General features: G+C 38.8%; 3 protein-coding genes, 2 long non-coding RNA genes and 1 pseudogene across 9 annotated transcripts; 3 read left to right on the top strand and 3 right to left on the bottom strand.

Annotated features, from left to right (window-relative positions):
• Positions 1-1,734: 1,734 nt before the first annotated feature.
• Positions 1,735-14,942, top strand: LOC129774723 (uncharacterized). Of its 2 annotated transcripts, XM_055778636.1 has the most exons (8): positions 2,394-2,533; positions 2,641-2,707; positions 2,784-4,623; positions 7,639-8,802; positions 8,866-8,962; positions 9,024-9,104; positions 9,172-9,296; positions 14,180-14,942. In XM_055778636.1, exons 3-8 carry the CDS (start codon positions 2,834-2,836, stop codon positions 14,301-14,303), a joined length of 3,381 nt encoding a protein of 1,126 aa, XP_055634611.1. In that variant the 5' UTR covers positions 2,394-2,533; positions 2,641-2,707; positions 2,784-2,833; the 3' UTR covers positions 14,304-14,942. The 2 variants fall into 2 exon arrangements, with proteins under 2 accessions (XP_055634610.1, XP_055634611.1); XM_055778635.1 differs by lacking the exon at positions 2,641-2,707 and having other exon boundaries at positions 1,735-2,533.
• Positions 14,943-19,442: 4,500 nt separating this feature from the next.
• LOC129774728 (uncharacterized) lies at positions 19,443-21,388 on the bottom strand. The gene is made up of 4 exons (XR_008742758.1): positions 20,746-21,388; positions 20,064-20,694; positions 19,887-19,999; positions 19,443-19,829 (listed from the first exon to the last, which is right to left on the bottom strand). It is a non-coding gene; the product is annotated as an uncharacterized LOC129774728 (long non-coding RNA).
• An 825-nt stretch (positions 21,389-22,213) lies between these two features.
• On the top strand, positions 22,214-23,201 carry LOC129774262 (uncharacterized; annotated as a pseudogene).
• Positions 23,202-26,557: 3,356 nt separating this feature from the next.
• On the top strand, positions 26,558-28,492 carry LOC129774726 (eukaryotic translation initiation factor 1A, X-chromosomal). 2 transcript variants are annotated; one of them, XM_055778642.1, is made up of 3 exons: positions 26,558-26,895; positions 27,548-27,818; positions 27,893-28,492. In XM_055778642.1, the coding sequence occupies exons 1-2, from the start codon at positions 26,692-26,694 to the stop codon at positions 27,788-27,790; spliced, it is 447 nt and encodes a 148-aa protein (XP_055634617.1). In that variant the 5' UTR covers positions 26,558-26,691; the 3' UTR covers positions 27,791-27,818; positions 27,893-28,492. The 2 variants fall into 2 exon arrangements, with proteins under 2 accessions (XP_055634617.1, XP_055634616.1); XM_055778641.1 differs by having other exon boundaries at positions 26,559-26,895; positions 27,548-28,492.
• A 14,504-nt stretch (positions 28,493-42,996) lies between these two features.
• Positions 42,997-45,536, bottom strand: LOC129774729 (uncharacterized). Its single transcript, XR_008742759.1, has 3 exons — positions 45,334-45,536; positions 43,296-43,362; positions 42,997-43,241 (listed from the first exon to the last, which is right to left on the bottom strand). It is a non-coding gene; the product is annotated as an uncharacterized LOC129774729 (long non-coding RNA).
• Positions 45,537-48,187: 2,651 nt separating this feature from the next.
• LOC129777873 (stabilizer of axonemal microtubules 1) lies at positions 48,188-64,917 on the bottom strand. Of its 3 annotated transcripts, none has more exons than XM_055784441.1 (8): positions 64,847-64,867; positions 58,691-64,789; positions 58,211-58,520; positions 57,919-58,128; positions 49,774-50,062; positions 49,365-49,711; positions 48,760-49,045; positions 48,188-48,700 (listed from the first exon to the last, which is right to left on the bottom strand). In XM_055784441.1, exons 2-8 carry the CDS (start codon positions 58,708-58,710, stop codon positions 48,408-48,410), a joined length of 1,755 nt encoding a protein of 584 aa, XP_055640416.1. In that variant the 5' UTR covers positions 58,711-64,789; positions 64,847-64,867; the 3' UTR covers positions 48,188-48,407. The 3 variants fall into 3 exon arrangements, with proteins under 3 accessions (XP_055640416.1, XP_055640418.1, XP_055640417.1); XM_055784443.1 differs by having other exon boundaries at positions 58,211-58,654; positions 64,691-64,789; positions 64,847-64,866; XM_055784442.1 differs by having other exon boundaries at positions 58,211-58,654; positions 64,660-64,917.
• Between the last annotated feature and the right edge of the window lie 7,172 nt (positions 64,918-72,089).

The following is a 72,089-nucleotide window of genomic DNA, read 5'->3' as shown; positions in this document are numbered from 1 at the left end:
GTACTGAATGTCATGTCCTTGCTATTGAAAAACTTATGTTTTGTTGTCGGCGAGATAATTTCACGACATTCATTAGTCGCTGTCATAAGGATTTTGTGGTTAGGCTCGTGGAACGTACATGTAAAAACTTTCAGTATAACCTCTAACATATTCATTGGAACTTAAAATAAATTAATTCGTAGTAAGTTCGCTGATCACGTTGTACAAGTCGTTTATTATATGCACTTTGACAATTTATGTCAAAGTCGCCAGTTTCTAAGTAAAACAAAACAAAAACGAATTTTCACAAAAAAGCCGTCAGCAATCAAGAAAAATAATATAATGTTCATCGGATGTTAGACGGTAGAGAAATTCATCATTAATCATGTGATGCTTCGTTGCTTTCGAGTGAATCGGATCTTTCCTCGCGGGTAGTATTGGCGCAAAAAAGTTTCGCAATATGTCCATGCGAAGTTGTAGCTTTGCAGGTGAATCCGATTTTCTCACATGGGGTAGCTGACTATTGCAAAAAGCTTCATCTACATCTCTCTGTAATATATGAAGCTTTCTACTTAAGCAGTTCCAGCTTTCGCTGCTCTGAAGTCGTTCTACTTGAGTGTTCTTTCCGTTGTTCAGTTTAATCGTTTAATTGAATTCTGAAAGAACCAAAGCGTCGATATCTTTGTATTAACGACCAAAATTGTCTCGTAAAATTTACATTTGCTTCACTTACCAATGATTCCTTAAGTGCGCTACACAACAACGTCCCGTCACCGTGAAGTCAACGTAAAGGAATGAAATGTCAAATATTCTTCCATGGAAATCGTATGGTAGAATTCACATACACAATCACCGGCAACTTTGACGTCGGCAAAATAAGTCCAAGAGATAAGTTGACGGTGACGGCGACGCTGTATGTACAGCGCACTTCATTCATCCGAAGCTTCTTTCCAGCACTAATTATCCAGAACTCGGTTCCTGTAATTTTGAATCCGCTCATTCCAAGGTGCACTTCTTTGAAATATAGCACCGGTAAATGCTTCCACATATACAGAAACATTTTTTCCGCCATGATATAAACAAAATATAGATCTGACATTCTTTTGTTGCGCGTTCTTCGCGCGGAGAAAGCTGTGCACGTCGAGGTTGATTTGGTTTCGCGCAGGAATTCGGCGGTTTGCATTTGATTTTCGTACTCGTGAATAAAAGAGCTTTCCCGCAAACGCGTCCACGTCCGCATCGCACCGCGTACACTATATCCTCTGCCTTTCTGAATTGAGAATAATTTTTATTATCTTCGCTAATCACTCATTATTGTAATTCAAACTCATTGTAGGGCACAATATTCGTTCGATATATTTTCACTATTACTCAATAAAAAAGAAAAAAAAATCATACGAAGTTTTTTTTCTGCATTTTTATTCAAAAATGTGCTTATCCTTCACGAAACCTCATCACCAGATTTTCTGCATTTATTTAGGTTGCTTCTCTTAACTAGCTGCCAATTTTGTTGACCCTGAAGTTCGTTTGAGAAATGTGCTAGCACAGAAATGTAAAAATATGTCAAAATACAAATGTCATCCATCATAGATTGAATTTGAAATGAAATTGTGAGTATGTATTTTACATTTCTTAACTTTTCCATGTAAACTTCATATTCAGTGTATCAGTGACGACACAATTTTTTCATCCGAAATAGATCTGTTTCAACTATCGACTTACCCTAATATGTCTTCCATTGATAAAATCAAACACAGCTGCATTTTTAACAACCACCAGCAGCGGATTGCAGTAGTGCACGACGTCCGTCTCTGTTATCTTTCTGCGAAGTTCGTTCAAAATGTCAAAAACTCCAATATGTCTCATCAGCTGCTGAAAATTTTGTTCTGTTATTTCTTCAATATTCGAAACTGATTTCGTCGATGCTTTCGTTGGTTGTGAACAGGAGCAGCGATATACGATTTGTTATGAGAGAGGAGTTAATATAGTTCTATTGATTCGACATTTCAACTCGTAGCCTATAGGGCTTCATGAAATAAGAAAGGATTTGCAGTATTGTGTTGGTTTGTTTGTTAAATTATGGTGAAGGGTAGAGAAGTAGAAAGAAGCCCGAAACTAACTTGCTGGATTTTTTCGTCCCGCTGCAGGGAAAAGCAAATTGTGATCTAGAGCCGCATAAGTAACATCTGTAATATTGTAAAATAGTTTCAAAATATTGCACAATTGGAGGGTAAACCGAAAGCACTCATTTATTTTGTATCGTCAAATGATAGTGTTTGTTAAATTCAATGTTGGTGCAGTAAAATGTTTGCCAAAGTGACTACTACTTAATCTAGACAATCATCAGATTTTTGTCGCCGACAAAAAGAAACGTCTGTGTACGGGATATTGGTAATTGGAATAAACAAAAAAACTGGAAGAATGCAAGATGGAACAGACCATGCGTCAGGGGGAGACGGACATTCCGCTTCTGGGCGGACCTTTCAGCCAGATAGCCTGCGGGACATTTTGGACACAGCGATTCAATCAAGCGTTGATTCTGTTGAAGTACCAGGTAATGTGACACGTAACGATAAACACATAAATATTTTAAATATTATATTCAATGTTCTTTTTTCGGATGGAATCATCCAAAACTATCTTGGATGCTTGATATTGCAGACATATGCTTTTTGGAACATGGAACATTGTTTTTTGACGAAATACTAAACTCTACACAAATTAACTAGTGAATTATTTTAACAATATTGTCAATGTAGAAAACACGTTTAATTCCTTTCTGTGTTTATTTTTCATTTCCATAGAACTAGACCTAGAGGCGCCTCTTTTTGCTGGAAGTGGTTCACACGATTACATGCCCTCCATGATGCTTCCTCGAGTGCGTAATTCCAACTTTTACGACACCGTTCCATTCTTTCCACCGTCTGCTCACATCGAGTCGGCACGTACCAATTATGGTCTTTTCGGGCCTGCCTCATATGGGTACTTTCCCTCCCATCATCATCATCACCAGCACCAACATCATCATCATCATAATCCCTCGCAGGCTGCTCCATCGAGTTCACGGTACTCACCGTCTTACTATCCTGACACCGCCTCCGTTCCGAGGTCGTCTGGATCGTCCTTCAATGTGCGTCCACCGGTAGAAACAGAGGCTGGATTGGGTTTGAACGACGGTACAAATTCTGCAATTAGACCACGGTCATACACGCGACCACCTCGATCTTCCGAGGAAATTGGGTCTGGTTGGAACAACCACAGCTTCCACTATATGCCGCACTACATGAATGGTGGTACTGGGGGTTATAATCGAAAACGACATCATAACTGTGATATGCATAGTCGGTCAAAAAAACCATCTCAAGTGGAAGGAGCCCATGCTCCGCCAACAACCCGACCGGTTGACCAAAGACCAACCAAACCTGGAAATCTTACAGCACGAACTCGTCCATTGATCAAAACTGAACCAACTGAGGCAACTCAAGAAACGGACCGTGTTCAACATTGTGTTATTGGGGCTGTTAAGAAAGAATGTAAGCCAATGCTGATAACAAAGACGGAAAATGTGGAAGAAAGGGCTGCACATGAGTCGAGTGTAAATATCAAAAAGGAAGGGCCGTGTTCTTGCAGCTTTTGTTCGTCAAACCTAGCTGAGGATAGCAAGCCATCCAAAAACTGCACTGCTAACTGTCAGAATCATTCACAGCAAGTTAAGCAGGAGTTAGACAATGACGCCCCTCCCAATGGTACGACAATAAAGAAAGAAGCAGTGGTCAAGAAGGAGAATGTGTGTAAGAGTGAGGCTGAAGAGAGCGAAAAAAATATACCATCAATCACATCCCCTGAAGAAGAAGAACCCCAGCCAGGACCAAGCGGATTAAATCGCCATCTGCAGGATCTAAGAGATGGAGAAAACGAAGGTCGTTTCACCAAGGGTGGAGACCGGCGTATCAAACGATACACGCGCTATGAGTATAATGATTATGAAAGTGATGACTCCAGCGATGAGGACACTGATGAGGAATATGCTTTGAATGCAAAAAATAATTCCAGCAGTGATATTGGAAACGATTGCAATCTCAGCAGTCTGACCAACGTCGAGGTGGAACCGGTTAATACGACCGACATAATACAAGAAGCCGAGTTGGATAACACTTTAGAACTCAGTAGCTCCAAACTGCTGGTGTTAAATTCAAGTTCTAGCAGTGTTGAAGAGGTTATCAATCCCAAAGACGAGAATGAAGAAGCATCTGGAGGAACCGAAAAACCGGTTCAGTCCAACAAACAATCTCAGAGCGAAGCTGATTCAGGACAACAGCGGAAAAGTGATGTTCTTTCCGCACCAGATCTGCAACTCGATTGGGTTACCGATACGAGTAGCATTAGCGACGAGAGTGATGTTGTCTTGATCGATCAATCGCCGGACGACGGGCGGGAGCCGATCGATCTTACGAACGAGTCTGACGAGGAAAGCGCTTCGGCCAGAGGGGCGCGCAGTAGGAGTCGAAGTATGGGGCGTTCGCCATCGATGTTCGAACGTAGACCGCAGCAATATGTACGCGCAACGATATCGCCCTCTGGAATTGGCGCAAGCGACCGAAGTACAGGATTTATGCCTTGTGGAAGTTCCAGCAGGAGAGACGCGTAAGTATATCTCACTGTGTTTTACTAAATTCAAAAATTCAAGGAACATCAGAGAATTCCGTCACCAATCAGGGAAAATATGCAATTCCGCCGATTAGATTTTTGATCATTGTGGTAATTAGAAAGTAAATGATACCAAAAAAATGGTATCTTGTAGTTTTAACTCTGTAGGTTTTCAGTATGTTGCTAGCTTTTATCTGTAGATGAAGTTAGTCCTTCAAAAAGATAAACAGCGCAAAATAGACGGCTTCTACATTCGCGCTGTTTTTGGTGGTATTTGGCAAATATGTTTGCGTAAGCGGAAAGAGAGAGGGGAAACATAATAATTATCTGTAACATAGGAAAAAAAATCATCCTGCATTTGGCATTCGGCTTAAAGATCCGGAGTTTTCGTCATAGTTGAAGCAAATCGACACTAGCCAGGATGCGAGTACTGTTCCGTATTTACACCAAGGGCTCGAACCAGTCACCTCTAGGTTGTGTTGATCACTTGATTGTGTAATCAGTACCTGTAGTTCAACTTTAACCAATTTGCTTTGTTTTTTTCTTATTCGAAAATTATTGATAAATTCATGCTTAAAAACCATACTATCAAAGCTGAGATCCTGTGGTGTGTGGAAACAGATATGAGTCACAAATCACACCACACGGCTGAAAAACACATGGTTGTACTGAGAAGAACGTTTCATGACAGAAAGAAAGCTGAGAAGGTCCAACTAGGGCGTGATAAAATTAGCTTTATGATAATGGTTTGGCATTGCCCCGTATTCAAAATCTGAGCTCGATGAAACTTTGCACAATACAAGCTATGCATGGTCGTTGGTTTCGACGAGTCTTTGAACAAGACTATAAAAAGACATCGTTACATGACGTTAGTGTTCCTGGGCAGAGCTGCATTTTTCATCAATATTACTGACAACTGACGAGCCACGTTAGTCACTTCCTACTGACAAAAATCTTGGTCAAATGGTGACTGACGAAGTACGATGCAACACTTTGCCTGTTACTGAGCTTCGTCAATACGCTTTGACCGATCAAGTAGGCCGTAAAATTGTTCGTAACGAGTTGATGATAGTCGCAGATTGCATTTTATTTTCATCGAGCAAAGCTTCGATTTTCGTTCGGGTTGTTGTTTCCTGTAAATAATATGTCGAACACACGATAACGTGTGAGCGATCGGAATATATATTTGATCAAAGATTTGATAATCTCTACATGCTGAAATAATGATGAAATATCTCTCTTCGTTGAAATTTCTGCCCGATATCGAAATTCAATTATTTGAAAGTCTGTTTAGACTCATTTACGAGGGGGGTCCGATAAGTACTTAGCCTCATCGCTCGATGGTGTCAGTATCGCAAGAGAGATTACTATCGTGTAGAACATTAATGAGCTTAATGAAAATGTTTTGCGATGCAGCGTATTATTAACCTAAACTAAATGAACATTGCATAATACAAGCTGAATTGACGTTAGCTTCGATGATTCCCTAAACAAGGCTAAAAAAGAAAAACAAGGAAAAACGCTATCAATGCGGTCAATGGTCATGGGACGATCTCGAGCATCAGATCTACTTGTATTATTTTACACGGTGCATTCGCTGCACTGGAATGAACATAGAACATAGAAACAAGAGCAATTTTTGTTATTAATTTTGGGCTGGAAGAGTGGCGAATGTTACTCCTTACATATGGAAGTTTGTCCAGGATATTCAGAGAGATAAATTTGAACCAACATTGGACTCGCAGTTGAGTGCTTGAATTGTTTGCTGCTCCTGACCATTTTTCAAATCCGTTGTTGCAAAAGTTGCATCATTTATGTAGCAGTACCAATCGGATAATTCCATAGCGCCATTTTTGGACATTTTGCAAAGATCGATCAACAAAAGAAAGCCAATTAGGTATATTTAATTTCTCATCGAACCGATATCCCATTTTATCAAATGATTAATCCATTAGCTATCTTGTTTCTATTATGATTGAATTTTCTGTTGTGAGAACATCTCCTTTAACGTCGAATGTTTTTGTGAAAACATGATACATGAACAGGAATCGGTTGTGGCTGAGCCCTAAGTTTGGAATTCCCATTCCCTTTAATCAGATGACGAAGAAAGCTCTTTTTTATCTCTTTTTGTTTATTTATTTAGGATCATTAGCATTTTAGCCGTAACAGAGCCTAGTTTTAATCGTGTACATGTTCCATGTTTAGATTTCTATAAATAGCAAATTAAACAGTAGTTAGTAGCCATTTAGGCGTAAGAGTATTTTTTGTGTTCCATTACATTATGGTAAATTACACTGTAGTAGCCATTTAGGCGTAAGAGTATTCTTCCTGTTCATTCATTGTTCAACAGACCTGACAGCGGAGACAGTTATTATATTGATCATTGTTGGCTTATTAATAGCACAAAAGCCCGATGTTTCTTGCAGAGCAGATCGATAAATCGATCTTTGTTCCACCGTGGATCGATCTCCTGATGATGGTTGCGTGAACGTAGTTATTCTATAACAACACAAAGATGGTCAATTGAGGGCACTGAGTTATGAACTCATGATCGATCGCTTAGTAAGTGAACGCGCAACCAATGTGGCTACGAAGACTCCCTAAAGAAAAAAAAGAAAATTCTTGCGTCGAATGAATTGCAGTTGATAGAACGACAGCGACATCAAGAAGCTAAATCTCTAAAAGTGAAACGAATTTTTTTTTTGGAAGATACAAGCATACAAGAAAGAGGAAAGTTGCTAATAAACTACAGTATCACTTGTCTACATCTGGAATACCATGGAATTGTATTTAGGTTCTTCAGTCGGCACCCTGGTTATGTTTGATCAATGAAAATTTTGATTCGTCTATAATCTATGCATAACAGTTGTTTTTTTTATATTTTCGGGAGTTATAAGATATTCAGTATAGGTTTATTGAGATCGAGAAGTAGCTACTTCAAAGCTTCTGTTATCATTATAGCGAAGCATACGATCATTGGTGTTAACAAAATTTTCAAAAATGTTTTCGCAGGTTCCGAACGGGCGAAGATACGAATGGACCTAACCCATACCACCATTTACATGCACATAATACTTCGCAGCAGCATTCTACGCCGAATCCTTCCCAAAGGCATTTTCGCTCACTTCGCCAATGGAATATGGATGGCCACGGGTCCTTCATGCGCAGGATGAACACTTGGAATACAGGGGGTCGAGGAGGAACATCACGGCAAGATCCGAGCACTATGCGTCCAACACCGCTGCTTTCGACGACGTATCCAGCGATGTGCCATACAGCAGCAGAACAATATCGTCCATCAATGGAAACAGGAGTTGGATCTTCTGGAGTTGTCGATACCGGAAGCAACAGTAATGCTGGTGCGGTTATAGACAACACGAGCAGTGGTAGTTTTAGTCGAGTAAATCCGTTGATGTCTTGGCATAGCACTAGTAATCTTGGAAGCGGTCAGATGAACTCTAACAATACAGGAAATACCTGTGGAAGACATGGATTCCATCATACCGGAAACAGTAGTGGGCCAGCTGTTGATGTAAACGAAGAACGCTTCGGTGGCGTTCATGGCATGATAGATGCTCCTATCGATTACTCCAACAGATTGGGTCCGAATGTTGGCGAATATGAAGGAACAAGTGGTCGTCCGATGAGATTTAGCGATGATAACAACAATCAATCTGGTTATGAATCTGGCCGACAAGCACCAGCCCCCACGATCAGTGGCCAAAATGAACCACGGCCCTACCGCAATTATGGTTATACGAATCGTAGTCGATATATCCACTCAGGTGGTGTTCGTCCACCATATGCGGTGCATGACAATCTCTGGCATCGACAACACAATATGCAGGAAGTTCACCGACGCACGATGATGCTAGGAGATGTACTGAACGACTACAATGACCGCGTGTCCCCTCATCACGGTGCACTGCGGTCCAGGAATAACATGATAAGTTCGTCCTACAACAGTGCTAATGGATCGAGTACAGGCCATTTGGGAGGAGCTGGTGCTGGTGGTGCAGGATCAAGAGTCGAATTTTTCGATGATAATAATACGTATTGGTCCGATAGGAATTACAATCCACACCCGGCAGGACATAACTACCAGCAGGATCTTCGTGTTTATAACCACAGGCCACGAAGGGTGTCCTATCATACAACAGTGTATCCACCACTTAGGTGAGTATCATGTCGCCTCATTATTGTAAATTTCATAACTAATCCAAATAGTCATGCTTTTAGGCGAAGCGATCATCAGCATGTACATCATCATATGTATCACCACTTCCAGCCTACGGGAATTCTCACCGATGCGCCACAGGTGCATTTCAGCATAGGGGTTTGTTTACAAAAAATCCAATATAGTCAATTTTTGCAACCGTTTTTTTTTATTTTCACAGCTACGTCCTAGCCTCCTATCAAGTTTAAACCGCTTTGTTCGCGTGATTGAGGATACTTGCACAAATCGTGGAGCTACACAGGTTTGCTGATAGGCTAAAAACACAAAAACAAATAACAACCATTCTCTTCTCCGTTCCTATTTTCCAGGAAATGATCGAACATAACACGTTCCCGCACAAGTACAAACGGTTGCGCCGTGCCAGCGAAACGGATGAAGACAGCGAAAAGTGTACTATTTGTTTGTCCCAGTTCGAGGTTGATAATGATGTCAGGTATACTGTTTTTTATTTCGGTCATTGAACCAGAAATTCGGCCACACTGCATCCCATTTCGGTGCTTCCTAATCCCGATCAAATGTTCTGTAGTTTATTGTGGAAAGGAATTTACTTAACTTTTCTCTTACTTAAAAAAATCCCTTCGTTATGAGGGACGTGGAAATCCGTGAACTCGGTATCACCAAATTTTGAATTCGATATTCGATTTCAATCCTGATGGAGTGAAGACTTCCTCTATGCGGATGCCATACTTCAAATATCCTTAGGCCACACACTTCGGAATAATACCAGGACAAGCTTGCAATTAAGCAATTAGCAATTAATAGTGTATCGATGTGGGAAAACGAAATAGGGTTCACTAGGGTCTAGAGATAATTCAAGCATTCTCTCGATAAAAAGACGTGCTAGGGAGGATTTGAAAAAGTCCCTATGTTCGTGGATGGCAGGCCATCCCCGAAGAGAATAGTGCTAAACTCTTCGGAGCAGGGCTCGGCAAAGTCATATTCAACTGAGGATAGTCAGGGCACTGTAGAGCCATCGACCTTCGCATTCAATTTGAAATTCGGGCGCTTCCATTGCTATCTGCTCTACGATGGTCCGTGTTCATTTTAGATGTTTAGAGCTGGTATAGTACTAAGCTACATTCCTAGTGAATTGCGAGAAGTCCGGGTTATATTTATTCCCAACGTAAACGTGACAGGATAATTCCCAAAGCGTATAGACCAATTAATCTAACATCTGTCATTTTAAAAATGATGGAAAAGATCATTGATCTCCATATCAAATCATCATATTTGAACAAGAGACCATTGAACAAATTTCAATTTGGCTATCAAGCAAATAAATCAACTGAAACGGCGCTTCACACGTTAATTTCAAGAATAGAGAAGTCTTTTGATGCTAAGGAAATCTCACTTACAGCTATTCTTCATATTGAGGGCAATGCATTCCACACACTATAAAAAAGCTATGAAAAAATGTAGTTTTGATATGTACCAACCGACTAATAACAGCTAAATTAGGAGGATCTACTCTAACAACGAAACCAACTAGAGGTTGCCCTCAAGGAGGAGTTCTGTCTCCTCTGTTGTGGTCCCTAGTTCTCGATAAGATGTCATTGGTTTCGCTGCTGACAGAATCGTTTTAGTGAGGGGTAAATGTGAGTATACTATTTCCAATAGAATGCAAACAGCCCTTAACTACACACTCAAATGGTGCAACTTGGAAGGACTTAGTGTTAATACTTCAAAAACAGCCATTATTCCATTTACCAGAAAAAGAAAGTATAAGATTACACCTCTTAGATTGGGAGGTGTACAATTGGAGCTTTCAAAACGAACCAAATATTTAGGTGTCATACTTGACCAAAAGCTAAATTGGAACGACCAACTAGAGTATGCAATATCAAAAGTCCAGACTGCGCTCTTGACTTGTAGTAATATATTCGGGGAAAATGGGGACTACAACCGAGAATGATTCACTGGAACTCGGCGTACTCCGCAATTGTGAGACCCAGACTAATATATGCTTCGTTAGTGTGGTGGCCTAAAACTACACAAATATCAGCTCAGAAAAAGCTCGATAAACTACAACGTCTGACATGCTTATCAATAACTGGAGCAATGCCCAGCGCACCTTCCAAAGCCCTAGATGCTCTTCTATACCTTCTATCCTTGCCCCAATATGTGCAAATTAAAGCGGAAAAGGTGAAAGGCTTAAACGTATAAAACATTTTCTAGAAGGAGATCTCACAGGGCATTTACAAATCCTGAAAGATTTTTAACTGAACACTATAGTAGGCATGAATGAAGACTGGATGGAAACAAAGACTAATTTCAACGTGATGTTTTTCCTTTATTTATTTAATTAAGGCTCAAGTGGATAAAGAGCCATCATCAAGCAGTACATTTTAAAACTATTTGAATATATTTTAACTACATAATCATTAACTTAAGTCTAATTAGCTAAAACTACAACAATATAAAATATAAAAAATATAAAAAAAAATATAATTTATTCCTTTGTTGTCTCGTCGGTATTATCCTTGTCTGAAACAGTGCCTGTGGCGGGTCGTAACAACTACATCGCCAGTTGATATAGTAATGGTATCCAATCAAAGTGATTGAATTCAATCGCAACGAATGGGAAGAAGGCGGTCCCTAAACTCGTCCAGGATCACTCGTGTTCTATACCGATGGATCTGAAATTGGTAAATCTACGGGATATAGGATTACTGGACCAGGAATCTGCATGTCAATGTCCAATGGGACAATGGCCTACAGTTTTTCAAACAAAACTACCAGCTATTCTAACATGTACAAATACAAGTTTGGATATAAAATACACGTATGCCAATATCTTAATGCATTGAAAGCATACACATGTCAGTCAAAGCTAGTTTGGGAATGTATTATATCCTTGAAACAACTAGGTGCTACTAACGAAGTTAATCTATACTGGGTGCCGATCAGGGCGGTAATGAGAAGGTAATGAAAATGCCGATCTCTTAGCAAGATTAGGATCTTCAACTAAATTCATCGGGCATAAGCCATTTTGTGGATTATCTATATCAAGCATGAAATTTGATCTCAAAACCTGAGAAATATCGATTATTGAAGCCAACTGGAGGGTTCTATCAACACCAAGACAATCCAAAATATTCATTACACCTAGTAACAGAATAAAACGCAATCTACTCAGCTTGAAGGCAGGTTTAAGTATATTAACCGGTCTATTGACCGGACACTGTCCGAGCAGGTATCACATTTAAAAAATCGGAAAACTGATAACTGTCGTTTCTGCAATTTAGAAGCTGAAACTTCGGAACATTTACTGTGTCAATGCAGTACACTAATTCATCGAAGACTGCGGATTCTTGGAAAGGGCATTCTTTTGTCTAACGAGATTTGGTCTGCTAAACCAAAAAAGGTAAGAAACTTCATAAAGCAAGTCATACCTTCGTGGGGTGGATATGTAAAGTCCTAGTGCGACTATCACTTATTCCCTGAGTGATGGAACGAACTGACACTGCATACACAGCAAACTGGAGTGCACTACGATGAGAGCGTTTGTCGGGGTGCTTTTAAAGGCATTTTGACCCGTTTGACGCTTGATCCTTCTAGTGGTCCTAGAGACATTCGACGATTTTTTACTTCGACATATTGACGGTTCGGCCACGCATTTAGTACTGTTACGTTACTGGTGACGGAACACCCATACCCGTGTTCCATCCATCCGGCGAGTCAGTACCAACAGACCCTCCACTTGCCTCTTATTGTGTACTTTAACGCGTACGCAGAACTGCCACCTTCTGGGAATCCGAACTCGATTTCCCCCGCACAGTCTTCTATGGACCTACGGATGAGGAAAGGCGCGGATGGAGCGCCTTGTTCTTACTATGATCGCCCACGCCCGTGATTCGTAGGGCAGTTGATGCATCGGGGTCCATAAAAACCGGTAATATGACCCCCGAATAGCTACCGTTAATAATTCGGTGGTTCCTACCAACATCTTCACCCTCAAAGCAGCAATCAACAGCACATCAGAGACCGTTATCGGGTATGAACAAAGTGGACAACGGAACGAATGGTTTTAAGACGAGTGCCGAACGCCTCTGAGTGAGAAGGATGCACTACTACAACGTGGAATGATACCGATCGAAACGACAGCAGTAAACACATCTCTTTCGGAAATAAGTGCCGTCTGGAAGAGAAAGAGTGTGAGGAGATAGAACTGCTATATTGTTCTCGAGAATTGCGGAAGTTCTTCAAGAAACTATACGCCTCGCATAAAGGCTTCATGCCGCGTGCCGAAATTGCCAGGAACAAGAGGCATCTTGACGAACGAACACGAGGTGATCGAAGACAACACTACGATGAACACCTGAACAGCACGTAGACAGGAGATCGAGATGGCGTTGATGAGGACTAAACCGGCGCAGTTGTGCAGTGAACAACGCCGATGCACCTTCTACGATGGGTGAGGTTAAGAGGGCCATTAACCAGCCGAAGAACCACAAAGCAGCTGATAAGAATGACCTCGCAGCGGAGCTTTTCATGGGAGGTTTTTCATGGGCTTGGGATCATTGCGTCTAAGACTGAATACATGCAAGCAGGAGGGACTGATCGTGACAGAGTTCTTCTTGGTAGCGATCGACGGCAGCGAGCCCGAGGGGGTCACCGAATTTGTCTACATTGGCTCGTTGATAACAGTTGAAAACAACAACAGCCGTGAAATTCGAAGACGCATAGTCAACAGAAGGCGCGCCTACAATGGGCTTCGCAAATCCTCAAGGTCCAACAAACCCCAAGTGTACCATGCACAAAACCCTGATTCGACCGGTTGTTCTCTATGGGCACGAAGCATGGACGATGCTCGAAGAGGACTTACAAAGCGCTTGGTGCTTACGAGCACCGAGTTCTCAGAACAATATACTATGGTATATAGGAAAACGGAGTTTGGAGAAAGAGCATGAAGCACGAATTGGCCCAACACTACGACGAACCCAGCGATAGGCAGGGTATGTTTCGAGATTACCGAACAGCAGCTCTGCAAAGATGGTGTTCACATCAAATCCGGTGGGAACAAGAAGAAAAAGAGGAGCTCAGCAAGCGAGGTGGTTGGTCCAGATGGATACTAGGGTGTAGAGAGACGAATGACCGTTATACAGCTCCTGTTCTCTAAAATACAATACAACAACTACAACCAAATCTTGAAATTACACGATAGGATTACACGATTCACGCTATAAAGCCAAACATGCACACAAAGCGCACGTTATTAGGTTGTCGAACGAACCATATTGTTAAAATATAAACCAGAAACTATTCAAATCATAAGTTTGACAGCAATTATTTTTTTCCAACTTTTCTCCACACTAGGCGTCTCCCGTGTATGCATTTATTCCACAAGGATTGCGTTGACCAGTGGCTGGTGACGAACAAGCATTGCCCTATCTGTCGTGTGGATATCGAAGTTCACCTGACCAAAGACTTTAGTATATGACAGCTGGAAGAGGAAGGTGGCCACCCTCGGCAAAGAACGCGCGTCGGAATCATAGATATCGATGTCGATAGTCGGCGGTATCGGTATTCTTCGCATCATAATACACAGCTACAGCATCGCCAGCATCGTGCTCATTTAGATCATCGATCCGGAGGAGGAGGTAGCGTATTGTTTTATTTTTTTCGTTAGACTTGTTGAAATCAGTGTAAGAGCTGGAAAGGATTCGAATAGCAAATGAATAAAGTAGAAGAGAATATACAGGTCGCTAAATCTCATCACATAGTAGCTCTCTTAGTTCTAGAAAAGTAACTCAAATCAATCGTATTTGAACGATGCGTTACCCAACGAATCGTATACCCAGATTGATGATTGTTCCGTGATGATGAACTGTGCTCTTGAAGTTTTCGTTTGTTATTTTTCGATTTATTTTGATAAATCAAAGAAAACAGGAATGAGATCATACTATATATTTTTTGTTTTTGTAATTATTTGAGTTTCGTGTACGTAAGAGCATATTATCAAAGCCAGCTGTCAATATATTGAAAGAGATTTGATTCTTTAGAATGAGCAAACAATAAGCAGATATGTTGTTAAACCACATGTATGTAATACTACAAATAAAGTTTTTTTTCTCGTTAATGTTTGTGTTATATTACGCTTTTTTAAACAAACAGGAAGCTTGTTGGAAGAATTGTTGTCCTATGTTCCAAAGGTTTATACTATAACAAGTGGCTATGAATTCGATCTTCGATTAATTCAATTTTGAAAAGAATTGATCTGCAATGAGAACTTCTAGAACATATTTGAAGCATCTAAGTAATGATACGACTTTGCAATCGACGGACATGTGCAGATTTAGATCGGTCGAATTAGACAATTTGAAGATTTCCGCTTAGCCGGTGAGCTCTTCCTCATAGACTACATGCAAAAAAGTCGCATATAAAAATCGTGCAAAACTTCACCGATAGCTTTAAAAAATCATGTTTGGCACATAATTTGGGAAAAACTTTTTTTGTGTGGTAGATAGGGACCGAATAAAAAAAGTTTCCCCAAGAAAATAACTCAAATCCACGCCGTTCACCGTTCGATTCCTTTTATTTTCCTGCTTTGTGATGGGGCAGTTTGCCTTTTCGGTTGCGCGTGTTGTGCTTTTAGTTCATATCGAAACATGTTGCTATTAGAAATCGAGTCAAGCGCAACAGTGCATTTGATGGAAGAATGGGAACAATTTGAGAAGTGGATGTTTTAGCACAAAAATATGCTCTTTTAGCATTGAAATGCATATAAAACATGTAAAAACAAAATGGACGATAACTTCGTCAAATATGCCTCTTTTCATTCACCGCACAAGAACAGAAAATCGCACCAAAAAAAAGTTCTCCTGTACACGTTGATCAAATTTTACCTGTCAAAAGGAGTCAAATATTTGGCTCCGGTCAAACAGTGTATGAGGGTGCTTATATTTGCGACGCCGAATGTACAGATGTACGCTGTTCAAGTTAGAGGTCAATTACTTGTTCGATACTGGTACAAGTTACTTGAACAGAGTGTCTGTTCTCTGTTCACTGGATACTTCAACTAGAGCGCTGACTGGCATCGTCTAAATCAGCCTTTAGTTTCGCACTGAGATGTTTCACGGGTTGGTACTCGGGTTCACCAATACAACTATACTAACTGTCAAGTTCCGAGTATTGTTTTGGAAAATCTAAAAATAAATGGAAATATAAATAGAAAACCTGCTGCTTTTTCTTTTGTATTATTGGAATCGTAATCCAATTCGGATTCGGATTTTGAAGAGTATATCCGAGTAGACGGCATTAAGCTTCGTGTGCTTTCATTGGGAGGCGAAAATAATTATGTATATTCAGATGGAATAAACCTGCTTTCAAAATCAAAATTATGAATAACATTTTACTTTAACGTATCGAATATTCATTTTATGTTATGAAATAAGAGTTTTTTTCCGATATCGCAGAAACATATTGAGCGAAAACTGTGTCTAATGATGATTTTATATTATAATAGTAATTATTTGTGGACAAACAGGAAATGCATCGACAAATGGTTAATTGAGTGTCAGAACTACATGTGTTGGGTAATCAAACAATACGAAGTAAAAATGTTCATTCAAACTTTTATATTTTTACACTGCACTTGGCCCTTCTGATCTGATGGAGAATAATTTACCTCCCAAGCACTAATATCACCACCAGACGTCTGCAGTCTGTCTCTTTCACGCTTCAAGCAAATAATTCCCCTTCTGCTTTCACCGTACTGTTTTCATATACCGCTGCCCTAACCAACTTAGTGACGAAACGGCCTTACCTTAGGATATACTTCTAGGCACCTTGGTATATCCTAAGGTGAATACAGTATGGAAGAAAGCAGAAGGGGAAATATTTGCTTGAAGCGTGAAAGAGACAGACTGATCACGAGCGAGCTTGGGCACAAGCGTATTGTATTTTGTTTACAAACAAAACACAGCAGACTTCCAAGATGGCTGAAGACAAGGCGCGTAGAAGTATATCCTAAGGTGGGCCAACTTGCTAAAACCACTCTTCAGCCATCTTGGAAGTCTACTGTGTTTTGTTTGTAAACAAAACACAATACGCTTGCGCCCAAGCTCACTCGTGATCAGTCTGTCTCTTTCACGCTTCAAGGAAATAATTCCCCTTCTGCTTTCTTCCGTACTGTTTTCATATACCGCTCCCCTAACCAACTTAGTGACGAAACGGCCTCACCTAGTACCATAGACCCGTCTTGGGCTGAAGAGTGGTTTTAGAAAGTTGGCCCACCTTAGGATATACTTCTAGGCGCTTTGGGCCCTTAGACAGTTACCAGTTATGTCAAAAGGGTTCACGCCTTATGTTTAGTAAATAGCGTGCAAAATTGTCTGAATTTGTATGGGATTTTCATTCAAAATTTTTATAAATTTATGAAAACTGATAGATATTTATTCCTAAAAAGTCTCATATAGGATATGGAAATATGTGTTTTACATCATTTCATACATTTTATTTGCGTAATTACAATGAAAAATAGGGTTTAATATTTCTGGAATAATTTAAGGGAAGTCAAATAAAAGAAAAAAGGACGCGTATATTCTCTCACTTTTTTTTCTAGAAACAAAAAAAATCTCGAATTTCAAGATGATATTGAGTCATTGAAAAATTATAGTTGGGATTTCTTCAATTTCTGGATAATTATTTTAATCAAGTTCCTTTGCGTTAATTCATCTTTGAAATACACATCGAATTTCTTTGCATAGTCGATTTTCATCAAATAATTGCAAACTGAAAACGTACAAACCAAACTAAATTTTCCTGCATGTTTAAACTACTCATTTGCCTTTTTTGTATGGTAAATTTTATATAGCTTATTTAGTCAGAAATTCCACTTATTTTTAATCCGACATAACTTATGACACGATTGGACACATAATTAGATGAGTGTTGTCTGATATATCACCATCTAGTGACAAATGACCACGAACACTTTTGAAATGTTCTAATATATCAAAAACTACCAAAGTTGTGAAACATATTCTGCGAACGATGAAAATTTCACAAAAAAGCTACTGCTCCCAAGGACAAAACTTTGGCTTTTTGGCCGCATAAATAGGTCAAACAAGCCACAACAAAATGTTCAACAATCTAGCATTTGGTTCAGTTCTCTGGATTGAACACGTTTTTAGCAATTTCGAACAAATATCATTCAAATTGCGAGTTTTTTTCAATATATTTGTTCGTTTGTCCATAAGGTTGCCGTACACTGTTTGATCAGAGGTCAAATATTTGACAAATAAAATTTCGTTTATAGGTCATAAATATTTGTTCGTCGTGTTTCATATCAAATATTTTTTATCAGTTATCGTTGATCAAATTTGATCTGCCAAAAAATCACAAAGAATTCGATCAAATGCCATAACACCATTAATGACGATACGATTCCTTCGTTAACCAATACAAATATATTTGGCACCACCTGGGTGACGTCTTTTGAGAACCCCTATTGAACTGACAGTAGCCAACATATCGAGTATCCCACTGACAATTTCCCTTTGTTTTCACCAAGGCGCGTAGAAGTATATCCTAAGGTGGGCCAACTTGCTAAAACCACTCTTCAGCCATCTTGGAAGTCTACTGTGTTTTGTTTGTAAACAAAACACAATACGCTTGTGCCCAAGCTCGCTCGTGATCAGTCTGTCTCTTTCACACTTCTAGGAAAAAAATCCCCTTCTGCTTTCTTCCGTACTGTTTTCATATTCCGCTCCCCTAACCAACTTAGTGACGAAACGGCCTCACCTAGTACCATAGACCCGTCTTGGTTTTCACATGAATTGGGTATCCCACTGACAGTTCTGCTTGAGGTTTTGCTAACGATCCTAGCACCAATCATAGCACCCGTTGTTTGGCACACTACTGGCAAGGTACGTAGAATAAGAAGGTAGTCTACTCCCTGCTTTGTTCAAGTAGTGGTAGGCAAAGAAAAAAGCAAGAAATAGTAATAAACCATCGATCGAATCCATATAAATTCAAACTTTATTTTTTATTTTTTGAATTACAGCACAAGAACTGTCTCAAAATATGTTTCGAAATGATGAAATAACAGTTTACTTAATTATTTTAAAATTTAAAACAGTAAAATTATCGCATCTGTACTATAAAAATAATGCAAAACCGATAAACAAATGTGTGGAGAGGTTATATCGAAGCAGTGTCGTTTTCGTTCCCGACCCAAGGAGCGAATGCATAAAATAGCTGAAAACATCTCCGATTAGTTTATCTCATTCGAAATTATTCTGTTCCGGCATCACGAGACGTGGTACTTCAACATTTTGCTGAAGTAAACAAAAACTGTTCAGTATGAAATCGATGAAAAATCACATAAAATCTTACTTGCGCTGAAAAAGCGGTACACTGCCGTATTTACCGTCGGCTCGATTTGCGATTTTGTCACTTTTTATGATTTTTGGAACTTTGAAAATCGAGAAATATTGAAAAAACTTCAGAACATTGAACTAATTGAAGATTTTTTTTACTAACTTCATTGTGTGTGTAACAAATGCGCTCTCCATGTGTATACACAGGAAATATCCCCTACCTTCTATTCTACGTACTTTGCACTACTGGGACCCAAGGAAAGTGAAGTGGAAGGTAAAACGTAATGTCAGAATTGCCGTTCGGACATATCCCGTATATTTGAATTTATTTACATAAATTGTATCCAAGCAACACTAAACATTGACTACAGTTTCGCCGGCACGGTTGATTGCCGTTATGAACCAGGCGGTACCACGATCAAAGCATTGCCTGAATAAATCATATCACATTAGCCTCACAAATCGCCATTTTTATATATGAGTATTTATATTTGTAGAAATAATAATTATTTAATTTACTTATGTTGGGAATGGAATATAAATGTTTAAAATGGCACAGATTGATGTTTGGTTAAAACTGCTCCGATTTGGGTTCGAACTCCGGTCGTCTGGATTATCATCCACCAGCTATCTCGCGCGGCTATCTGAAATTTAATTCAACTGCGGTTAAAACTCGTACATATGATTCGATATGATATAACCTAATACATTCTATGCAGTAGATAGAGTCATTGCTGGTTGCCGATTTTATTATTTAAGAAAAGGATCTTTGATTTCCCCATCATAGAAACCAAATATATATAATATCATTGAACTGGAATAATAAAAAATAAATGAATGTCAATGAAACTATCTCAATTTTAAATTATTTTTATTACCATTTCCACTGTGCAATCGGCCTTATTCTGCGTGGCGTGTGAGGTGAGATGACAATTGTCACTTATGTCACGCGATTCCACCAGGCGTATGCCGTGAGAAATCTCACTTGAATGAACTCTCACTTTATTCCCGCTCTCAAATATACGTGACGATTGTCACATGAACTGGGATTTCTAGGTGACAATCGTCGACATGTCTTGAGGTGTCGACAGTGCATGAAAACAAATGAAAAAAGGAAGAGGAATAATAAGTGTTTTTTTGGGTCGTATAGAATCGATAGTAATGGTATTATATGTATCAATAAATTCAATTTATCTTCAATTTTCACAGTACGAAAGACAAATTGCAAGTAGTTTGTTTTTTTTGTGAAAGCGGTAGTGAGTCTGTTATTCCTCAATTGGACGAATAAGCACACCGAAATTATTTTCATTTCATGAAATCTATTTATTTTCTCTAAAATATATCTATCACATGGATCTTGTGTTTCATCTATCTATCCGCGAGTCATCGTCACCGAACTGCATATCCATTCCAGAAGCCGTGGTATATGCCCGAGCCGGAGCCAGAGCAACAATTTAACACTGAGAGTGCAGAGAGCAGCAGCAACTACGACCAAAACAAACAAAAATGCTAAACTTTACAGGATGCAATCAACTGTTTCACCAAATCTAAATCAAATACCTGCAAATTCGGCAGAATGTCCTGATACACTAACAACAGGCCAGGTTAAATCAGATCTATAGATACGGTACTGACTGCAGCAAAACAAATATCTGACCTCTCTGAGCGAAACAAATAAAATTCTGGGATGCCAGATGTTTTTTCTCAAATATATGCGATAAAAATCTGAAATATTTGTAAATATGTGCTAATGTCTGACATACTGACCAGCTTCGTTTATCAATATGGAATCAATAATGTTTTGTCACTATTTTAAATAGCCTGCAGCAGGAATAAAAGGTTGTGATAAAAGTTAAATGTCTGCAAATTCGCAAACACATGTGCGAATGTGGCATCTCTGATCAGATTTGGCAACCAGCAGAATGAACGCCTTGTCACTTGCTGTTCATCCTCTCACATACATCAAATGAACCTCTCACGGCATCCGAAACGACTGTAGGAATAGAGTGAGGAGAGTTGCGTGATGGTGATGTGACAATTGTCATCTCACCTCACACGCCGCGTAGAATCAGGCCGAATATGTTTTCTCAATCATATAAAACTAAATTCTGATTACTATTATAATGAATATAATAAACCAATCTGGCAATCTTGCAAAGCGATGCGATGCAATGTGCCAAATTCGATGTGGTATATATCTAAGTTTGGCGTTCAATGACGTAGTTCACTTCGTTTTGCTGCATGTTTCTCTAGAAGGGATGTTTGCCTTTGTTACTTTTATCGAACATCAGCAATTTCGAGTGCGGATATTCAGAAGTCCATTTTTGTAATGTGTTCAGACATTGCTGTTATGAAATGAAACTTGTCAATGTTAAAGCATTTCATTGACATTTCAATATGATGTAATATGTTCTTTATAAGGATCTAATATGATTTATTGTTTCATGATTTTCTTCAGCATGCAACACGATTTACTGCAGTACTGAATCGATTTAAATTACACGCTTATACGACACACAAACTGCATCAGCGTAATATACGCATATGATGCGGATTAAATATATTTTATGACAATGCACATCATAAAACTGATTTTTATTATACCGAATTGCAACTTAATTTGATAATGATATATTAAAATCGAGTTTTTACATTTAATGCGATTTCAAATATACACGATACAAGTTATCACCAGACCCACGAAGCTATGATTCGCTAGCAAATAAACAAAACACCCCCGGCAATCATCACGCGAGCAGCGTGCAGAATCCCAGAGCACATTTTCTGCTGACTCAGATCAGCGCATATATTCTTCGAATCAGAGACGATAGCTTTAAGTATACAAATAAAAAATGTAAACCAAATCGAGAAGAATAAAGTTCAGTTTTATCGAGAACTCCGAGTAGAGCGGTTGTTTTTTTTAAAAAGCCGAAATACCGCAAGGAATCATAATTGGCGCCCGAAGTCGGGACCCTTAGCAACTGATCAGTAATTACGAAGACACCTTTAGCTGCCTCTCGCTGGGAGAATTCAACATCCGGACCCAGAGCCATCTTCAATCAAGTTGAGGATTTGCGTTGTTGGAGCGCAACAAGGTGCGCTAAGGAGGAATCCCACAACCCGTAGCAAACAAGGACCTAGGCGATTGTCCCGCAGCACGAGACGATGTGCATCCAATTAATATTATTGTTACCCCTTGTTCTGGGCCAAAACATTGAAATTCACAACGTAAACGAAGAACCAGTGGCGATAGTAAAAATAGGAGAAGCAAAAATTATAGAAGGATATCAGAAATATGTTCATGCGATTGACATAACAGCAATAGAATTATCAATATCAAAAATGGAAACGCACCTCTCGACAATTCACATTAGTTATCCCGACTTAAACAGATTATTTGATCAAAAAGTGAACGATCTGAAAGATCGTATCGAACAACTCAAACCAAAGACGAGACAGAGACGATGGGACGCATTAGGACGAGCATGGAAATGGATGTCCGGCTCACCAGACGCTGATGATTTACGATTAATAACTAATGAAATAAATGCAGCTGTATACAATAGCAACAAACAAATCTTAATAAACGATGAGATGTTCGGTAATCTGAATAATTTGACAGAAGCAAAAAATGAACTAATTAAGGCAGAATCAAAAAGCTCTACACTAGCAATAGAAAAAGCCCAGATAATAAATCTAATTTTGAGCCTAGACATCTTAAACGATCAAGTATCAGCAATTCAAGAATCAATAGCATTTGCCAAAGTAGGAATAGTTAATTATAAATTACTATCCACGGATGAAATCAGACAAATAGATGAAACTCTCAGTAAACAAGGCCTACACACAGAACTCCTCGAAGAAGTGCTCAACCTCGCGAAGGTGACCATTGGAACAGACAACGAGATACTACTTTACGTAATCAACGTACCTACATTTTACCCACAAAACTATGATGATATTAGAATTGAGGCAATCTTCAAGAAATCAGAACGCATCCAACTAAAGGGAAATAACTACATCAAAGGATCTACAGAACTTTTACTCCAGAAAAACCCATGTAAACGATTTGGCAATTGGAGCCTTTGTTACAGATCAAACCTAGAAGATGTTTCCGAAGACAGATGCATTTCTAAAATAGTCAAGGGAATAGAAAGCAGATGCTCATATGAACACGTTTCTACACATCCACCTACAGTCCAACTGAGCCCGACGACGGTGCTCCTTAACGACATCAATAACACTCTACATAACACGTGCGGAATTACCGATAGAAACCTGACCGGCTCTTTCATCATCGTATATCGAAACTGTTCAATAACAATTGAAAAGTACAAGTATTCTAACAATATCATCAGAACAATCAATCAACGAATCTTCATCCCATCCACAAGTTTGATAGTGATGCAAGAAAGTGTAGAAAACAAAATTGACGTCCACTCACTTCACCAACGACAACACCAGCATCTTAAATATTTGGAACATCTCAAGTCAGAGACAACCGTGCATAGTTGGTCTCTCATAGGAGGATTTTCATTTTCATTTACGTCCATAATCCTCATCATAATTTTCATTCTGATCAAACTTCGATCCCAAGGCACAGTAGTTCAAATCAACCAAAAGAATGAATCAACGGATCCCATAGAAGCAGTAAACACGCAGTACTATCAACCGGCATCTTCATATTTAGCCAAACCAGCAGTTTAACGTTGACCCAGGAGGTTCAACACTCAAAGGGAGAGCAGTTATCACCAGACCCACGAAGCTATGATTCGCTAGCAAATAAACAAAACACCCCCGGCAATCATCACGCGAGCAGCGTGCAGAATCCCAGAGCACATTTTCTGCTGACTCAGATCAACGCATATATTCTTCGAATCAGAGACGATAGCTTTAAGTATACAAATCAAAAATGTAAACCAAATCGAGAAGAATAAAGTTCAGTTTTATCGAGAACTCCGAGTAGAGCGGTTGGTTTTTTTTAAAAAGCCGAAATACCGCAAGGAATCATAATTTACATACTTTGATTGATATTATATGCGATTATGATTTATTCGGATTTCTTGTAAGACTTGGTACGTGCAAAATTATACGATTTAATGTTTGCTGGGTACTTGCAAGAAAAAAATATTTTGGTTTCTTAATTATTGTTCGTATATTTTTTATATTTTTTCTCGAAAGCTGAGGATTTTTTATATAACATCCAAAAATGTGTTCTTCGTTTTTAAATTATGATTTTTCAAATTTAACCGAAATAAATAATTTTTCTCCTTTTTTCCAAAAATTACGTTTTTCAAAAATTCATAACTTTTGATATACTGAACCGATTCAGATAATCGATATAGTTAAATGAAGTCAATAATTTCACACTTGCAAAAAGGGGAATTCTATTTGCATATATATAGTCTTATCGCATGGGATGATCGAACGAAGCTTAAAAACATGTTAACTTTGAAAAATCATAACTCAAGAACGAAAAAGAACACACCTCTGATATTTTACTGTGTTAAGTAAAGGTTTCAAGAAAAAAAATATACAGCGCCCTTAGTCCCGAAACCATGTAAACTATAAAAAAAACAGATACAATTATTAATCACGAAACAAAATTAATTTTTTTCGCAAGTGCAATATTTTTCCCTAAAAATTCTACCTCATTGGCTTTAATTTGATATATCGATCATCTCGGTTAACATTATAACTCAAAAAAAAAAGAACACACCTGATTTTGAGTAAAAAATGTAAATGTGTAAGAAATCCTCAGTTTTCAAAAAATATATAGAAAATTATAGCGCCGTTAGTCCCGAAACCATGTAAACTAAAAAATAGATACAATTAATAATTACGAAAACAAAATTCAAATTTCTTGCAAGTTTGATAAAAGACTAGCTAATTAACTTCAATTTGATATGTCGATCATCTGAATCGGCTTAGTGGTTCGAAAGTTATGAGTTTTTGATAAAGGTAATTTTTGAAATGTGAAAAAAATCGAATCACCCAAAAAAAGTACAGGTTCAATGTTTTACCATGACGAAAACAAGCTACCAATTTTCACGAAAATCTGAAAACCACTATATCAGTTTGGCATGGAATGGCTGAAGTAATACTGCAATAGTTCACAAATTTCAAAGTTGGCGTTTTTCTTGTTGTTTTTCATGTTTTTTGTGCGGCCATTATAATAATTAGAATTACTGCATTTGGATTGATACTAGAAAATAAAAGTATCATCAACTTCCTTGAATAGTGGATGTGATATAATTCACTTTATATTTATATATATATATATGTTTCTATATATTTTTAAACTAAAACATTTGTCAAACAAACTGTAAAACTAAAAACTTTTATACTGTGCCTTCATTTTGTGAGTTTACCATTCAAAGACTAGCAAAGACGAACTAGCGAACCGCCAATTAAAAAGCACTCCAACTAAAAAAGCGCCAATAAGCGAATGTGTACTGTAGAACTATAAAAAATATTTAACAAATATACAATCGAAGACTCTTTTTGTCGTTTATGAGTTTGGTTTTTTTTAAGTAACTAAGGTATGTTTGCGGATTAATAGAAAGATATGATATGTTGATCCTTGAAATAAATTTGAAAGTTGAGAATTGGAAAAAAATATAAAATTCATGTGAATGGAGACGACTTTTGTGTACAGCACATGCCACTGGGGCCTACTGATGATTAAGTAAGTAAGATTTCTTCCAAAACGTCATAACTTATCAACCATTGAGTCGATTTCAAAAATCGACATATCAAATGAAATCTTATTCTTCTATGGATCAACTTCAGTCGGTCATTCAAACAAACTCAGAAATTAAATACTACAGAAAAACTTTAATTATAAAGCTTTGAAAATTTGCCACTTAATTTCCACATTTCGCTCTTTCACACCAGATTTATATCTTGTCGCAATTTTAAACCTCAAAAACATCTTGTCAAAATGATAGGTCAAAGCACGAAAAGCAGGTAATCATGGATTTTTAATAACCATCTCAGAAAAATATTGAAAAACAACATTCCTTTTTTAATTTCTTTTTTCATTTTTAATTTCTTTAATTTCTTAATTTATATCAACTTTCCCATCTTATCATTCTTCATTAAAGACCTTGCGTCAAGACAGCTAGAAATTTATACACTCTCAGATCAAGTGTGCCTGAAAAAAAAAAATTCTTCACGTAAACAAGCGATGAAAATGTGGACACTTTTTAGTTAGTGAATTGTATGGAGTTCCACTGCTGTGATTGTTCTGTTTCTTCCATATACATTTCATAGAGAACGAAATTTTGCATGCGAATACAAGTATACTTCGCCAACTGCTCCACCTCGATAGTCTCATTGATCTGCACGCCTGACAGCGCCTGACAAGCGGTAATAGATTATTTCCAACTCTCTTTTCGCGTGTGCGAAGACTGTTCGCCATTGTGTTTGCGACGAACAAGTTTTATCATTCGAAAATTCCTACGCTAAATCCACGAGAAGTGCAAAAATCCACCGTTAGCAACAATGCCGAAGAACAAGGGAAAAGGAGGCAAAAATCGTCGCCGTGGTAAGAACGAGAATGAGTCGGAAAAGCGAGAGTTAATCTTCAAGGAGGACGAACAGGAATACGCACAGGTGACGAAAATGCTTGGAAATGGCAGGCTAGAGGCGATGTGCTTCGATGGTGTTAAGCGACTTTGTCACATCAGAGGAAAGCTTCGGAAAAAGGTAAGAGTGTTCGGTAGAAGCGCCAGCAAAGTCAACCATCAGCGTCCTTTGTTTCGTACAAATTAATTTTCTTTTAAATATTGTGTGCTGAATTTGCTGACAAAGCAAATTTATTCCCCTTCCTTTTACCTTCTCAGTCATATAATGTCAGTCTCTGACGTCAGGGATGTTATTGCAGCTCACAGAACCCTCAAATAAGTGTTATTAATCACTTGCTTGGTATGACGAAATGCAAGGATGTTTCCTTTTTCTAGACTCGGTGTGAGCAAGTCTCTAAACGTGCAAGTGTATAATGAATAATCATCGGTATAGATTCTATTTAATTTTTTCTAGATAGCAATTTTCTTATTTTGTCAGCTAATAATGTAATTTTTCCCAACATATCAAAATGTTTGAATATATTCACTTACTACGCATCGCGAATTTCAATGCGTATTACCAATCAACCTTTTGAAATGCCTGTGATTAGAGTCAGTCTGAAGGAACTCGTTAAATTCGTTTTGATGGTTTCGATAGTTGATGCAATCAAAATTTAGTTCCTCGGGTTCGAACTTCGAAGAATACGCTTTATCTGTTCAGTTATTGGCAAACTTTGTTCCATGTATATGCCATCTACAAAACAACGATATGACCATATTGTTCAATTTCATAGGTGTGGATCAATCAGGGTGACATCATTTTGATCGGCCTGCGTGATTACCAGGATTCTAAGGCGGACGTTATCCTGAAGTACACCCCGGACGAGGCACGAAATCTCAAGACGTACGGCGAGTTTCCTGAGTCGGTCCGCATCAACGATACAGTCACATTCGTCGACAACGATCTGGATGATGATATCGAGTTCGGCGATGAGTACAGTTCGGATGAAGAGGTGGATGCTGTCGACGCCATATGATCGGCCACAAAGACGCACAGCAGCACAGGTAGCAATTTTGGCACCACTAAAAGCAGTTAAAATTGCTCGATTATTCGTGTTTGTTGTTGAACAATATTTTAGAAATATAATTAATGAACGACCGCTAAACATTGGTACATACAATCAACTACTAGTTGAAAAGCCAACCCCAACCGGTGACCATAGAGAGGGAGGAACAGATGCAGTGAGGAGAAATCACAAAATTCAATCTGAACACAAGTTGCTCTATCATATTTTTTCGACTAATTCCGTGAACGTGAAGTATTCTCACAGTGACATCTGTAGTCAAATTAACACTCCGTTTTTGACCATGTGAATATTTAAGAACAATTCCTAGTTCCAAAATATCTGCACTCTATTGTTTCGTTAGAAAATATATTATTTTTCAGTAAACAGCAAACGACGTTTGTAGTTCGAACCAATTTATAGAACATACATATAATCAAAAACCCCAAAAAATACTCAACATAATCGACATACATCGCGCTCAGGTGCTCAGGAGGTGGTGATTCAGTTTGGGATATTTCAATGATTGTAAGCATAGTGACAGTGAGCGATAACACGCGATGAAATCAATATTGCGGATGAAACGATTGTCAGTATCGAAACATTCATTGCGAAAATATTACATTAACCGTTTGATTGAATAGAAAACCGATTGTGGCAAAAGGGAGCGAGAAACGGACATTTTTTTTTTATTCGAATTTTCCTCTGTCTTTGAGATAGGCACCATGAGAGTTTTTGTGGTTTCTTTCTTATTTCTAACCAACGGACATCTGTTGTTAGTAGATAATCGAAAAGAGGGACCATACTTCGTTCATTTATTGTGAGCAAAATTATTCATATAAATAGCATTGTGACCAGATCCATCACCAGTTTCTTAATTTCAGCACTGATTGGTTTATTGTAATTTGTATGATTTGTATACAATTTGGTGTTTCATTCCCATCTTTTCAGAACTTTGATATACAGTTACGGCAAACATACTAAAGGAGAAATTAGGGTAAAAGCGACACCCTAAGGATTTGCCCATATTCCCAAGACTTTTCATATTTCTTCGACGTCAAATCGTTACAGAATCTTAAATTCTTCATAAACCATACTACATATCTCTGTTGATCATTTATTAAGTAGAACTCGAATTTTGATAGGATACAAAAATGACATGGTTGTATTGAAGAATGTTTCACGACAGACATAAGATCTAATTGGGCCGTGATAAAATGAACTTTATGAAGATGTTCGACATTGCCCCTATTTTTAATCTGAACTCGACAAAATATTGGGCCCTATTATAGAAATCGAATCAAGAAGTCGTTACAATCACTATCACTATCACACCGAGCAAAATTTCGTATTTTGAAAATCCAGATAGTCTTTTACCGAGCTCGAATGTTAGTGTTGTGAATTGCATTTATTTAAGAAACGTTTCCCAAAAATCAATAATCCGAAAAATCAGAAAAATCAATAATTCTGTTTTGATGAGGCGGAATTAAAAGACCTCTTCTTAGCGTAAGAACACACTGGACGGCTCTCCCGCGCGGATTTCGCAATGACAGACCGCCGCGGGGCCTCGATAATGAAATGTGAATGAAATAAAACACAAGGCAGGGCGGGTGTGTGCGGTTCCAATATCACTGTTGTACGGTTCCTCATACGCTGCGGTGGGTCGATGGAGATGATGCGCCGCAACGGTTTTGTGAAGCGGACCTTACACGGTCAACTTTATTGACAATATGATGACATTTGAGAGCATAATGACAGCTGAACATGGCCGACGACGCAGAAATCCGGATTTTCTGATTTTCGAGCATCAATATCGTGACATTTCATATGGATGTATGATGTTGACGTTTTATACTTATGACAGACATACAGCTGTACTTGCGCTGTACTTCGAAAAATGTATGTCTGTCATCATGTACAGCGCTAGAATCATGCAAGCAACTCGGTACAATCGCTGTATCTGTACCGACCTGTTTCACCGTTGTACATGACTACAGTTGTACGGTGCGCAGCGCCACAAACGGTTAGTGGTGGGTAGCATGAACAAACTGAATCAAAACACTTGGTAAATATTATGTTCATTAACTTTCTCTTGAGTTAATAACTCAGATTGGAAACTTGTTTGTTGTGTTTGATAGTTCAGACGCTAAATAAAAAACTTTTTCATTGAAACATGAGGTGAAAATTGGTCGTATTTCTGATTGTCAATTTGACATGCGGTGCAATGTACAACCAAAGTATGTCTGTCATGCTACGATGGTACCTGTACGAGATGAAGGATAGAAGGTGGGAAGATTCACAGGTTTTAGTCGTGTTGAACTTTGATTGTGTTAGTAGCCAGGAAGATAGAAAGTTCACATATCAGGCATACCAGTCAGTTACTCAAATGGTACAAAATTGAATGTGCAAACGAATAACGTTGAAAGAGGATGTACAGAAGCTAATTACAGATTTCCAAATCATATTTTTCGAATTATGAACAAAAAAAAACAAAACATATCATAAAATGTTATAAAATGTTTAATTTAATTTTTAATGTCTACTATGTTTGGATTCTAGAGCAATTTCATGGAAGTTTGACTTTTGTCAGCAATTGTAATTACTTTTTCACAATTAGCATGCTGAAAACTTCAGTCGTCTAAAACTAAGACGCAAGCGGAAAACTTTTTGTCTCAATCTAAGTTATACGCAGTCAATTAAATTTATTTTTCAAGTTCATTTTACATGAAATGACTTGCAACCTTTTTCCCATGCTCTGTCAAATGTTTATCCACCAAAGGAACAAAAGTTTATGTGACTCTGACTTTGTTCGTTAACGTTTTGGTCGACGTAACGAGAAGTAAAATTGAATTGAAATTAAGTTTAGAACACTTCAAAAATATTAAAATTTCAGTTTCTGTTAGAATGTCGGGACCTTATGATTTTTAACGCTAGCATTGATTTAGGGAAATAAATAGATCGTTCATTTCATTTGCTTATTTTTACTTTTAATAACAACACTTGTCCTATGTAGTGGGCTATTATAAGAAAAGTAACATCCATAAACAAAATCTGTGACGTCACAGATTTAAAAAATCTTCCCACCTTTCATTTTCCATCTCGGTACCTGTACAACGCTGTACACGTACAACGCAAGTACAGCTGTATCAAGGCGCCTCTATATATATACCAGGTGAAACAATCATATGAAATGCACTTTCAGCCATATTGGAATTGCTGTCGGTATTGTTTACAAACAGCATCAGAACGCTGCCGGCGGCTCTCTACAAACTGCTGCGACGCTTATTCGAACGATGCCTACTTTGTTCGGCTTTCGCGAATTTGTGTGGAAAAGACGGGATGATTTAGTAGAATTTCATTCTCATCCTGTTCATCCACTACTCTCGCATGTGGAAATGCAAAAATGGTGTATCCTAGCAACAACAAAACAAACAACCTCCGCTCCACAAACCGTAATCCCCTTCTCATTGAAGTGATGATGTTGCTTCACCTGTTATACATTTATACAAGCGCCTTGAGCTGTATCGAGATGGAAAGTTAAAGGTGGGAAGATTTTTTAAATCTGTGACGTCACAGATTTTGTTTATGTATGTTACTTTTCTTATAATAGCCCACTACATAGGAAAAGTGTTGTTATTAAAAGTAAAAATAAGCAAATGAAATGAACGATCTATTTTTTTTCCCTAAATCAATGCGAGCGTTCAAAATCATAAGGTTCCGACATTATACAGAAACTGAAATTTTAATATTTTTGAAGTGTTCTAAACTTAATTTCAATTAAATTTTACTTCTCGTTACGTCGACCAAAAACGTTAACGAACAAAGTCAGAGTCACACAATCTTTTGTTCCTTTGATAGATAAACATTTGACAGAGCGTGGGATAAAGGTTGCAAGTTATTTCATGTAGAATGAACTTGAAAAATAAATTTAATTGACTGCGTATAACTTAGATTGAGACAAAAAGTTTTCCGCTTGCGTCTTAGTTTTAGACGACTGAAGTTTTCAGCACCCTAATTGTGAAAAAGTAATTACAATTGCTGACAAAAGTCAAACTTCCATGAAGTTGCTTTAGAATCCAAACATAGTAGACATTAGAATACTATTTCTGAAATCAAAGAAAAAATTAAACATTTTAGTTCGTGATATGTTCTGATTTTTTCCATAATGCGAAAAATATGAATTAGAAATTTGTAATTAGCTTTTGTATATCTTCTTTCAACGTTATTCGATGACACATACAATTTTGTACCATTTGAGTAACTGACTGGTATGCCTGGTATGTGAACTTCCTATCTTCCTGGCTACTAACACAATCAAAATTTAACACAACCAAAACCAGTGAATTTTCCCACCTGCTATTCATCATCTCGCAGCTGTATGTCTGTCCCTGGTATTACCTCACGGACTTCCAGACTGAGTTGCCAGATATGCAAGCGCACATTTAATTTTTGTTAGTCTTTTTTGCGATTGCAATTAAAATTTATAAACTACTGAAATTGTAGGAATCATAAATTGAAGCTTTTGGTTTGGAAAACCGATACTTTGAATAGCAAAATACGGTACTTTTACGATACAAATCAAAACTTCAAAGTAAACTGACAATGTGATGGTGAGAGAGTGGATGAAACTTAACAACGTTTAAGGAATTTTTTAACGTTGAACTCGGTCATTCTTTGCGCTAGTGAGCGGGTTGTGTGTTTCTTCACACTCCGCTATAAAATTTGGAGAATGAGAAGATCTGGGAAAATCACAGTTGAAAAAACATCATGTGTTAATTCAAGCTACAGTAGAATCCCGATTATCCGCGGAATAGTCGGGCAAACTCACCGCGATTAACGAAAATCGCGGATGACCCATTAAAAGACAAAAAAAATGCAAACATGAAAAGAGATGTTTCAACATAAAAACTATGTTCTATTTATACAGAAATCAATCAACTATCCATCTATAAGGTCGTGTACACCAGTGGCTAAATTATGTAAAAGCCATGACCACAACAAAAGAGCATGGGCCTACCACTCACTAACAAATTCCGGAAAGGCCTATTGATTTACTATGGAACTCGCAGTCACGAATAATCCGCAGGGCGGATCACCCGCTCGCTCGATCACTGAGACGCACACCAAAGCGTCTTCCCCTGGTTCCTCCTGCCGCCCAAACCTTCCCAATCGCTTCCGAGAACAAGAGTCGAGATGGACTGAGAATCCCAAGCAGTCCACACTTGGAGTACAAACAAAAATCTACAAAGAAGACGACGCGAAGCTCGATAAACGGTTTCCTCCAAACACAACAATATCCTCAAAAAAAAATCAACTAACACATTTCTCTAACATCAATTATATATTTTATAACCTATTCTATACATACATTTCCCTAATCTAATCCCTATATATCAACGACGAACCGGCATCCATTCATCCGCACTGCCATGCTTTGCTTCGTGATCACTTCATTCAAATTTGATTTCAGTTTAGAAAAAGAGTACCCACCCACATGGCCATGTATATTAAGGGTTAGGTACTCACGCGTTTGCTGGCTCTGCCTGAAGCGCTGTAGTGTCGTAGCAGCTTCCTTCCGACTATACAACGCTCTTGTCGGGAATTCCAACCCAACACGTAGGGTCAGAAGTGCGGTCCACGATGGTACGAGGTGATGTTGCGGTGCGCCGAGCACAAAACCGGGAATAGCGGTTCCGGTCAGCCGAGATACTCTGGATTTTTAAATCCTAATAAAAAAAGCCGTCGAACGGCTATTCGACGCATTTAAATTCATGCCTTCCCTATATATAATTTAAATAATTTACCTTTTGGAAATATTTCACACAACACAAAACACTGAGGAATTATTATTTTAAATTCCTAATCACCATTCTATAAGAATCAAAGAAAAAAAAAACCAAAAATGACTAACCACATTTGAACAAAACCATTTAACGAGTCTTACAAGGCTAAACACACCGCGACGCGACAACGAAAAATATCACGCACTCCTGTCTGTTCCACGAATCAGGTTGAAATGGGTGAGCAAAAATCCCCAGTTCCTCAGAACACAATTAGTGCCTGATCTTTGCCCCCGGAGAACAATATTTGCTAAAGCAAATAATGTTCTATTCAAATCCGCGAACTTCCCCCAGCCCACGGTTCGAAACAGAGCAAAGAAAAGATTGTTCGCTCTCATGAGTCAGGTTGAGTCAGCATTCTCGCGAGCTTCAGAATCGCCTCTCGAAACCTGACTCGGAACTCTCGCTAAGCCGCGCATAAGTGACCCAATTGCGAGGTACCTCGTCCACTCAACCTTGAAATGTATATGTGTGACGGAACATGATTCGCTGCGCTTGCGTCCAACCACACAACGATTGTGTACAACTTATGCACATCGTTGTGTGCAAGATGTGATAGATAGCAGTCCGTTTTATTTGGACTGCTACCCTCCGGAAAATATTCCTAACTTGTAGCACGACTGCTACATAACACCCGACTTCTTTTACGAAAATTTGGTTGAGAGAAACAACCAAATTTTCGTAAGGGCACATCCCTCTAAATCCCTAAACAAACATCCATCCATTAACACACCTACCAAATCCCAAACAAACAAGTAAACCTAATTCTATACGTACTATTTACAATATATACACTAGATGTGAATTTAATACAAAACAGTAAATACACAAATCGTTTGAGTTCGTCATCTTTGTTAAAGTGGTAGTTCGCAAAAATCAAACGTTTCTCCAAATTCCTTATAACAAATGCTCTCACAGATTTAAATATGAATCGCAACATACTCCCATCGTCTATCCAGAGACTACTCCAAACTCGCTGTTGGAAAGGTATCTCAAGTAAATAACGACTCATCAATTCTCCAAAGAATAATTTATCTTTACATTTGTTCTCAACACCGAAGATTTCATCGGTTAAAAGAAAACTCAGCCATTTCAGGCGCAACACGAAATATTACCTCAAACATGAACACCATAATCCTCCCAATTCATTCTTTTCCACCCAACAATATTCATTTCCACCCTAGAGCATATATTCTAGGCACGTGAAATATTTCAAATCGTATGAATTATTTCAGACGATTGGACGAACATTTCATCCACTGAACTAACACCGAACTCCGACAAACGTCAAATACGATAGTAAACAAAAACCAATGAAGTGTATTGTGTGGTGCTCGTGCTATTTTAGGAAATTGAAGGTAATTTTCATGAAAATACTGCATTTATAAGGAAAATTTTGAAATACATGTACACTTATTTAATCTATAAACATTTGAAAATTATATTTTTATTTTATTTTTCAGGAAAATCAACAAATCGTGAAAATGGAAATAGCAGAAACTGGACAGGATGACGAAGACTTTATGATGATGAAGATGACTGATTTTTTTTTTTTTACTGGATCTAGTTTTGAAGAATTCCACGAGATGACAATACGGAAAATGGAGAGCTGACTTCCAATTAAAGGTGAGTTTCACAACAGATTCTGATCGATATGTTTTCTTTTTAGATATATTGATCGATGACAAGTGTCAAGAAAGAGAAGGATGACTGGAAATGTTGCTGCATTTTGTATTTCCCAAGGATTTTATCTAGAAGGACAACAATCACTGAAACGAATATTTCCATAGATAAGTTAAATCTACATCAACTAATCTCTAAAAAAATAAATAAATAAATATATGATAAATAAATAACAAAAATATAAATAAATACTCTCCAACAAACAATCTCTATGTATAACTAACCCTAATATAAATAGTAAATAAATAAATAATGTAAATAAATAATTTTCCAATAAATAACACCAACTATAACTACCAACTATATAAATAAATAATAACAGTTAACGATAAACATCACAAATAAATAATGTAAATAATTAACTGCTAAATAAATAATTCCAATGTACATAACTCTGAATAAATATTAAATAGTGTATAAGGACAGGGACTAGCTATGTACAATAAAACGGTAGGTTAGCCTTACTAATATAGTGAGTAAGACTCGATGTGCACTACCGACTAACATTATTTACTCCCCCACATTCATCAGGTTTTGTTTTATCTCTTTGGTGATTTCTAATTCCTTATTGTTCTCTTCTAATTTCAACCTTGCGTCAAACCAGTTACCTTTACCCGCTCGATTAACTAGTTTGCTCGTCATAGCTTTGCTTTCGCTTAAACTCTGAGTCTTACATCGGTCATCATCTGTGAATCCCCGGTCACAAACTCGCGCTTCATTGCTTCCTTCAACAGTACTACTCGTCAACGCCACATGGGCTCTGAGTTTCTGGATTGGTAGATCAACGTCCTGATGTGTAACACCATGGGCTCACTATAACTTCTGGTCGAGGGGATCGCTTGGCAGCAGTAACTAGTTCGGAAAAGGTTTACTTATCAGAAGAAACAAGTATGAGCTTAATATACCAACCATTCCCGCCTGCATTTGTCTTGATTTTACGCGGTCATGGAATGGTGGAGATATGTTTTTATTGCACCAGATATCCTGATACATTTGTCTCTACTCAAAATGAGAGGTTCATAGCTTTATAATATTTTGGTTTATTTGGAGGTTGAGTTTTGAGGTAGAAGGTCGTTAGAATAGCAACATTTCTTGAGGTATTTGCAATTGAAGATGCCTAATCTTTTCCCACTCAGATCTTCTAAGTCATAGCAATGCGTTCCTACTATTCTCTTCACAACGGTTGGTATATACTTGGGTGCCAGTTTGGCACAAAAACCCTTCCCTTTATCGGACTGTTCGGTGTTCTTTTTCAGTACACGCTCTCCCACTTTATAGGACGCACAATTCGCATTTGAACGCAAGTTGTAATATGCTGAATGTTTTTCGTAGGCAGAACGCAGGTTTTTTCTAACGTCTTCGTATAGTTTCTCTCTTTCTTCATTTTGCAAGTTCACGTTGGCAGTTGTCTGAGAGTCTCTAAGCTGGCGGTATTCCCTTCCATCGGAAACCATATTTCGTCCAAAAAGAACAAAATATGGGGCGTAGCGGGTGGCATCGTGTACGGAGTTTCGTACTGCGTTGGCTATGTGCTGAATATTATTAGCCCATTCGCTGTGGTTCTTTTGAATTGAAGCTCGAATGGCTGTCGTTATCACACGGTTTACTCTCTCAGAGTCGTTGATCTGGGGATGATAATTCGGCGTTCTCCAATGTGAAACGTGATATTTGGTTAACAGTTCTTGAAACTTTGACGAAACGAATTGAGAACCGTTATCGGAGAGTATAACCTCCGGGACCCCGAACAATAGAAAAATGATGTTTTCGACGAAATGGGTTAACGATTCTGCGGTCGCTTGTCTGAATGGTTGTACCAATACAAACTTGCTAAACAAGTCAGTTACGACTAGCAAACACGTATTTCTATTCCTCCCTGAGGCTGGCAATGGGCCTACGTAATCCATAGCGAGGAATTGCCATGGATACTCGGCAACTTTTTTCTGGATAGTCATTGGTGGGGTTGCGTTTTGGTTTGTGGCTTTACTCGTCTGGCATTTCATGCAGTTTCGACAAAATCGTTTCACTTCGCTGCTCATATAGGGCCAAAAGTAACGCTCCTTGACAGAAGCTAATGTTTTGTCAGGTCCGAGGTGAGCTTGGTTGTGCACATGTTGAATTATTTCATCACGTTTCTCCTTTCGCGGGTAGCTCTTCCATTGGAATCTCGCGTCTTCTATTTTACCGTCGGTTTTCACAAACTTGAAGATTTCTCCGTCAATTACTCTAAAGTCAGGAAATTTCGCCGGATCATTTAGAATTTGAGTAGCAAGCTTTCGATATTCATGGTCCACAGGCAACGAAGATATTGTTTCCACTGATCGCGAGAGACAATCGGCTACGATATTGTTTTTTCCTTTCCTATATTCTAGTTGTATATCGTAGGACTGTATTTTGAGAGCCCAGCGCAACAGCTTTGCGTTGCCTGACTCTACACCCATCGTGAAAAGCCATAGCAAGCTTCTTGCATCGGTCACGACCTTGAACCGCGTTCCTTCCACAAAATGACGGAAATGCTCTATCGCAAGCAACACTCCTAGGCACTCCTTCTCAACGCTGGCGTATTTACGTTGAGTGCTGCTGAGTTTTTTGCTGAAATACGCAATTACTCTGGATTGTCCGTCTATTTCCTGGATCAACGCTGCTCCTACCGCGTTGTCCGAAGCGTCTGATTCAATGACAAAAGGATGTTTGAAACTCGGGTTTCCAAGGATTGGAGCTGACACTAAAGCTGATTTCAGTTTTCCAAATGCTTCTTCTGCAGCATCGGTCCATTCAAACTTCTTCTTTGCCTTTTTCAACGTATCCGATATCGGGGCAACTATCTTGCTGTACTGCGAGATGAAACGTTGGTAAAACCCTGCAAGACCTAACAATCTGCGGACATCTTTTATGTTTCGTGGGCGTGTATAGTCGAGAATTGGGGATATTCGGGAATTATCAATCGATACGCCTTCATCTGTTAAAAGATAACCCAGATAAGTCACCTGCTTTCGACAAAAACGACTTTTGTCCAAAGATATGGTCAAATCCGCTCTACTCAGCCTCTCGGCCACTAGTTTGAGGAGCCGAAGGTGTTCCTCGAAACTCTCTGTTGCTACTACTATGTCGTCCAAGTAGACAAACACGTTGGGCTCTAAGTCAAACCCTATGACTTTATCCATTAGACGGCTCATCGTAAAAGGCGCGTTGGTCAGCCCGAATGGGCAAACCTTAAACCGGTATAGTCCTTGAGAAGTCCTAAAGGCCGTATAGTCCCTAGATTCCTTTTTAAGTGGAATCTGGAAATACGCATCCTTTAAATCCACGACTGAGTAATATTTTGCCTTTCCCAGCTTGTTGAAAATGTCTCCCATATTCCGCATGGGATAGGAGTCTTTCTTCGTCCAGGCATTTATTTTTCGGGAATCCAGACATATTCTGAGTTTTCCATTCGATTTTCGAACGGGTACCAAAGCGCTGGCCCACTCACTCGTACACTCCTCGATGGCATCTATTTTCTTATACCGTTCAAGTTCGGCGTCCATTTCCGCTCGTATTGTTGGAGAGCACCGGTAAAACGGTTGTCGTCGTGGTACTGCTCCTTCCTTCAGGATGATCTCATGTTGAATTACAGATGTTCTACCTAAATGATTTTCTGTCGTGCACGAAAATCTTCTCACGACATCTGTCAACTGACTTCGCTCTATCTCATTTAAATCGTGCTCCGTTTCGATCGTTTCTGGTGTGACTTTGGACGGTTCTGGCAACTCCAGAGCTGGAATGTCTAATGTCTCGTCTGGATCTGTTCGTTTCACCATTGGTAGTGATTCAATGGGCAAAAGCGAAAATTGAATCATCTCAATTTCGCATCCTCTTTTGTTGCTCTTCTCCTCAGTGATTATTGTCTCTAATCCTTTCGGACCCTTAATCATTGGCTGAATCTCGAATGACTTCCAAAAATTGTAACCCAATATCAGCGGTCTACAAACTTGCGGAACAACCAAGGTTGGAATAATTTTGGTAATCCCTCGAAAAACCATAGGTAGTTGAACATAGCCTAAACACTCATGGACGGTTTTATCGGCTGTTACAATCCTAAGGGGACTTGGTTGTAATGTCAGTCCATTTTTCTCTGCTATATCGGTAATGCTGGTCACACAAACGCTTGCCCCCGAATCTAACAAAGCATCGTATTTCTGGTTGAAAATATGTATAGTTATATGGGGACAATTTTCCCTGTGTACACCAATCTCTAACAGGCTACGAAAAGTCTCCTCGGTTATAGTCGGTTGGGGAACTAAACTGCTGGACGGAATGCTGATGTTCCCTTCTCTACACTCCCGTCTTAGTTTTCCGACTGTCTGTTACGAAAATTTTGCCTAGCTTGCGGATGGTTTCGACAAGAAATCGAAGTTTCTCCCAGTGTCCCACAAATGTAGCAGAATATTCTTTTTTCCTCTCTACATTGTCTCCAGAAATGGCCACGTTTTCTACAGTTCCAGCATAGCGGCTCTGTCTGCTTCTCTCTTCTCTCGCTCTGTCTCACTTCCTGATTATTTTGTAGTTGTGTTCTTGCAGCGTCTCTAGATCGTCGATCTCTCTCGTGTCTTTTATCCACCACATTAACTTCCTCTTCTTCTGAACAAGCTGAATACGAATCGTCGGATTCCCGCTCGATCTCGATGTTGTGAACCTGATTGGAACTTCTTGACGGTCCATCTCTGTTGTATCTTAACGTTGAATCATTCGCGTCGATACGATAAGCGTAATATTCCAGCTTCCTCATGTCGGTGATTGTCTTGCATGCTAGCTTCGATCTGTAATGAGGACGCATGTTGTCCCATATCACTTCAAAAATTCTTCGCTGATCCAAAGGAATTGTCAACAACTTATTCAGTCGTTCGATTTCCATTTTGAACGACAAAAATGATTCGTTTCGCATCTGTTTCCGCTCATAGATCTTCTGGCGGTTCCCCTGATCCTTGTTAGGGTTACCGTACATATATCGGATCCGCTCCTCAAAATCACTCCAATCAATAAATTCATCTGCGTAGCAGAGATACCAATCATACGCCTCACCTCTCAGGATCGTATGAATGCGCTGTAAAAGAACATCTTCCGATACTCTATCCATGCGAGCTAGCCTTTGGATTTTGTGGAGGAAATCCTCCAGAGATCGCTGACGAGAATCTCCGTTATACGTAAGATGCCATTTTTCCATGCGGCGATCCACGTTCTGAATCTCCAATTCGGTAATTTGTCGAATATTTCTCGGTATTCTACGTGATCTTTGTCTATCGTAATATTCTTCATCAGATCGCTCTTCTGAACTATCATTCCGATTCAATCGATCGTGGTGTATCCGCCTGGGATCGCGACGAACTTCAGTTGCGTTACGGTCTGTTCGTGCGTTGCCCGCCTGTTGCCTTTATAGCTCATTTCGTCGGCTATCATTCCTACTAGAATATCGCTGTTCTGGTACATTTCGTTGCTCTGTTCGGTAAATATATTCTGGCCCTGACTCCATTCTACCCCTCTGGTTCATATTACGCTGTTCGCTGACAAACGATTCAGACTGATTATTTCTTATATTCGTTTCTCGTTCGGGGGTTTTTCTACCCTGGTTGTCACGGTCTCTTCGGTCAAATATTCTATTACTTTCTACTTCTCGCTTTGTATGATTCCTTACCGGTTCTTCCCTCTGTTGCATAGAACCCAGCATCAACGACAGCTGTTGCTCTAGCTCCGCAATTCGGTTAATTAACATTTGTTTTTCTTCCTCACTTTTCCCTACCACGCGCTCTGCACTCTGTGTCTGACGTTCTTTAGGAATTGCACCTAGACTTCGCTTGAGGCTCTCACTGAACACTTTAGTGTGTTCCGTTGTTGATGAATAGTTTCTATTCTGGTCATGCTTTTCCAGACTTCGAGGTTGACCTCCGCACGCTGCGTTTTCCTGCTCTACGTTTTGCATTTTTTCATGCTCGCTTATTCGAACTTCACTTTGCGGTTCAAATATGTACGCCTTATTAGGTGATTTAATTTCAGGTTTTTTCTTGGTACTGAATTTATTGATCAATTCTCTAATATCTTGTCCAAGCTCCTTACGCATCTGTTGTGATTGAGCATCTTCAGCAATACTACGAGACACTCTTAACGCGTAATGTTTCAATCGTGAAATAGATTTCTCATCTTTTTCTTTTTCTAATCTTTTTCTCAAACTATCAATTTTACCCGCAATATGATCGAACTCTTGATCGATTGTGAAACGTGAAGAATACTCTCTATTTTCCTTCATGTCCTCATGAAACAGTTTTCTCAGTAGCCTATATTTCGTCTCCAAATCACTTTTAGTTTCCTCATATTTTCCTCTAATAATCAATTCGTAGTCCACCTCATCATTGTAAAGGTGATCCGCGTGCGGAAATTTCGAACTCATTTTGAAATAATGCAGTATAATAATAATAATAAAAGAATAAATAATAAATATAATACTTTTTATTTAACAGAAAATACAGTGAATATATAATATACGAAGAAAATTATTTAACAAATATCACACACACAATACAATTTCTCCACAAAACATTTCAACGAAAAATAAATACTCGAATTCCATTTAATTTATTTTAATAAAGACAAATTCCAAAAACAGTACGTCTTATTTTTCTGTTATTCTAACTATTCCTATATGTAGCAGACAAAGTTTTAAAAAATATATATATTTCCGAAAGCACAGAAAAAAAAATATTCGCGTGCCAAACTGTAGCACAACAATTTCGGAAAATATTTCCGAACAATCTAAAAAATTTTGATTGCAAATATGCACCGCACTAATATTTCCGGATAACCTCAAATAACGTTTGATGCCAAAATGTGGCGTTCCAAATATTCCGGTACACTCCAAATAACGCTGGGCGCCAAAGAGAGGCGCTCCAATATCCCTGATATACCCCAATTAACGTTGGGCGCCAAAATGTGGCGCACCCAAAATTTCCGGTAAGCCCTAAAACACGTTGGGCGCCAAATGTAGCGCGCTGGAAGCGCAGCTACTGGTTCCGTCACACGGGATTCAAAGTGAGTGGCTTAAGCGCCACCTCGCAAGAGGGCCACTCACTCGCTGTCTGCCCGGCAAGAATTCCGACCTCAGGGCGGGTTCTTGAATCGATCCCGAAACTCACTAATAGCTGACTCCTCCTGACACCTACAACTCGCGTTCCCGTTTCTCTGCCCTGTATCCAACAACACAAACGAGAGAAAGTTCGCGGATTCTACCGGGGCACTGAGACGCACACCAAAGCGTCTTCCCCTGGTTCCTCCTGCCGCCCAAACCTTCCCAATCGCTTCCGAGAACAAGAGTCGAGATGGACTGAGAATCCCAAGCAGTCCACACTTGGAGTACAAACAAAAATCTACAAAGAAGACGACGCGAAGCTCGATAAACGGTTTCCTCCAAACACAACAATATCCTCAAAAAAAAAATCAACTAACACATTTCTCTAACATCAATTATATATTTTATAACCTATTCTATACATACATTTCCCTAATCTAATCCCTATATATCAACGACGAACCGGCATCCATTCATCCGCACTGCCATGCTTTGCTTCGTGATCACTTCATTCAAATTTGATTTCAGTTTAGAAAAAGAGTACCCACCCACATGGCCATGTATATTAAGGGTTAGGTACTCACGCGTTTGCTGGCTCTGCCTGAAACGCTGTAGTGTCGTAGCAGCTTCCTTCCGACTATACAACGCTCTTGTCGGGAATTCCAACCCAACACGTAGGGTCAGAAGTGCGGTCCACGATGGTACGAGGTGATGTTGCGGTGCGCCGAGCACAAAACCGGGAATAGCGGTTCCGGTCAGCCGAGATACTCTGGATTTTTAAATCCTAATAAAAAAAGCCGTCGAACGGCTATTCGACGCATTTAAATTCATGCCTTCCCTATATATAATTTAAATAATTTACCTTTTGGAAATATTTCACACAACACAAAACACTGAGGAATTATTATTTTAAATTCCTAATCACCATTCTATAAGAATCAAAGAAAAAAAAACCAAAAATGACTAACCACATTTGAACAAAACCATTTAACGAGTCTTACAAGGCTAAACACACCGCGACGCGACAACGAAAAATATCACGCACTCCTGTCTGTTCCACGAATCAGGTTGAAATGGGTGAGCAAAAATCCCCAGTTCCTCAGAACACAATTAGTGCCTGATCTTTGCCCCCGGAGAACAATATTTGCTAAAGCAAATAATGTTCTATTCAAATCCGCGAACTTCCCCCAGCCCACGGTTCGAAACAGAGCAAAGAAAAGATTGTTCGCTCTCATGAGTCAGGTTGAGTCAGCATTCTCGCGAGCTTCAGAATCGCCTCTCGAAACCTGACTCGGAACTCTCGCTAAGCCGCGCATAAGTGACCCAATTGCGAGGTACCTCGTCCACTCAACCTTGAAATGTATATGTGTGACGGAACATGATTCGCTGCGCTTGCGTCCAACCACACAACGATTGTGTACAACTTATGCACATCGTTGTGTGCAAGATGTGATAGATAGCAGTCCGTTTTATTTGGACTGCTACCCTCCGGAAAATATTCCTAACTTGTAGCACGACTGCTACAAGGTTAGATCAGATGTTGAAAGCCTAGCTGTCACGATATTGAAGACACTTATTGTCAATCCGGTTGATCGTGTAAGGTGCCCATGAGAGTATTGGTGTTTATGCGCTTTTGAAAGGTGTAAATAAAGCAAGGCAATAAGAAATGTTCTCTCAGGTGAGCCAATACGTGAAAACCACTATGCGGTCATGTAGCTGCGGATACTCGAATTCCATCCAAATTGTCGAGATATGGAATATTTTAGACGTTTGTGATCAACTTCTCTCTCCCTCTCGCTCAGGTAAACATCCCCTCTTCCGTTTTCCACCATTCTGTCTTTATATATCACCCCTCTCATCCGTTTACTGTCCAAACAGATGTACCTTGTACCATAGACTCGTCTTGCATCCGTCTAAAAAATATAATAATGGCAGCTAGTGAAGCCGCCGAGAGCCGCTGAATGTGTTTTGCATCAAACTCCTGCTGCGACTTGTCATTGCGAAAATCGCGCGGGTGAGCCGTCTAGTGTGTTTCCACGCTTAGATGGCACTTAGGTTCCTAGAGGAACTCTGCCGTCTTAACGTAGTATTACTTATGTCATTTTTATTAGTAGGGTAAGGCGGGGCTAGCTGGTCATTTTTTAATAAATTTGGCTATAACTTTGTAGTACGAAGTTTTGCGTTAGAACATTATGTACCACAATGAAGCTTACCTTTTACCCTTTCTACGAAAAATAACCAGAGAATCATTTATTGACATTTTTATTTTATTTAACGGCTTTATATTTCAGAATAAATTGACCAACTAACCCCACACACGGGGTAAGTTGGTCAATAATAGGCATGTTCTCTTTGAGCAAATAATAAGCGTTTATCCACTAGAAGTTTCCTTCATAATAAATTAATTAATTAAATCAAAACGAAAAAAGGTTAACAAATATCATGTAGTCAAGTAAAAAAACAAATTAATGAAAATTTCAAATTATCGTTGTTGGAAATTAGTCAGGCAATCTTTTCTATCGATTTCGTCCACTTTATGGCACACCAGAGATGCCAGGTTTGAAGACATGTCTTCATTTTTTGATTTTGTGAATACATTTTTAAGACATTATGAAATATGTAAAGACATTTCAGTATGATAGTGTAGGTGGATTTTTAAAACATATTATTTCCATGAAATTCTAACTATTGGCCGAAAATATCGTCAAAAAAGTAGGGCTTGTCTCAGCGAATGAAGCGGTCTGAATACATATTGTCTCTAGAAGACAGTTCATTTGCGCTCGAAAATTCGAATGATTGTGACATTGCATTTCTATTATTTTGGGCCTATACTATACAATAAATTAACCTAGATCTTTCAAACGACCACTTCACAAATCGAAGGTTTTCCGATTACATACCTTTTCTACAGTTAGTTTCACGGTTATGGTTTTAGTTACAGCCAAAACTTCAAAACTGAAATAAACAAATAGAGTAATCACAGTTCAGTTTTTGTGTGAAGAACTTTCCTCCGATATTATGGTGAAGACATTTGAAGATATTTTCTCGTACTCAAGACTTTTGAAAAAAATCACCTGGTATTTCCGCGGCGCACAACCGGTTTCTTGCTTGCATTTGTTTTGACGACATTCGTACCGTTCGTCCCAAAGTATACAGAAATAACCTCCAGGTATGCCACATCACTCGATGCATTATTGTGAGTTCTGATATTCAATGTGGGCGTTTATTATATTTAATGAAAATTTTACAGCATAAAATATAAATATGACAATTATATTAAAAACACTGGGTTTAGCAGTAAAACATATGCTTTCTATATTTGTTTATAGCTTGCGTAATGAAACGCGGTATACCTGAAAATTTTATATGCGTTGCTCTCAAACGATAAATTTCTACAACGGAGCTATTCGTATGCCCAAGTAGTCCCGCTGTCGTGTGACCAACTATATATGAAAAAGAATATTCATGAAAATTCAATAAAAATAATTCTAAAAGCGTTTCACATTAACATTTAAAACTAATACATACAATAAACTTTTGTTTTACGTTAGAACGGATTTTTTAAAGATTATTTAGCATTTTCAGAACCAATCTTATAATGCGCAAACAGTGAATGATTTTTGGAAAAATCGGCATCATGGGCCTGATCACGAACATCACTTCACGGTGAAAACGGAATGAAATGCATACAAATCGCATACAATTAATTTCATTTTCACCGTGAAGTGACGTTCGTGATCGAGCCCCATGTTCGTATTTTTTAACCCACTTAATAAAAACTTTTTCCAATTTGCTTATTTTATTGCATCAGCAATTCACTGTTTTTCATTCATAGATCGCTAATTACCCCTATGACCAACTAGCCCCTCCCTACCCTCCTTATGGTGCTCATACACTGTTTGACCGAAGCCAAATATTTGACACTTTTTGACAGATAAAATTTGGTCGACGTGTACTGATCAAATATATGCTACACAAAACACAACAAGCAAATATTCAATTTTTGGATGCCTCGAATACTTTTTTAGTCTGTTCTTCGAACCTGTCGGTACATGGTTAGGTTACCTTGAATATTTCAGTCGATTTTATCCATGTTCGGTGTTTGACATTGTTTAACACTGTTGAATATTTAAGAGTGGCAAACAAAATAGTGTTTGTACAAATATCAAATCAAACTTTATCTGTCAAAATATATCAAATATTTGACCTCCGGGCAAACAGTGTACGGCCACCTTTAGTTGAGATTTCCATGCCAAATAACACGCCTCGAATGCATTCTGAGTGGCAAACTCTAGAATACGCGTAACCACAGTGCAAGTCGGAGGAAAATTCTTTGATTATTGATTATCGACTATTGATTGAATGACTATTAATCTTGAATGAATTTGAAGAAACAATATTTGCTGGGATTTTTTCATTCAATTATATCCCTTTCTTTAAATAAATACCATTAATGCACAAATGAATAAATAATGAATAAATACGAGTTATGATTTTGCGCGCTAGTACAGGATAGTTAAAGAAGGCCCGGGGAATACCTCTTTGAACAAGTTTCTGGACTTTCAAAATAAAGAAGAAAAGCCAATACCGCCCTTTGAAAAAAATATTGGGCAATTGTCATGTGGAAATTGGAGAAGAGTGCCGACACGGCATCATCTTATTCAACACTGATGGCTTCAATTTCATTTTGGATTGGAGGAAATCGGTGCAGTCTGTAATTGAATCGTTTGTTTGAGAAACCCCACGAGTTCATTTGACGCACTTGCGAGAAAACGGCAAATCGCTGTTTTTCTTAAAATTTTGACCTGGTCCTACTCTTAATAACATATATAATATATGTTGGTATCAGGTTCGATTACTACACCCAAAACATATAATGTGAAACCACTTTTTCATCAATATAACAGTTTAAGCCCAAAATAGAACGCTTTGAAGTTGATGGACTTAGTGTCTGTGGTAAATTCAGCGGTTATGAAGTGATTCAATTTAAATTTATGTACTTTTAATGTTCATAATACTCATACCAAGTAAGAATGGGGCTGTTTATAAGGTATGTTCTGCATCAGAGGACATTTCGATTAGGTTGAGTTGCACATGCTTCTTATGGCATTGGTAAACAATGAATGAAATTTTATTTGAAAACCCAATTGAAGGGGGTTCGTAGAACTAACTTTTTCTGAAATTTTGATAGTCGATGTAGGTACCTCCAAGGACTCAAGGTCTGCCAAAAAGTCAATTACGATAAAAGTGGCGTTTATGGGGTTTCTCAAACAAACGATTCAATTGTTACAATCGGCTTCTCAACTACGTTGGGCCTGATCACGAACGTCACTTTATGGTGAAAACGAAATGAATTGAATGCAAGGTTATGTGCACTTTATTTCGTTTTCATCGTGAAGTGGCGTTCGTGATCATGCCCGTTAGCTTGCTCGACGCAAGCTACAAAGTCGGAAAATGTGTAGAGCTCTTCTCCCTGAGGCTCTCTCATACTTCGTTCAACGACGGCATGTTGGAGAAAATAGTTGAAGTGTATATAACCTTGCATACAATTCATTTCGTTTGCACCGTGAAATGGAGTTCGTGATAAGGCCCAGATTCTGGCATATTTTGATGGATGTACGTCTTTCTGTTGTTACCTTGATCGCATAGCTTAAATAATCAAAATGCGAGATTACGGCAGTACAGAAGGAGAAGAGTTTGAGAGCATCAAATAAACTGGAACTTTCTTTCAAAAAAACATAAACCTTTCGGGAACACATAGTAGGAAATTTTTGTTCGGATCTCGAATGATAACGTTACATATAAACTACAAGATTTATAAAAGAAACAATAAATATGACTAACGTGTACGCAGAACTTCCCCTCCCACTTACTATGGTAGAGAAATTTGTTTTGTTGCGTTCATATAGTTTTCATCCTAGTATTTACAATGAAGTGTACTGTTTCCACTCTCAACTTCTGCTTTTGTTGGTCACTAGGTCATTATTGCAGCCCGTGGATAGCAGTATCGTTCAGGTTTCAAGTTCGCACAACAATTTACTGCGGTTGGTTCGCACGACTGGCAGCACGGTCCAGCACTGGCTGACCAGCAGGTTTCGTCAACATATTCACCCGGTGGGGGATAACTCAGCGCGGAGGTTGTCTCGGTTTGCATTGGCAGTGTTGGTGGCTGATAACGTGCCCGTTCAGCCCACGGGTAGTTCTCCTTCGGTGGCGGACAAACCGGCATGTAACTCATCTTTTGGGTTGTTTCGCTATCCATTGGTACTGGAAAATGTAACCGAAATAAGCTAAGGCTGGTGATTTATCATGTACGAATAACTTACACTCGGGACGTTTATAGGACAAAATAGGTTTGCAGGACTTTGGTGGCATTATGTTCTCCTTGTTCGCTGGGTATGAAAGCCTGTTAATTGTGTCGCTTTCTAGTTTGGCGCTGGGGATGTGTAGCAAGTTCTGTGGTACAATAGGATGCCGTTTCGACGCGCTCTTGCAGACAAAGTCATGTCTTGTGGTTGTCACCTCCTGAATTGGTCCATCGCCTATTAGCGATGCAGGTCTGGGAAGGATTGGCGAAGGACGATCGGCGTTGCAATACGTAGGATAAGAGAGCTAGTAAATTGAAGAAAACCAATTAAAACAAAAATTCACTCGATGCCCAATCCAGTTGCGATAGTGTTATTGTCTAGTGAGGTCATGCGTCGATGTTTCTATCTATTGTGACATGCAACAACTGTGTTCAAACTATATATACACATCATTTGATTTGTGTGCGACAGTGTACGGATCAAATTGGTGGACAAACCGAATTACCTTGAAATGTATGAATATGAGTATTTTAGTGTGCTCTTAATGTTGAAAATGTTGTCGGCAATTATCGACTTTTTGATTAAAAGAAATTGGAGTGGTCCACGACATAGCTAGGATATACCTTGTAAACGGTGTCATCTTCCAGTTTCTGGCATGGTATTCGTAACTGCTCCACAGGACGAATAGCTGGCGGTCGTTCGCCACTGGAACTATGATAACTTTCCTTGTAGACTGTCTTTGATTCGAACCCAGAATCAGCAGGTACATGCAAGTTATTGAAGGGAGGAATCTTCTTCGCTCGTTCTGTCGCACAATTCGGCATGAAACTTTTCTTGTACGTTGTGTCGTTTTCCATCGAAATAGCTGGTGGTTGATAGCCGGCTCGTCGTGCCCACGGGTAATCCTCCTTAGGTGCTGGACACACTGGAGGATAGCTAAGTTTTTGTGTGGTCTCCGATTCCATTGGCACTAGAAAGATTATTGTCAGTACGATTACTCATAGGTAAGTGAAGAACTAGAGCCTCGAATACCTTCAGATCTCGTGTACGCGCGGATTGGCTTACACGAGTGGGCCGGTGTGAAGTGTGCCATATCAGGACAACTATACGAGAGCTGATTGACAGTTTGCTTTTCGAACGGTGCACTGACGCTGCGAATGTGACCTTCGGGAATAATTTTGTACCGTTTTGGTGTGGTTTTCGCAACATAATCATGTCGACTTGTGGTAACTTCTTGAATTGGACCCGAACCCATCATTTGGTTGCCCGTGGGCAGGATGGGCTTTTGGCGTTCAACGTTATTGTAACAAGGGTAGGATAACTGTGAATTAAAACAATAATAAGAATAACATTTTTAATTGGATAACTATATGTTAGAATTGATGGTGTGAATTTCTGTTTTTTTTACTCATATATTTCGGTATATGTTAGTGTTTTGTAGTGACTATTGTTGTTTTCGATAGTTTATCGTTGTATAAAAATTATAACGATCAAAAAAATGAAAGTGGAAGTGAGATCCGATATGCGGGTATGAACATTTAAAAGAATTTAGAAGGTTTAAAAGAATGTATTCTATTATTTCCGTGTTTCCAAGATTCACACTCACTACATTGTTCGATCAATTGCAATGCAATGGATCAAAATGCCCGTTCTACATCCCATGAAGAGATTAGATCTTCTTCACAATGTTTCGCCAATAAATCCGGTCCATGGATGCAATCCTCCAATCCCGGATCTCATCAATTCTTTGCATGTTCCAGTGGCCAACAACCTCTCTCAATGGCCTCCTCTTCTTGTCCCCATCGGATTCGATGCGAACTTACATGTTCCGCCCTATCGCACTCGTCCAGCCTTGGTTATTTTCTGGACGCAGTAGAGTTGCACCAGCCCGGTGTAAATACTCCTTTTCTTCACTCCGTTTTCATGTACACCGGCATATATAGGGCTCGGCGTTCGAAAACATCGAGTACTTGTGCGGTAATAGATGACTACTGGTCGTATCAGGGATTTGTACATGGTACACTTCGTACGGGGTCTTAGTTTGTTGGAACTTTATGGAGCCCATAGTAGGCATGACTTCGGTTGATTATGCGTTTTCGAATTTCACGGTCGTTGTTGTCGATCACAACGCTACTACCAAAAAGTATTCTGTTACGATCAGTCCCTCCTGCTAGCCTCAATCTCAGACTCATTGATCCCAAGACCAATCAGGCCTGCTTCGTGTTTCAGTCGGTTATAGAAAGGCGCTACCGTTGTATGTGTTCTTCCGAATACGACTACGTAATCGGGGAAGCAGATAAACTGACTGGATTTGTTGAAAATCGTGGCCCACATGTTGAAGCTCGCTGTTCGCATAACACCTGCCAATGCCACGTTGAAGTACAGATACAAGAGTCCATCGCCTTGACGAAGTCCCCTGTAAGTCTCAGAGGATTCCGGCAGATCGCCTGAGATCCGCACACTGTATGGCACACCGTTCATCGTTGCCTGAATTAGTCGTTAAGCTTTCTGGAAAAACCGTGCGCACTTATAATTCTTCATAACTGTGGTCGGTCGATAGTGTCATATACAGTTTTGAAGTTGACGAAGATTGAGGGGCGCTGGATACTTGCGGCACTTATGGAGGACCTGCTGTAGGGTAAAAATCTGATATGTCGTCGAACAACCGGGCATGGATCCAGCTTGATGACTTCCCACAAATCCTCTTTTTATTGGTCGGTCGATCTGGGATATAATTTTGTAGGCACCATTCAGGATCGTAATTGCACGGTAGATTCCACAATCCAGCCTGTTACCTTTTTTATAGATGAGGCAAATTATTCTTTCTCTCACTTCTTCTGGCAGCTGTTTCGTGTCCAGATACTGACTATCAATCGGCGCATACACTGTAAAAGTTTTCCCAAACCTCCCCTGAAGCACTCCGCGGCGAGACCCGTCTTTAACCCATTCTCTACGGCAGTGTGCTCCGTCGGAGTGCTACCGCTGAACGGAGCATTGCGCTCAAAAGTATGCACATCGCGCTGGTGTGATCGATGTGCAGTATCACTCTCATGTCGTTCAAAGACGACGCTTGTACACACAGCTCATCGCGCGGATGACGTCTATAGACGATACTCGTAGCGAAAGGGTTAACACATGCTTTGTGGTTCTTTAGCTGATTAATGGCCTCAATTTCACCCCTCGTAGGAGGTGGTACGTCGTTATTGTTCACTGCATTGGTGTAGTCGTCCTTAACGCTATATGGTCGGTGTTAAGTCAGACCGGACCATGTGACATTTTCATGATTTCGAGAAAAACGAGCTTGAAGTGCTAATTGTAAAAACATCAAGTATCATGCCAAAAGTTATTTGACTTCCTATACGTACATGGTCCACTCTGACTGAACCAAATGAAGCATTTTTTAAGATTTGGTTCACTATGACTGAACAATTTCGAAATATTTCTCAATCAAATAACAGTTGTGAGTCAAAGTATGCCACTCTGTTATGAAAATAAGAGCGAGAAGGGATGTGAGGCTGGAACCGCGTAAACAGTTGGTTGCGTTCAGTATAATAGTCTCTGCCATCTAATACAGGCATGAATATGATTGCACGGCTTACATGTTACAGCATATATTCCCCATTTTCAATCATCTTAGACAGTATTCGTCAATAGAATCGTCAAATTCGAATTCATTGTATATTAGCGATTATTCACACTTAAGACCAGAATTTTTCATTGATCCGTTCAGTCAGAATGGATCAAGTTCATTTTTTAATATACTCAGAATGTGTACATTTTACACAAACGGGTTCAAGCACATTTCAACAAGGCACCTATTAGCTTCAAGAAAAAGTTTGGATTCGGCGCTTGGAAATTGTTTATATTCAATATACAAATGATGGACACCAGTGTTTGCCAAATGATCCACTCATTGAAAAAATCGCTTTCGTTCGTTCAAATATGATCTTTCAGGAAACATTTCCCCCAGCGGTATTCTATTGTTATTATGTGCTGCAAATCACGACACAAAGAAGAACGAGACAACTCTGCATCGGCTCGCTCTTCATTGCACACCAGCATGCAAGCAAAGCTATCATATACGCTTTCGGTGCAGAAAGCTTATTTTCTTCTTTGCCTCTAACATATGCATATCGACCTCTCCATGCATCATGAAACAGCAGGATCGTACGGACAACGCATAGCGAAAGATTCATATTCAACTAATGTAGCAGATCCTGATTTTTAAGTCTCAGAGAGTGCAAACTATATGATTATTTAGCTCGATAGAGGCTAAGGGAAAGGTAGTCAGATTATATTTTCCATTTTTAACGCGCTAACGCCGCGTTTTATCTCTTTTCCCATTCGCTGCTCTCCGCAAATGATGACGTAATTTTTCTTGTATCATTTATTGCTTTGCACTTGTCTGTGCAGTGGGTTTCGCTATAGTAAAATGGGACGATATATGCGGTTCAAACTTGTATGCAGGCTTCGAAAATAGTGTGCCATGTTTGATACAACTCGAATATGCAAACAACAGTCTTCGTTCCTTTCTTAGTTTAATCACTAAATGTTACACAAGTGATTACTGACATTCATACAAGTATCTGAATGATCCTCTCATATTTGGTTATATGTTCGTGAGAGTTTACTTGCATGACACATTGTGTATCATTCGATTTTGATCGAAATCCAAACACTGATGGACACATAATCCACTCTGTCTGCACATGATATAGAGCTAATTCGCCATGGTAAATGGTACATGGCTCTGACTGCATACTATGAGGGTTTTCCGTTGATCAATCATAGCAATTTCGATCTATTATTCCTGCTGTATGCGTGGTTTTCTAAATCTGATAAATGTGGTACGTAGCTTACATAATGCTTAACCAAATGTAATCAGTAACTCGAAATTGTCAATTTTGCGACTTGGTCCTCTCTGACTTACCACCGACCATATAATATTGTTTGATGATTTCATATCATATATATATCAATATATATATCAATCATGGTTTACAAAACGAATTAGGTAGTACACACTGGTATAAAATGATCAATTTTATCTGTTCATTGTAACTTTGTTCAATGTGGAATATGATCGAAAATACGATCTACCATCCTCAACTCGTTCGACGAATTTTCAGTGGACGCATTTCTTTTCATATGAGACTTCTCCGTTGTATTGCAAATATTGTTTTTACAAATTCTTATCGATCATTCTGCATTGAGTGCCTAGATGACTTCCAAAGCGCTCGCGAGACACAATTACACTAGACAACTCTCGATATAGTGGAACGATCTATCTTTCGAAGAAACCCAGTATTTATATTGCTTCCGGGGTCTGTAACCCCTAGTTTTAATCTAGTTCCTTTTTTATTGTACAGTAGAACCCAGATTATCCGCGAGTGGTTGTTCCGCGGTGTGGGTTATCCGCTAAAGCGATTTCTATAGTAATTATATAGAGGTCCCCAGAACATGTCAGTGAGTGGTAGATTCGTGCTCTTTTGTTTTGGTCATGGCTATCACATTATCCGACCACTGGTATATACAACTTCATAGATGGATAGTTTAATGATTTCTGTATTGAGGAAACAGTTTTTAACCCAGTTTATGCCAAGCGTTCGAAACAGCAACTTTGATTATATTTCAAGGCATATGATAAGGTTATGGCATCGAATGATAGCTTAGTCTTTTAGTCTACTATCAATTTCATTTAATTTTGTATAACTTTATTGAGCAATAAATTCGGTTGTTCAGTGATTATTTTTCCGAGGCTCCGCTATATACCGATGATCAGTTTCGACGACGATTCCGTATGCGTCGCAGGTTGTTTTTAAGGATTAAAATAGCGGTTGAGGAGAGAAACGAATATTTTATTCAGCGACCAGATGCCACTGGAAAACAAGGATTAACAGGTTTCCAAAAGTGCACGGCTGCCCTTCGCCTACGAATCTCCATCGGATGCAATAGACGAGTACGTTCGGATTAGTGAATCCACGGCTCGAAAGTGCCTGTTGGAATTCTGCCGTACAGTGGATCAAGTATTTAGTGACGAATACTTGCGGTCACCAACTCGTGCTGATTTGCTACGTGTCGGGGAGGAACGTGGTTTTCCGGGCATGTTGGGATCCCTTGATTGTAGTAATTGGCAGTGGAAGAACTGTCCTACTGCCTGGGCGGGACAATATAAGAGAAGAAACCAACGATCATCCTCGAGATAGTTGCGTCTTATGATCTATGGATCTGGCATGCCTTTTTTGGCATGCCCGGATCCAATAACGATATAACTGTGATGCATAGATCCTCGCTTATCTACAACGGAAAAACCCCACCAGTGTCGTTTGAAATCAACGGCCACACGTACAACACCGGTTATTATTTAGCTGATAGTATTTATCCAGCTCTCGCCACATTAGTGCAAACGATCCCTTCTCCCGTTGGTCAAAAACGGAAGATAAGCTTGATGGAGCAAATTTTTGTTCGGTAGATTAATGTTTTCTTTTTTATTTTATTTAGTATTTTGCAGAAAAGCAAGAACCTGCTAGGAAAGACGTTGAGCTGGTTTTGGGGTGTTGATGGCCCGGTTCGCCATTATTAAAAACCCAGCTAGAATTTGGAGTAAAGCCGATTTGAAATCCATTATGCGTACCTGCATTATCCTTCAAAATATGATAATCGAAGATGAAAGAGCTTTGTACATGAAAACATTAATGGCGAAGTACCTGTGGATGATTTTGCAGCGTATTTGAATAGGTATCAAGAAGTGCATAATGCCAGAGACGAATGAACTCTCAGAGTTTAAAGTCTCTCTAATTCAATACCTTCCTTCCTGCATAATGCCAGGCTTCATCATCAACTTCAGAATGATCTGATTGAGCACTTGTGGAATGTCAAAGGCGATGAAGAGTAGTTTGATACCCTTTTCAATGATGCTTAATTTTTTCTCAATTTTTATTGAACAACATAAATTTCGATAACATTGTCCGAACTCAAGAATTTACTGATTACAAATATATTTTCTATGTTATTTGCTTAGTAAAACTCCCACATTTAGCACTTCTTCATCATCTGAAGGAATCGAGCTCGATTCCAGTTCATCTCTGGCTTGCTGTCTGGTTTCGGCAAGAATCCTTTGTTGTTCCAACAAATAAAATTTACGAGCAGTCTCATTCAAACCATCAAGATTCATCGACATGATTGTGTGTTTGGCCATTCTGCTTAAAGCTTGGGCTTTTTGCTTGCTGTAGGTGAGCCTTTCCTTTGCAGCTGCAGCCAGTTCACTTCCAGCTTTGGCGATTTTTAGACCAGCTTGAGCATATTCGGATCCAAGTACAATCTTCCGAGCCTTAGCGGCCTACTGTTCGATCGGACAACTGGTAGATGTAGACTCAACATTAGTCATGCTGGTATCATTTTGGGCCGACTCAGCAGTTTCCGAATGTCCTCGTTTTTGGGTAGCTGGTGCCTAAAATAGACATTTTCTTTAATATGTGTGTTTATCTCAACAGAAATGGTATGTGTACCTTCACGCAGTGATACAGCTGCCACTTCGGAGCATATTGTAGTAGCACGTAACAGTGCATTAACGTGAAGAATGATTTCTCCGTCAACGCAAACAGTGTAACAGCTTGTTTAATAAAATCTTCCTACGAAGCTCCGCTTGGACATCGGTTTTCAATTTGCGCCAGACAACCAACGAATTTGCTGACCATTTTGCTTATATGATGCCACCTAGCTTTAATCTCACTCGGGGCACGAAGTTCTGGGTTCCCTGGTACTGATTTTTCCGTGCAGATTTCAAAGCAAACTTCCGTAAACACGGTCGTACATGGTTAGCGACCGTTGGTTTATGTCAACACTTGCGTCTTGTGATGTATTTAACCATGCTAGGCATAACGCCTCGTCCTCAGTCCAGTTGCTTCCTCTTTTCGATGCACTCATTTCGAAGTAATATTATCACGTAAAAATCACTATTTCATAAAACAACTTTATCAAAACGGAGAATTAAAACAACATTTTGACGTTTACTGCGAATAGCAACCTTGCGATGAGTTGCTACTGTGCTGCCAAATTCACGAACAGGCTGCTACCCAGGGGGTGCGTTATTATTTTACTAACCAGAATGGCAACTCCCGGTGTGGTTGCCAAGTTATGGTGAAGGGTTGCCTAATTGAGTTTAGCAACCGAATTTAGCAACTGGTGGGGATGCTCTTATGCGATTTTTCGATTTTCTTTCCATTTTCCGGAAAAACGGAAGAAGGGAAAGAAACCATTTCTTGAATACTGGGGTTTCTGTAACGCCAATAATCAAAATTACAACAATTACTTTCGTTAAAAAAATATTTCTACAGCTTAGTCGTCAATGGGTTATGTGGGCGGTGGAATGTTGGACGTTTTTTCGAGCTCCGAAAAAATAAAACAAAGAATTTTTAACTATCCATTATATCATTATTTGTTTATCTCTCTTCTAACAATAAAACAAAACCTGAACGGAAAAAAATGTTCATAATTAAAATAGTTACAAGCTGATAGAGTGAGGGGGTTCAAAAAAAGGCAAACCATGGCGAACACGATTCCAGCTCATGTCATATACATAGCTCATATATCAGTTATTTTTCAATAGTTGATAATTTTGTTTTTCGAAACCGAAAGTGATTTTCGTAAGATTATTGTAATTTTTTCTTTCAGTACAAAGTATTTTTTCCAATAGTGTACAAAGATAGCATTAATGATTGATGAATCCGGATCATTTCTACTACATCAATTCTTACATCTCGTTTAAAGAACCTAGTTCATACAACAAACGACCTGTTGTTATTCTGATTTTCAGATTGAATTTTAAATAGTTAAATTTGGGATTTTGAATTATGAACGAACTAAATTCGAAAAAAAATGTTCCGAACATTCAAAGTCCTACATGAAGCATTCGGCCGTATTGCTAGGTACAGACCGTTGTAATTCTTCTATCGGAATTAGATGAGAGACAAAAAATAGTTGTTGTATTCCCTATAGCAATAGCTAGCAATCAGCCTTATTTTTTTCTAATAATCTGTCAAACATCAAATTTATAATGTTAATTCATCGGATCGTATAGTCAAATTAGATCTAAAGAACTACTTAGGCTGCAAATGGAATCAAATGTTCAAAACATTGCTGTGAAAACTTTGTTCGCTCTTATTGATTGCTACTCACCGACGTGACGGTATTTTTCTCCAAACATCCCGGGGCCATCGACAGATTGTTTCGTGGTGGTATTGGCAGTGGTCGCGCATTGCCCGCGATTGAGGCAGGGTCGGTATTATACGATGTTTTGTACACGGAATCACCTTGAAATTCTACTTCCGGCGGCTTGTAGCATGATATGGGTTTGCAGGACTGTCTTTTCGACGGCTGTACATAGCGCTGCGGGGTAGTTCAGAAAAGTGTTAACGAAGCGTTCGTTTTGACATTCACAAGGGCAGATAGAGTTTTCGCTTGAACTTACCACTTTTTTCATAGGCATACAGTCGGGTCGTCCACAAGAGCAGCGGTGGCATTGCTGTTGCTGGGGAATATTGCCTTGCGAATTCTGCTTCGAAGGGACGTTATTGGCACCACAGCATTGCGCCATTGCCGGATCTGGGGTACTGATTGGGCAGGGATTACAGCCGACGCTTGCGGTTACAAAATCACACGGTACGCCATCGTTGTTGCAATAGCCACTAGTATCAACATTTGTCGCGATAGGAACGCTTGCACAAGGTTCTTCAACTCTCTCAATGATTTGTTCTGGGCAGACTCCAGATGTGAGATTGCTTCATTTGTTACATTTTGTGCAATTTCATGTTGAATTTCAGTGTCAAATGAAGCTCGTTTTTTTTTATTTGATCGATAAAAACCATTAGATCAGATGGCGCCTAACCTGGCAAGTCTATCAAGCGCCAGCTGTCTGAAAAAGTCGAAAAGAGATAATGGAAAAACCTACCTAGCTTCGTCATTCTCCATTTCAGTTGAAGGAACAAAGTCAATCTGATTTGAACTTGAATAAATAGAATATGCTTCTCAGCGGGGCCGAAATGAAACTAGAGTGAAATTCCTGAACTTGTAATTTCGAAAACCCTTCAATCGAGAAATCAGGCGACAAATTTTCCCTTACTCGTGACAGATTTACGGACTAGTGGGTGAAAAATGATTCTTCGGTACCTGCAGCAGTTGGCGTTGGTTGCTGCGATGGATTGGGAACAAGCTAACGGAACAAGTAAAGAAATAGGGTGGCATGAATCAACATGCATTATCCACCCATCGAGCCACTGAATATCCTAGGTTTATTACGTGCAAGTGTGATTGGTTATTATTGATCCAAAAGTTGCCGTGTGCACGCTTTGATGCATGGCGGATAGATTTTTGATTCTATCGAAAACGCTTTGTTTGGAGCGGGAGGTGTTTTATGAATTGGAATGAGGAATGACTGCGACCTGGATATTTGCTATATGGTTGTGTATGGACATGGACACCAAAGTTCGCAGTCGTTAAAGTTCTTTATCTATGTCGTTCGAGTTGAAACTGAAGACACGTGTATGTATGAAAATATTATACCGTCATTGTTGTACGTAATCCATGTCGTTTACCGGGGTACGCGCTATCTGTGATGTGGCGGATATTCAATTCAAAAGAAGCTTTCAAAAGCAATCGATTAATCCATTTGATCCACATTTCATAAGGTTTAGATTAGTTCAGATCCGTACTATATAATACATTATGTTTCATGGAGACATAGAACTTTGAATTGAAATAAGTCACAGATAAATTGCTTTAATTGCCATGAGTTTGGGATTCATTCGGGAGATAATTCTTGGTAGTTTCAATTTGGATATGATTTCCGACAAATGGTTATCTCGACTGGCACGAAGGAACTCCAATTTTTGATCATTTTTCGCTGCAATGGACAGGGATGGTAAAAAATCACATTCAACGATCAATGAATAAGTATATCCCTCTAGTCCGATGTTTTTAAATCACCCCCAGCAGGCGAGGCTCTTTTATTCTTCATATGTACACAGAGAGAATACTTGGAACGGTGAGCTACCAAGATCTCAAAAAAGCAATATGAGAGCGGAATCCCCACTGCTTGCACTCTCGAAGCATTACTTCTACTACTCAAGTTTTATCGTGAGTGCAAGCCACAAACGATTAATCCCATTCCATAGAGCGGATGATGAGTTCTTGATCGGAAAGTGTAACAAGAGACGATCAACTGAAATCTTACGACACTCATCGAGGGATTTTTAATTCTCTATTGCACAGACCGCAGTCAGTGGCTGACTCAGTCTCGTGTCGATTTTATTTTGCTGTCGTCTCCCGCCCGATAAACTGCAGACGGGTAATGGATGCAATTGATTAATTTTATTACCAGCAGATTTGGGCGAATCTCATCCCGCCCAAAATCGGTTTTAGATTCCAATAATTCTGAACATTCACATTTCTCTCCAAATAATTTTACCAATAGTAATTCAATTAGTGACTTCACGAAACACCTTTCGAATTCGATTGAATTTCAGACCCTTTTTTATTTTGTAGATAAAACGGATCACATATTTGATTAATTCAATTCTGTGTGGTTACGTTCTTCGTTGCGAATAAATGTAATGAAATAGTATGGACGTATGATATTCATGTATCGTGGACTTCCGACATATGTGGCAGTAGATTTATCGAACGACTAATGTTTTTTTATATCCCTTCAAACTTGTTGCATCTCTCAAATGTACATACTGCTTTGACCGCAGATTTGCATGGTTGAATCTGGTTAATTTCGGGTATTCAGTCTTCATATTGTCGAATGAATACTGTTGGAACAATAGGTATCGCAGCAAATGATTATCAACATCCTACCTTATCATCAAACGGTATGCGAATAATTTCAGTGAACTGACGGCATTGGAATATATGCTTTGTGAGGACCACACAATTACTATCAGAGCGAATAAACGTCCGACTGGAAGTCATGAACATCAATTCAATGTGCCCAATATAAATTTATCCTTTGAAGGTCATTAACCTTTCTAAAGATGGTCAGATGGAATATATTCCAATGTCGTCTGGAATAACCTGTCCAACACCTTATGATCGTAATATTGTTTTTGCTATTATTCTGATGTTTCATAACACGGCACTCTATTGATTATTCGCCGAAAATGAATAAAAAATATCCTTGAAGTTAGCCTACGGTTTTAGTAGCAGTGCAATATGGTGAGCCAGTCTCAGGATAAGAAAACATTTAAAAATAAAGCTTTTTTTTTTTTAATGAATCAATAGTAAAACAAAACGTCAAAAAATTTCTCAGCTTTGTGATAGCAGATAATCATTATCCATTTGAGTTGTATGAGTATTCCATCCCCCCACAAACTGTGGATAGTCTATCTGCATACAAATTATGTAGAGTGCCACAATCCAAAAAAATTATGAGCAAATATTTACGTGCTTAAACAAAAAAACACATGTTGACATATTTGCGCTAATTTATGTTTTTTGATTAATTCAAGGTAATCAAGGTCATTTCTAGACACCAGTTTACTCGGCCCCGAAAAAAGTGGTCTGTATTTGGGCAGGCGGAAAAATATATCTCGCAAGACCACGTGTTCGATGTCGTAATAGCCTTGGCCAATAACGCATTTACATTAATTCATAAAATTAGTGATTTGAGGGGGATTATTGATTGTAGTCTCTTGATTAATTTAAACACCATCTGAGAAATCCTCTGTGAAACATGAAACATTAAAGTCGTCCTATCTGCTGTAGCGCATTTTTTATTTTACCCAGTTTCATCGAAGTAAACGCGCTCGGAAAGGAAAATTGAACGCCCGGACGAGAGAGCGAGAATCTTACGTCATAGAGACACTCATTCCCATGGAGCAAAGTCTTGTTAGGAGTTGAAAACAAAACGAGGAAGGAGAGTAACTCAATTATACGAACTAGTTTCAGTCTAGCAATGCTTTGGTCAACTCAGAGTTACAAAGGGAAAATCATTTGGTTATGATGGGTGAGGATTAATAGTTAGTCGCAGTTTGCACAGATTGCGATCTGTGCAGTTTGCGATTAATCGTAAATCACATCATGCTCCCTTGTTTTCCATCCTTGGCAATGGAGAACTTATACCAGATATAACACGGCGATTGTTGTTTTCCAATGCGTCAATTGTCTACGGCTTATCGGTGTAGATCAGTGAATTCATAAAACTCCACAAAAAACTATGGATGGGTTATACCTATGATATAACCGCAAAGTTGACGTAGGACTGCCGTTGGCTTAGTAATAAATCGTATTTCTTCAATTAGCAATAATCCCACCTCGGATGTTCCTCATTGGGTACGATATCGCCGCTGCGCAGATGATGTATGTGAATCGAACTTCGAATCGAATCGTATTGGGAAAACACATTCCGGTTTACAAAAAATGCACGCGAGTACAAAACTACCCGTAGTTTACTTCTGTTTTGCAATGCCAATTTCCCCAGGCTCCACGGTTTTGAAATCTGTGTTAGGGACGCATTCCAATTTGCAATGCCGATGTCCACAGGCTCCATGATTTTGAAGTTTGTGTTAGGGAAACATTCCGATTTCCAGAAACGCAAGCGAGTACAGAAGTACCCGCAGCTTGCATCTATTTTATAATGCCGATTTCCCCAGGATTCTTGATTTTGAAGTCTGTGTTAGGGAAACATTCCGTTTTCCAGAAACGCTAGCGAGTACATAAGTACTCGAAGCTTGCATCTGTTTTGCAATGTCGATTTCCTCAGGCTTCATGGTTTTGATATCTGTGTTAGGGAAACATTCCACTTTTCAAAAACGCAAACGAGTACAAAAGTACCCACTGTTGGATCTAATTTGCTATGGCAATTTCCACAGGCTCCATGATTTTGAAGTCTGTGCTAGGGAAACATTCCGATTTCCAGAAACGCGAGCAGGCACAAAAGCACCCGCAGCTTGCAACTATTTTGCAATGCCGATTTCCCCTGGCTCCATGGTTTTGAAGTCTATGTTAGGGATACATCCATCCATTCCAGCGATCGTACCTCAATCGTTGCGCAATCATAACTGAGTGGATTTCCGAGCGGCACTCGCTTATATACCGATTGGTGTGATTTCAATAGTCTGTTTCGAAAGCAATTTTAGGGCTATTGAAACATGTTTTTGAATCAAAAAGTAACAAGCATATAACGCGTAGACATTTTATCTTTCGAATGAAGTGTTTATCATACCATTTCGTTCAGTTTTTTAGGAGCTATTAACGATCAAAATCTCGTTCTCCGGCGTAACGCTTTCGTTTTCGAAACATTGAACTTACACCCCAGTATAGAAATGAAAGACGTAGTCCTACGTCAAAAGTATCCAACGGTGAGGAATCGAATGTTCTCGAAGACCAATTCACCGGTTCATTACGAGAAATAATTCGTTGACCGAACGTTTCTTCTGATAAAGCACGATGTGACATGATGCACTGTCTGTTGAAACCACCGCTTCTCCTCATTAGGGCCATTCAATTGTAGTTCAAAAAACTCGGTGATCTTCACTCTGTAGCGGTCAATTTTTCTTTTCAGTCCGGCTTTTATTTTGGATAAAAACGATTCCACCGGCCCGTGGAGTGTAAACAGTGACTTTTTAAAAATGCAACGGTGTTTCGATAATGGCACAAAAACTTTTGATCCTTTTCGCGTGCAACCATATATTAATCAAGTGTTTTCAAGCGACTTTTGTGCAATGTTTAGTCCCTAGGAAGTCGAAACAGGTTTTACATGATCATCGCATTTGATGATTTTCGTCATGTTATCGACATTTCTGACATCTAGCCGGTCAGATCGTAGTGAATGTTCCATATGAAAAAACTGGAACGAAATCATCGAACTTTTTGGCATTTACAGTATAAGAGCCATACACACTGCGCACTGTTCGATATTCAAGGAATATGGAGATATTTTTTTCTGTTTGTGTCCGTTTTTGACGCGTTCTCAAACAATACTAACCAAACAAAGTATACGTATTTACTATTTTTTAAGCACTACCTAGTGTAACACAATCGCATACCTACAAAACGCGATGCAAATTACTAACACCATCTATCTAGAACAATGATTTTTCTTCATCTGAAGGAAATCTAAAATACTCGGAAGTTGTAATGATCGTTTCAAAATTTACGTTTGTGAGATTGTTCAGAATTCCAACTTGCCACTCAGAATACAGTCAAGGCTTGATATTTGGAATAAGACATCTCAACCAAGTACTAATATAAATGACACAAGTAGTACTACGTTGAGACGACGAAGTTCCTCTAGGGACGTTAGTGCAATTGAATGAGAAAATACGCGACGGATTACACTCTGTCATGCTTCAAAGATCCGAAAAATGAATAATTCAAGCTTGAAGTTAACTGATCGGTCTTAAGTGGTTGAAAATTTATTATATAGTCACCAACTGAAGCATAGCGGTATGACTTATTTATTCATTAAATTACCGATAACGTAAAAGCACTTCGTTTTGAACTGATAGAATCGCTTTTCTTCCGAAAGCTCTTCCGCATGTAGTTTGAAATTTATTACATCGTATCATTTCCGTACATTTGTTGATCAATAAAAACATTCATATCGCTCAATTCAAGTTTATTTTTATTCCAACGAAGAAACTTGTATGATTTAAAGCGTAACGCAATAACCTGTTGGTGTCCAGTTTTCAACATTTAGTTATTTGCATTTGATGCTCTTGGTAACTGCTTGTCTTGCTTCGAATTTTAACCATCCATCCAAATATATTCCAGTGTGACTCGCCGATTTCAATTTAGAATGATGTCGCACACTATGCAAACACTTCCGCTTTCGGTTGACCTGATTCTAGGAATCCATCGTTATGGCAGCGATGTGAACAGCGGCGGTTCAATCAATACCGAAATAAAATTAATTCTTACAAAGTATTCATAGCACACACTTTGATCTGACCTTTTTCATAAAATACCAATTCTTATTTCACACTTAATGTTTTTTTCTTCCGACACTAATGAGGTCAAACGTAGTCACACTCGGAAGCACTGTCTGGAACTAAAACAAACAGAATGATTTATAGCACCGTTGTTCGTTTTCTCCTCTGAACCGTACCAGTCTAACATCCCTTGGCTGCGACGCTTACAGGGCGACCGACGTGCGGTGACTGAAGCATATTGGAGTTGATCAGGCCGTACCTGACCTAGCTTCTCGCTGTTTGGGTGACCTCCAGGCTATCGCTGGCAGGAGTGCCTAAAATTCATTACGTCGAACAAAGAGTAAAGGACTCGGAAACAGTGCTTATTTTTGATTGAGCCTGAAACGTATTTAGATTTTGAATATTCCGTAAAACAGTATGCCGACTGAACTTTGCCTCCGACGAGTATACGTGGGCGTATGAATGGTTGTTGTTATTGTTGGTGTAACAAAACCACCCTTACCAGCCGGCGCATTTCCGTTGCAGACGAGCTTAGAGTGCGATAGCGAAGCTAGCAGCAGTGTGGGGCTTTCTAACGGTTATGTTATGCGATGACATGGAAGAATGGTTTCGCTTTCGCTACTATCCCACCCCATCGAAAACCAGGCCGCTCAACCGAAACAAAAATTTCCATGTTTCTTGTAGTGCATGATTTGCATGAATTAAACTTAGCTCTAAATTTGGTGAACTTTTTCCATTATAACGACTGGTCGCTGCGAATTGAGTTCTGATTCGGAATGAGGGTTGATCGAAAAAAAGTATTGCTCACGAAACACGAAGTATTTTGTATGCAATATACAATACACTTCCCACGCAACTTCTCTATCCATCTCGAATATCCGGCAGACCTGCTTTATTTCTGTACTCTAAAATTCTAAAGTTCTAAATATTGTCCCACTGTATTTGTGCAAATATGTGAATGTGTATTCGATTGAAATGAGTGTTTTATCATGGGAAATGATTTTCTTCTTCAAGCTAAAGTTCAAATAAATGAGAGATTTAGCCACAAGTTAAATTGCACTTTAGCTTGAAGTAGAAAATCATTTCCTATGATAACAAATTTAGTTCAATCGGATACACATATATTCCCAAATACAGTGAGGCAATATTTAGAACACTTTAGGACTCCTAAAGCAATATAGCAGATCTGCCGGATATTCGAGATGGGTAGAGAAGATGTGTAGGAAGAGTTTCAATGACCGAGTTTACATACATATCCTTGCAGGAATTACATTCAATCGCTCTAGAATGTTTGATTATATTGATTTGTTCTAAAGGCGGAATTCGATCTATTCAACGTGCTACATGCTACAAGTCAATGGTTCTTGCTTATTAGAGCGTCTCTCTCTGCGACAAAATTGGTCTTGTCGTGCAATGTTGGCCTTATCCAATGGCCTGCCGGTCGGTGCGGCGTGTGTAGCACGACATGTACGACAATATTGAAGCAACTACATCATTTATTGACGATTATCATAATTCATCATAATAATGGAACAGCAAAATATTTGATCATAAAAACAATAACATCAGAACAGATATGTTGGAGCAGTGAGCTCACGCATACTTTTGTGTAGTGGCTGTGATGGAAACAACATACAAAATTGCGCAAGTATCATATCCATTGTTGTTTACCATTGATTTGTAGCATGTAGCATGTTGAATAGGTGGAATGCCGCCTTAAGGGTTTGTTAGCAACAACTTTACTAATTGAAGACAAGTCCTTTTTTGATACCAATAACCTTTGGCGTGGACGAGGAGAATTCTAGTGAAATGGCTCCGAGATTTGATCGTGATGCGTAGCGATACGGAAATAACACAGGCTAGTGGTTGATATGGAAATGGATTTCGCTGCGGAACTAACAAGTGTATCATGGAAAGTAAATATTTAGAACATAGTGCTTCTTCCAGCCGGGTGATGCTGAGATCGATGCGGATACAGTTGATTGATCATTGTTGAGTTATTTATAGAACAGCAGCCCGATGTGTCTTGCAGAGCAGAGCAGTTGTATGGATGAATCGATCTAATTTCGACCGTGGATCGATCTCCATCGCTGTTGATTGTTGCGTGGACGTAACTATTCTGTAACAACACAAAGATGGTCAATGAGGGCCCTGAGTTTTGAACTCACGATCGATCGCTTACTAAGCGAACGCGCAACCAATGTGGCTTTTTATTATTTCATTAGATATTTAGTCAAGTATTCAAATCTCTTGCGACGCTTTAGGTAGTTCAGGTTAATCACGGAGAACCACTGCAAAGTATACAGTCTACCCAAGCTCTAGTGCTTAAATCTCTTGCGACGTGTTTAGGTATGTTTGCAGCCATTCCATGCCAAACCGATATACCAGCAGTTATTCTCAGATTTGCAGAAAATCGGAAGTTTTGTTTCTTATCGCAAAATATTATCGTATTTTTTTAATTTTCCTCATTAGGGTGCCTAAATGAAAATTTTAGGTTGGTCCGAAACAACTTTCTTTTCCCCTTTTTTTCTTCCAAAAATGACTTTGTTCAAAAATTCATAACTTTTAAACTACTTGACCGATTCGGATGATCGACATATCACTGTGTCGTGCCGCTATTGTATAGATGAGGTTTAAGGTGAAGGTGGAAGCTAGCCACAAATGGCTGCCACAATGGCGCTCATTTCTTTCATCTCCCTTCCTCACCCCTCGCTCGAAAATCAATAATTTTGCGAAACAGTGTGAAGAAAATGATCGTTTTCGCACACTTTCCATCAAGTAATATCAACCAAACTCTAATCGATTACTCACAAGATATTAAATTTTCATCTGCTGTTGCACTGTATAGTGGCAAACGTCGGAAAACTCGAGCTAGTGCTCTTGACGTTAAATTTTCATTTTTCAATCTTCGGCAATGGTTTTGTTTGGATTGGTGAAAGCATCGTTATTTTTTCGACACTGATTCCTGACAACATCATCGAAACAGCTATAAAAACCACTCAATAAAATGTTATTCCTGAGTCATAGCGAAAATCAATGGAATAAAATTGTGTTGATTCAATACAATTATTATTTTTACATTTAATGGGTCTATAACATGGGTCTATGACATATTATTCAAATGTTAGGCTGTGGTCTACCAACGTTGACTGTATGAAAAAGCCATTGTAAATGAATGTAGTACTAGACGATAAAACAAAGTTTTAATCATCCTCAGTTTGCGCGCGAAATTATAACTTGTATGCTCGTGCACGGTGTCACAGACTCTGCGTGTCTTGTGTATTTTTAGGCGTTCTTGGTATTCATTCAAAGTGAAAAATCAATAAACCAATGAAAAAACTCCACAAAATATTTTTTCTTCAACTATATTCAGTCTCAATAGTCATTTTATTCAGCCTCCTCAAAACAAAATTATTGATTCTGAGTCTGTGACCCCGTACGCGCGAGCATAGGAGGGTTAATTATAGGAAAATCATAGGTCATACTAATAAATATCCAATGAAAAGTTATTCTATGAAATGAAAATAATTATCGGTTACTAAATAATTGATTAGTAATACTTTATTTCCTGTAAAGTCTCATCAATCAACGTCGTTGATTTTTGTAAAGGAAATTGTCATTTATGAATATACAAATGATTCATTTTTTTTTAAATACACCCAAGATGAATATTATATTCTTCAATATCTAGAGGTATAAGAGCTAGAGATGAAACGGATATCCGGTAACTATCCAGTATCCGGTATTTAATTCACGGACTTCCTCTCTCAATCTGAAATGACGATTTCCGAGTACCATTCCTTTTCTTTTACCGATGTTTTTGTCAGTTTAAGGGGGTTTCCTAGTGTAGAGACACGAATTTCGGACTTCTAAAAAATAAAACAAAGAGTACTTTTACTATCCATTATATCATTATTTCGTGATCAATCTTTAAACAATAAAACAAAAATTGAACGGAAAAAATATTTATAATGGCGTACACGATTCCTGCCCTTCTGGTTATCTGAAACAGAAAAAATGGAACAGGTTCTGAATAAGTAAAGATGCCGCTATCGCATGAACGTCGGACAGGTCCAAACATATTTCTTGACAAAATGGTGGCCGTTTGAAGAAAAAAATGCTGTTTGAAACTTTTTTTCACGTTTCCCGATTTTTTCAAGAATAGTTAAATTATAAAATTTCTTTTTTTTTAGTTCATGCGATAGAGAGATCCATACAATTTGTATTCATATATATTGTTTGGAAAAACTAGTTTCGAGAAAAAACGTTTGAAGTTAATTATTATGGCCGTGCTAGATTAGATACCGCATCAATAAAATAGGATAGCCAATTTTCACAGGCCTCTTTTGTGGCTAACTTCTGACTACCTAGCTCGTTCGCCATGGACAAAAACAGGTGGTAGTCACTTGGTGCAAGGTCCGGACTATACGGCGGATGCAAAAGAACCTCCCATCCGAGCTCCCGGAGCTTCTGGCGCGTCACCAAAAAAGTGTGTGGCCTGGCATTGTCCTGATGGAAGATAATGCGGCCTCTGTTTATCAAAGATGGCCTCTTCTTCATGAGTGCTACCTTCAAGCGGTCCAGTTGTTGGCAGTACAGGTCCGAATTGAGCGTTTGGCCATAGGGAAGCAGCTCATAATAGATTATTCCTTGACAATCCCACCAAACACACAGCAGAACCTTCCTGGCCGTTAATGAGGGCTTCGCCACCGTCTGAGCCGCTTCAGCGGGCTTCGACCACGACCGTTTGCGCTTCAAATTAATGTTCTGAATTCTTCTTTCTCGATAATTATGGCCACAGAGACAAGTTGGGATGATAGTGTTAGAAGCGAGGAAGTATTCGGAAATCGTTTTAATGTCTTCAGAGATGACCGTAATCTTCACAAATCCCATAAAAAATCGGGAGGTGGCGTCCTTATTGCTATTAATTCATTAATAAATTCAGAACATATTCCATCGACAGAATTCGACGAGTTTGAGCAAGTGTGAGTCAAAGCACTTATTGCGGGGAGATACATATATTTGCATCTGTTTACTTCCCCCCTGATCGTGATCAACTTAGTTGTTATGAGAAATTCTTTGAAGTTGCTGAAAATATTTTATCTTCCTTTGCACCAGAATCAAAAATCCATATATACGGAGATTTCAATCAACGAAATGCGGACTTTATCACTGATTTTGAAAATGAATTTATCTTGCTTCCAGTTGTTGGTGATAATAAGACTCTGCAATTTATTTTTGATAAAATAGCCGGTCTTGGGTTGAATCAAATAAACAATGTTCAGAATCGACAGAAATGCTTCTTGGATTTCTTGTTGACAAATATGACCGAAGATTTTTGTGTGACCGAATCATTAACTCCACTTTGGAAAAATGAAGCTTTCCACACAGCTATCGAATATTCTATATTTATAGATAACACTCAAAAACCATTTGATTATGAATTTGAGGAGGTCTCTGATTACACTAAAGCAAATTACCAATCAATTAGGTGTAAGCTTAACTATATCAACTGGCAGGATTTATTTAGAAGTGTGGAAAACATTGAAGTAGCAGTGACGACTTTTTACTCGATGATCAATGAAATTATAGAGCAGGAGATACCAACAAGACGAAAAAGGAGAAATATGAACACAAAATATCCGATTTGGTTTAATCAAAGCATAAAGAATCTAAAAAATAAAAAACAGAAGGCACATAATTTTTATAAGAAATACAAATCTAACGCTAATCTCCAAAAATATCTGAACATTTGCGAACAGCTCAACTCAACTGTTAAAAGCGCTTTTGAAGATTACAGCTTAAAAACAGAGTCGGACATAAAATCTAACCCGAAAAGTTTCTTTAATTACATAAAAACAAAATTAAAAAGCAATGGTTTTCCATCACGCATGCGCCTTGACGATACCGTGGGGAATGACCCAGAAAAAATTTGCAACCTCTTTGCAACATTTTTTCAAGAAGTTTATATTGTAACCGCTGAGGAGGACCGAGATCGTGACTTCTTTGCATTTCTTCCAGAATTTCCATGTGATGTTGGAGTCAGAAAACTAACTTACATTGAAATTATTGACGCATTAAATAAGCTCGATGTCTCGAAAGGGCCAGGTCCTGACGGAATTCACTTTGAATGCAATGGATAATGGTAATCAAGTTGAAGCTCTATACACTGACTTTAGTAAGGCTTTCGATCGTGTTGATATACCTTTACTCCTTCTTAAACTTCAAAAAATAGGGATAGTAGTCAAGCTATTGAAATGGCTAGAATCATATTTGACTGACCGCACCCAAATGGTAAGATTTAATGGGGAAATTTCGAAACCAATATTTGTTACATCCGGAGTTCCTCAAGGCTCTCATTTGGGGCCACTTTTGTTCATTTTATTTGTTAATGACGTTTGCGTTTTTCTTAACAGTGTTAAAGCACTTATCTACGCAGATGATATGAAACTGTATATGAAAATAAAGAATGAAGAAGACTCTCAAACATTCAAAAATGAAGTTGACATAGTTTATAATTGGTGTACTAAGAGTTTATTACAGCTCAATGTTAGGAAATGCACTTTGATTACTTTTACAAGAAGAAGAACACCATTGAACAATGGTGTTATACTGGGTAATCAACCCATCAGTAGATGTCAACGAGTAAGAGATTTAGGTGTGATCTTAGATTCGAAACTAACCTTCGTGGATCATTATAATACAATCATCCATAGAGCAAATAATATGTTGAGCTTCATTAAACGCTTTAGTTACCATTTCCACGATCCGTACACAATAAAAACATTGTATATTACATACGTCAGAACAATTCTCGAATACTGTAGGATTGTATGGTCCCCCTACATAACTTCACACGAAGACAGAATTGAATCTGTACAAAAACAATTTTTGTTATTTGCACTTCGTAAACTAGGTTGGTCTTCATATCATCTACCTCCATATGAAGCATGCTGTATGCTAATCAATATTAAAAGCCTAAAAGAACGTCGGAACTCTGCCATGATTCTATTTATTATTGATATCATATCACAACGAGTAGACTCAGAAGAAATATTAGGAAACCTAAATTTTTACGCACCGATTAGGAACCTGAGAAACCCTAACATTTTTTACATAGAAGAACGAATTATGCCAAATATAGTCCTATTAATCGTATGATGAGCCTCTGTAACGAACACAGTGAAACAATTGATGTAACCATGTCAAGGTCAATGCTCGAAGACTATCTGAATAGCATAAGATATCGTTAAATTTCACTGTAATATTTGGCAGCATATTTAGTCTACGCTGGTTTGACGAAATAAATAAATAAAAAAAAATGATTCTGTAACTTGTTAAAATCGTCTTTTAAATTAAACGAATAAATTATCCAGCCAGCTCTCTTTAGATTTTTAGTTTTAAGTAGTATTAAGAATG

Source organism: Toxorhynchites rutilus, chromosome 3 (genome assembly GCF_029784135.1).
Source record: "Toxorhynchites rutilus septentrionalis strain SRP chromosome 3, ASM2978413v1, whole genome shotgun sequence".
Taxonomy (NCBI): Eukaryota; Metazoa; Arthropoda; class Insecta; order Diptera; family Culicidae; genus Toxorhynchites; species Toxorhynchites rutilus.
Note: the sequence above shows the minus strand (reverse complement) of the source record. Positions and strands in the feature narration are given on the sequence as shown.

Excerpts from the sequence above, each read along its gene's own strand:
- LOC129774723 (XM_055778635.1), top strand. The coding sequence starts at position 2,401 with ATGCAAGATGGAACAGACCATGCGTCAGGGGGAGACGGACATTCCGCT. Across the intron at positions 8,803-8,865 it reads ACAGTGTATCCACCACTTAG|GCGAAGCGATCATCAGCATG; the intron begins GTGAGTATCATG and ends TCATGCTTTTAG. Across the intron at positions 8,963-9,023 it reads AGGTGCATTTCAGCATAGGG|CTACGTCCTAGCCTCCTATC; the intron begins GTTTGTTTACAA and ends TTATTTTCACAG.
- LOC129774726 (XM_055778642.1), top strand. The coding sequence starts at position 26,692 with ATGCCGAAGAACAAGGGAAAAGGAGGCAAAAATCGTCGCCGTGGTAAG. Across the intron at positions 26,896-27,547 it reads GAGGAAAGCTTCGGAAAAAG|GTGTGGATCAATCAGGGTGA; the intron begins GTAAGAGTGTTC and ends TCAATTTCATAG.
- LOC129777873 (XM_055784441.1), bottom strand. The coding sequence starts at position 58,710 with ATGGAGAATGACGAAGCTAG. Across the intron at positions 50,063-57,918 it reads AGAAAAATACCGTCACGTCG|TTATCCTACCCTTGTTACAA; the intron begins GTGAGTAGCAAT and ends TTTAATTCACAG. Across the intron at positions 49,712-49,773 it reads CGCGTACACGAGATCTGAAG|TGCCAATGGAATCGGAGACC; the intron begins GTATTCGAGGCT and ends TAATCTTTCTAG.